At 42.7% G+C, this 60948-nt stretch overlaps 1 protein-coding gene across 3 annotated transcripts; it reads left to right on the top strand.

Annotated features, from left to right (window-relative positions):
* The first annotated feature begins 24985 nt into the window (after nucleotides 1–24985).
* On the top strand, nucleotides 24986–59395 carry ndufc1 (NADH:ubiquinone oxidoreductase subunit C1). Of its 3 annotated transcripts, none has more exons than XM_061836115.1 (4): nucleotides 24986–25417; nucleotides 43588–43691; nucleotides 50572–50641; nucleotides 58421–59395. In XM_061836115.1, the coding sequence occupies exons 1-4, from the start codon at nucleotides 25372–25374 to the stop codon at nucleotides 58534–58536; spliced, it is 336 nt and encodes a 111-aa protein (XP_061692099.1). In that variant the 5' UTR covers nucleotides 24986–25371; the 3' UTR covers nucleotides 58537–59395. The 3 variants fall into 3 exon arrangements, with proteins under 3 accessions (XP_061692099.1, XP_061692100.1, XP_061692101.1); XM_061836116.1 differs by lacking the exon at nucleotides 58421–59395 and adding an exon at nucleotides 53560–58414 and having other exon boundaries at nucleotides 24989–25417; XM_061836117.1 differs by having other exon boundaries at nucleotides 24999–25417; nucleotides 59305–59395.
* Nucleotides 59396–60948: the final 1553 nt, after the last annotated feature.

The raw sequence follows: 60948 nt of genomic DNA on the forward strand, positions 1-60948 counted from the left end.
GTGTTATGTTAGGGGGGAAAAAAAATTTGCCTCAGAAACATTGTCTGCCCCGTTATTAAATGTCATATATGAGGCCAGTTATCGGATGATCCTCATATAGCTACCAGTCATCACATCCTACATGTGGGGCATAGCCGCTAATCACAATATACATAATACCCTCAATTTCAAATTTCATCCTCATCACTCAATCTGATACTCTTTTCACCTCCAAGACATTCATAGCCAGCTCTTCTTTTAAACTAACCCTACTCCATTTCTCTTCCCATCTACTCCATGACAAAATAATTTAAACTCTGCACCTAAACTTCTAGCCTTACTCCCTTTCCACTTGCTCTCTTGGATGCACAATATATCAACCTTTCTCCTCATCATCATGTCAACTAACTCCTGAGCTTTTCCTGTCATAGTCCCAACATTCAAAGTCCCTACACACAGTTGTAGAGTCTCTGCATTCCTCTTCTTCTTCTGCCGACTAAGGCGCTTTCCTCCTCTTTTTTGGCTTCGAATTTCTACCTACGCCTTGCAGATTAACATTGCTGGGGGTGGGTGTAGTCAGCCCAGGCCATGACCAAGTTTAGCACAGTTTTACGCCGGATGCCTTTCCTGACGCAACCCACTGCATTTATCCGGGCTTGGGACCGGCCTACAGGTTGCACAGGGTTGTGCCCCCCATTGGGCAGATAGTCAAATAAACAAAGTCAGCACATAAGGTATATAATTCACATACAACCTAGTCTATGTCAAAGTTAAAAGGGTGTGTGTGTAAGTAATGTTTAGGTATGAAAATATAAAGGAAATAGAGATAAGGATATGGAGATGAAAGAGATTCAAACCACAATGACTCCCACTCCAGTAGTTGAAGGTTGAGTCCACTTGTGCAGTTTCCTATAAGTCCTCACGGTCCTTGTTGTACAAGTTTTGCAGGTCGTGCAAGTTATGTAGTTACTCACATTTGATGTTTCTTCAACATCATTGTTAGATACCTCAGCTAAGGTAGACTGGGCCGAGGAGCAAGTTTAAGTTGAAGGCTCCAATTGCTCAGCTTCCTATGTACTCATGGTCCTTGTTGTATACGATACATAGATTTTGCAAGTCGTGTAGGTACTAGCATTTGATGTTTTCCTCCTCAGCCAATATTTGATTACAGACGCATCTTGTTGTTAGTGAGCTAGGCTAAGCTAGGGCGAGCAGTTTCAACGCGATTGATGCGGCTCCAATTTGGGTACTAAGGTTACACGTATTCAAGTGTGGCCAATACATCGATTGCACGCATCAATTGATTGACAGTTGGTGTGGCCAATCATGGTCTCTTCTACATAAGCCACTGTGCATGTGCACATAAAGGGGCATTCTAGCAAGCTGGGCTTGTATTTACAGTCTGTGACTTGCTCTCTCTATGGCAGTCGCAGCGATGCGCCCCCACCACATCGCAGTGATGATGCACTCAGCATCACCACAACAGTAGAGCGTGAGAGGCCAGCTGCTTGAAAAGTGTGGGCACCCCTGTTCTGGGTGTATTTTGTCCCAGTTTTCTTTGCAGGATTGTTTCAACCCCGCTATGTTGGAGGATTTTATAGCAAGAACTGCTGTTTTAAAGTCACACCATAGCGTCTCAATTGGCTTTAAGTCCGGACTTTGACTTGGCCACTCCAAAACCTTAATATTAGTGTTTTTTCTTTTACCCCATCAAAGGTGGACTTTCTGGTGTGTTTCCGATCATTGTCCTGCTCCTTGATCCAAGAGGACTTTAGTTTGAGAGCAGATACTGATAGTCGGACGTTCACCTCCAGGATTTTCTGATACACAGAAGAATTCATTGTTCCACCAATGATGGCAAGTTGTCCTGGTCCAGTGGTAGCAAAGCAGCCCCAGACCACAACTTTGCAACCACCATGCTTCACTGTTGACATAATGTTCTTTTTGTCAAATGCTGGACCATTTTTACCCCAGATGTGATGGGTTGCACACTTTCCAAAAAGTTCAAAATGAAATAAAAATCAGTCCACAGAATATTTCTCCAAAAGTCTGGAGAATCATCAAGATGTTTTTTTGGCAAATCTGAGATCCGCCTTTGTATTCTTTGCTGACGGTGGAGGTTTTCACATTTCTGCATTGCATTTCTCTCCCATGGTTGCCATTTTTCATTTGTGGCTTTCTAATAGTAGTTATTAAAGTGATTGTAATGTGTAATTAGTAATGCAAGTTATCTTATCTTGATGAAAATACATGTTGAACTGTACTAAAAAATACATATGCTGTTCGATGTTTTTTCCCAAAAATACCAGTGTTTTTTAATTAAAGTCCGTGAACTTTGACCTAGTTTCCATCACCTGAAAAACGACTTATTTCGGGGGCAGAGCCTCTGACGTCACTCAAGGTGGACCGGCTATTGTGCGAATTACATGAGCACGGAGACTTGCTGGTTTCAAGAATTCCTCAGTCATTGTAAGCTAAAACCAATCCATAACAATGGTGGAGACGTGTGTGGTTTAGTTTTTTAGCAATTCGAATAATTCTGGTTACTGTGTGCATTATTTTCCTAAGTACCCAAGCCTCAGAAGACACTGAGTAAGCTTTGTGCAAACGAAGAGGGCTAATTTTTCCAAACCTGGTTCACATGCCGTGAGCATTTCACATGACACGCTTCGGCAAGCTTTGGTCAAAAGACAAGTTGCGGAGGTATGTTGAAAATCTTATATTTCCTGAAAACGTTAAACACTGTTTACATGGTTGAATGAAAGAAGCACACGTCGTACTTAGCGAAAAATATTTTATTAGCGCAAATAGTTTGACCATTTGCAACTAGAAAAACAGGTTGTGTACAAATGGCGCACGGTGGAGCAGCTGGAAAGCGTTGGTCTCACAGTACTGAGAACCCGTGTTCAATTCCAGCTCTCCATGTGTGGAGTTTGTATGTTCTCTCCATGCCTAAGTGGGCTTCCTCCCAGATCCCACAAACATTAATTGGAGACTCTAAATTGGCCCTATATGTGATTTTCATTGCAGCGGTTTGTCTCGAAGTGCCCAGTAATTTACCCCTCTGTAGAAATTGCATCATCCACGTGACTGGCCAATCAGAGGCCAGAGATCTGCATAAACCACGCCCCTTTTTTGACCCGCAGTTTCCTCAGACAACGTTGTATGGTCCAGTATAGCTTTTGCTAGCGTTTTATCGCGTATTTGGGTTCTTTCACAATAGATATGGTTAACAGGTGTAGTCACGGACTTTATAATAGTGACGATAGGTATCCTGAAAGGCTAGTTAGTGGAGTTCAATTCGTACCCTTTCCAAAACCGAAGACACAGTACGAAAAATGTCATCGATGGTTCAAACTTTGTGGAAGACGGCATCATCAACTGAATCCATCTAAAATCAACCGGAACAGAAGACAGAGTACGAAAAATGTCTTCGATGGATCAAACTTTTTGGAAGACCCCATGATCAACTGAATCCATCAACCAGAACAGACATGTTTGCACGAAGATAAGCCCTATATTTGATTTTCAATACATGTCTCATATAAATGAATTAGCTGTTCTTCGCTTGCATAACATATCTAAGTGTGAATGATTGACACACTTGATCTGTGTTGAGCGATATTTTGCGATGATCTGACTGCACAAACGTGTCCCTTTGTTCGCGGCTAATGAGCTAACCTAAACCGGACTAGCAGTCCTAAAAGCCTTCGACGTGCACCGAGACACCAAGACTGAAGGAAGGATGTTTGAGGACACTAAAGTAGTGATTGTCGTACTCGGTCGGGACTTATGTAGGTTCGGCACTAATTCAAGAATAATTATTGAGGGGAGCGCGTGACGTTACACAAAGGAAACGAGAGAAACAACTCGTAAATCTCGCCTTCTTCTTTTCCTTCATACGGCGGTTCACAAACGGCTATACAGATACATATACAGATTCTGCACACAAGTGTGATATGTAACACAAAAATAGGAAACTGTCAATGACTAATTCGTCTTTGGGTTATAATATATTATATTATGTGGCTTCTCGGTCTTCCTCTGACTCTGGAAAGCTCTCGTGCTCATATCAATGGTTTCTACGTCGATATGCATGTAAATACCATTGAAATACCCCTCGCTGAAATACTTGAGGCCCTGCTGTCTGCTTTTCAACGATATTTCACTGTTAGCTAAGAATGCGAGTGAGAAATCAGTCGGTAAATCGGACAGTTTCGCTCTATTCTTTTCTTGCTGCGCCGCCCTTTTTGCTAATTGTTTGTCTGACGTAAGTGCACGTGGCGTGACGTCACTTCAGGAGGCGTGGTTAAGTGCCCTGTACGAAGGGGTCAATTGGTTGGCAACCAGCTCCGGTGTACCCTACCTCTTGCCTGTTGAAAGCTGGGATTAGACTTCAGCACTCCCGCGACCTTCGTGAGAATAAGTAGCTAAGATAATGGATACAAACTTTTTAGTTTTTTATTTATTCCTTTTGTTGCAGGTTTATTTTTATTTTAATAAAATATTACATATTAAAACGAGCAGTATTACATACTAGTTACTCATCGGAGACCTGTCTGCAATTTATCAAAAACAATTTGTGAACCATTAAATAGAATAAAATAGACCTGTGCTCTTTCAATACATCCATCCATTTTCTTTGCCGCTTATCCTCACGAGGGGCACGGGGAGTGCCGGAGCCTATTCCAGCTGTCAACGGGCAGAAGGCAGGGGTACACCCTGAACTGGTTCCCAGCCAATCGCAGGCACATAGAGACAAACAGCCGCACTCACAATCACATATAGGGCCAATTTAGAGTCTCCAATTAATGCATGTTTATGGGATGTGTCAGGACACCAAAGTGCTCGGTGAAAACACACGCAGGCATGGGGAGAACATGCAAACTCCACACAGGTGGGACCAGGATCAAACCCGGGTCTTCAGAACTGTGAGGCCAACGCTTTACCAGCTAGTCCACCGTTTTATCAATACATTTTTTCTTACTTTCTAAACTTTGAACCTTATTTTTCTATTAATTACAGATACTGCAGGAAGCATCTTCTGCACAAGAGGTTGACATCGAACCAGCAGTTGCAGAATCTCCATTTTTGGTCCCTTCCATACTAAAGTGCCTATTCATGACGGAATACAACTTTCCGACAGCAGAGAGAAGACTGCAACATGTGTTTCAATGTCAGGTGTTTTAAAAGTACTCTTATTGAAAAACCAAATAATAATTCTGTGCTAATGTTATGTAACATTTATACAAAATATAAGCATACAGTTCAATTAAAAAAAAATGCTATGATTCTCGTTCTGTGGTGTGTTTACTTCATATACAAAAATCTACATCAACATTTGAACAAAAGGGGGGAAAAACTCGGGATGTAGACCCTTTAAATCTTATGTAGTCTTGGCCCTTTGGATCAGGAAAGGTGTCACAAACCTTTGATACACAGAAGGATGGAAGTGGGACAAGGTTATTTCTGCCCAAAATTTCCCAACACCATCTCACAAGCTGTTTCTAAGCAGTATGTCACATTAACTTGAAAATATGACAATTTTTCAAAATGGGACTTTGAACAAGCATTGATTGGACAAATGCTGCTTTTAGTAGGGCAACACGGAGGAGGAGCTGTAAAGCGTTGGCCTCACAATTATGAGGACCCGGGTTCAATCCTGGCCAACCTGGGTGGAGTTTGTATGCGTGCGTTTTCTCCGGGATGTCGAGTCGGGATCTCCACATCCTTCTGCTTGATGACAGCTTGGATAGCCTCCAGCAGTCCTGTGACCCTTGTGAGGAAAAGCAATGAAGATAATGGATGGATGATTGTAAATGGCAAAAAGCTGAGATGATTAGGAGAAATAGTAATGTTTTTTTTCAAAAATAGCTCTAACTCGTGTTGTGGAAAATCCAGTCGCCGTTACTGTTCCTGGAATTGTAAGTAAGCAACCCCCAGTACCCACACAGCTGGCAATAAATCCTGGGTGCTCCGTCATGCACTGTAGTTGATCTGGATAATCTGCTATTTTCTTGTGAATATGTTCACTCTCATGTCAACAAAAACTCTCTTCTGTTGTTTGCATAGGAATGCAGCATTTACATGCTCCCCTGTGGATATAAAAAATAAATAAATAGGGGTAGCACGGTGGCTCAGCTGGTAAAGCGATGGCCTCAAGGTTCTGAGGGCCTGGATTCAATCCCAGACCCACCTGTGTGGAGTTTGCATGTCCTCCCCGTGCCTGTGTGGGTTTTATCTGGGCACTCCAGTTTCCTCCCACATTCCAAAAACATGCAACATTAATTGGACACTCACTCTAAATTGCACCTCGGTGTGATTGTGAGTGCAGCTGTTTGTCTCAATTTGCCCTGCGATTGGATGGCAATCAGTTCAAGGTGTACCGCCTCCTGCCCGTTGACAGCTGGGATAGGCTCCAGCACTCCCTACAACACTCGTGAAGATAAACGGCAAAAAAATGGATGGATGTATTGAAAAAGAACAGGTCTATTTTATTCTATATAATGGTTCACAAATTGTTTTTGATAGGAGTGTAAGATGCAAACAGGTCGAATATGAATGACTTAGTATGCAATACTGCTCGTTTTAATGTTATATAATATTTTATTAAAATAAAAAAACCCTGCAATAAAATGAATAAATGAAAAAAACAAAAGGTTTGTATCCATTACGTATCTTAGCCATTTATTCTCACGAGGGTCGCGGGAGTGCTGGAGCCTAGATGGATGGATAAATAAACAGATAAATAAATAAATAAATAAATAAACAGACAAATAAATAAATAAATAAACAGACAAATAAATAAATAAATAAATAAATACAAACATACATCCATAAATAAATATATATCTGTTCACATTCAACTTCTACATCCTCAAACACCCAAATCAGTCCAGTAAAAATAACCATCCACCCCTTTTGCCTTTGTATTTTAAGCTTTTAGTGCCCAAACAAAACCACAAGACACTGGTTTACAATTTTTATTAAAAAGTTTTGCAGTTTTGCTTATGACATCTTGGAAAAATCGTGACTGAAATGGGGTTTGGAACGGTATGGGTACTGTCTGGTTATGGCAGTTTAGCACGTGAAATTACATTGATGGTGAAGCAAGTTTAGACCAACTATTGCTCTCAAATTAACTTGACACCATTTTAAACGGATTTCTTTTATTGAAATTCTTATTTATGAAAATATACCAACTTAAGACTCTGGACTACGTTATTATCTTCTGTGTGTCTTTGTGCAATAAACGAGCCTTGTACACGCAAAATAGTGACGCACATCATACTGCTGATAGTTTCTCAGACAAGCACAGACAGATCCATCGCGCTGGACAATGAACGGCTGGGAAGTCGCGTCAATATTTGCTAAATATACGGCGTTTGCATATTTTTAAAACAAGATGGAAAACTTCGTATATACATTCAGGATATCAAAGCCTTTACTATTTATCAGTCTATGACTAACTAAAGAAAACAAGAAATTCACAAATGCTTACCAGTCTTTGTTTCCAACACGACGCATATCCTACTCCCTGCATCCTCGCCACCTTTTTGTCCAGCCATTTCGTCTCCATTCCAACGTGTGGGCTGTCTAACGGGCTCAAATTTATAACAATTAACGCAGTATTCTTCGCCGTTCTTCACCTTCTCCGCTGCGCTGTCGTCATTTTCTGACGGATCAAGCAATGTGCAATCATTTGTTGCCAATAATCGAAAAATAAAATAGTTTCCTTCATAAGGGATTTCAGAATGGAATTCTGAATAAAAAACTGTATAATATGACCAAAAAGGTGAACTGGGTGCTGACATACACTTTAACAATTACCTTAACTGAGGCCAGCAAGGCCTTCAGGTTTTTAGATGTTGGTCAAGGTTTTTTTATGACCTCCCGGATGAGTCGTCATCACACTCTTGGAGTAATTTTAGTTGGTCGTCCACTCCTGGGAAGGTTTGCCACAGTTCCCAGTTTTCTCCATTTGTGGATAAAAGATGTGTGCTTTCTCTGTACCTTTGCATTTGTGATCTGCTCTCTACAGCCATTGTCTGTAACTCATAAGTGCCCAGAATATTCTGTAAGTAAAAAACTTCGAAGAAACTGTTCATCGTCTCCAGCCTTTATTTGGATAAAAAAACATTCTCACTACCCGAAATTAAATCACCACGCGGTGGAAAAAGCGTTCTCCAACAATTGGTGACCCCGACGTGATTTCAAACTGAGGTGTTGGTTGAGAGACAGAACATCGGCTGGCCAACAATTGGTCAGGTAAGAGACATTTATCCTCCAAAAATGTTCTTCTGCCTGTTAACTGGGGTTGAGGTCCGTATCACGATTGCATTTGTGACATTGTGAAAATTGTTTCTGGCTGGTTGAACACTAGAGGAAATTTTGGGAGGTATAGTAAAGGTTGAAAAGCCTTAGAGTGTGTGGGCGTACCACTCTAAAAAGGGTTTCGACGAGCCCTGTGTTCGGAGGGTGTACCAACACAAAAAGGTTGTAAATGCCGTGACTGCCAGACACACCAGTAGGTTGAGGCCAGTCCAAAACTTTCTAGACCGAGAGGTTGTCTCGTTCTTTTCGGAAAATGTTAAAGACTATAATTCCTCATTCGAAATCAAAGGACTAAGTGTACACTATTGTTAAGGAATTTATTACTATGTTAGTTGTCATGATAAAAGTATATCATTACGACTATAGTTGCTGTTAGGATTGTTTTACCATGCGTTTGTTTCTGTTAGTCTTACTCTGAATTGTTCTTTTTTTGTGAACTGCGTGCGTGAAGTGTGACCCACCCTTATTCTGTTTCTTCAACATCGTCAAAGTTTTGTGATGGCACCCAAATTTCGTGTGGAATCGTTCCGGCGAAATTGTATGTGTTTCTCCATTCCCATTGGTTTGGCTTCAAGAGTGAAATGTGTGGATGCTGCCCATGAGGTACTGGAGTTGGTTACACATCACCACCCAGCTTCTACCTTTGAACTCATTGTCTTTAAAACAGATGTAATCAATCAGACAGAGGTAATCAATCAGACAGATGTAATCAATCAGACATGTAATCAATCAAACAGTCACAGACACACACACACACACATACACTCATCATGTGACTTATGTTAATAAAAACAGGCTGCAAGGGGAGACGAGTTGGAGTTGGTTGGAAGCAGAGAGAGGCCCTGTCGCTCTCCTTGCAGCAAGTAAAACTTGAAGCGTTGTTTCTTTTCTTTTTTAATAGAAAGTCAGGCTCTTAAACCCGACATTTTGGTCCTTCGAGCCGGATCCGAACACACCACCGACCATCGAGGGTGGAGAGGACACACCAAAGTCTGTCGAGAGCCAGGAGCAATTAACTGTTCCTGAAGAAAAGCCCTGGTGGAATGTGAATTCGTGGCCAGGCTGGTGCCAGAGTCCAATCTACCCTCGGTGGATGAAGGTTGACGGGATCACAAACAACTGGCGTCCAGACAATAATTGAACCAGTAAGTCAGGCTACTTCGGCAGAAGGAGGTTTAAAGCTACTCTGCCAGAAGGAGGTTTCAGGGCTACTCCGCCAGAAGGAGGTTTGAGGCTACTCCGCCAGAAGTAGGGTTTTAGGTTACTCCAGCTTTAAAGAGGGTATTTATAAGGATCCATAAATGTGTGAGTGAGTGAATGTGAGTGTGAATGCCATTATTTGTGGAATCATGGGTCATGAATGGAAACCTAATGATGCTAACAGAGGTCTGTGTTCCGGTGAAATCATAGGTCATGGATGGAAAACTAATGATGCTAACAGAGGTCTCTGTTCCGGTGAAGTACACAACGTAGTGGATTAGGATTTAGGCTCCAAAAAGGACAAGTAGTCTGCATGGGACAAATGTAGAAAAGCATAATGGAGAGCGGGAACAGGATGTCTGCCCTAGAGGGGATGTAAACTTTATGGAACAATGTTTACCGGGCAGCATGATAATTCTTAAAAAATTACAGGAAAAAAAGGGAGAAAAATAACAAGCAAGTAAACAGTTGAAGGATGCAACAGGTTGGTAGAAAGATTGATGGCAAGTGTTGAGGGAAGAAAGGAAAAGCCAAGACGTCCTTCTTCGGATGGCAAGAACTTGGTTAGCACAGGCAAGAAAGAGAAAGGCAGGTGAGACAGCTGAAATAGTGCAAGCAGTGGGTATATTAAAACCAGATGAAGAAAGAAGAAACAACAGCTACAACAGGCTAGAGCACGCTAAAGAAAGTGTGAGGCAGAAAAAGAGCCGTGAGGAAAAAACTTGGAAAAAACAAAGAAAAAGAAAAAAAAATGCTGTCTCTCTGGGAAATGCATTTACTGATAAAACCGCTTTGGAGGCACCAACAGGAAAATATGGCACACACATATTGACATAATCACAAGCCCCCAACCTTCCTATTGATTTAACAATTCTAAAAGACACACAAAACATGCTCCTCAAAGTGAAACCCAGTGATGGCTTACAGAAAAAAATAAATTAGAAGATAATATACATCAGGGATCTCAAACTGGATGTCCACGGGCCATTTGTGACCCCCAAGATGACATTTTGCGGCCTGTATCTTACTATGAAAGTTAAATGATAGTGTAGATCTGACATTTTACATGAATTTACAGTGTTGTGTGCGGTGCTGGCGGAGTTACCAATCATAGTGGGGTTGTAGCTTTCAGGGGTGTGAGTGACAAGGCTTCATGCAAGGAGAGAAACATTTTTCATTGACTGAAAGTTTCTGTGGTGTTGCCATGGAAAGATTTATTAGGAGTTTTGCACACAACCTGTTTACACTAACTTCCTTGATTATCTTATTTTGCGCTCAAATTTTCTCTTTAAAATTGTGTGCATGTGCGCTGTGGCAGCGACCCAGCCTCAGCCAGAATGTGCCGCCAGCATCCCTGAGGTGAATTGAGTTTTGAGACCACTAATATAAAAATCAATGGAAAACCTGTATTATCAAAAAAATCTCTTTAAAACAGTTGTCATTTTGAGTCATGGGCCTTGCCGTGTCTCAACAGGAGGGTTGGTAGCTGTTATACACAGAAATTTTTGTACCTTTGGATTCAATTCTTACTCAAAATATTTTTGTAGAACATGTCTTATTTGCTGCAAACACAATCCTCAAAGGAACTGCAGACCAAGGAGAGGGCAGGTTCCCCAAGCTAGTCATCCTTTCCAGTTTTTACACATTAATTTTATTTCGTTAATTAAAGTCCAGCATTACAAATTGTCAGATTCCGGTTGTCCGCAGGACTAATCGGGAGAAATGTCCTGACTGACTCTCCAGTTAAAGGGTTAAGCTACCCCTTTACCCCAGCCGACTCTAACGCCGTGCGTGCAGGACGATGGGAGCTTCTTAAGTCGGTGTCGAGATGAATTCGCCTAGGTGTACTAACTGCCTTTAGTTTTGCAGAGCCAATCCTGCCCCCACTTGTCAGCCTTGTCGAGTAACCTTTCCAAGTAACAAGTGTTCACTCTGCTTTTACAGCAGCTCCATCTCTTATGAATCGATTGCACTTGTCATTGACCTAGTAAATTTAACAATCCTTATTAGGATCGTACGGATTTGTTTTATCTTAAGCCGGAGATTATCAATGAGTGACTGATTAAAATAGAATTTTTACGATTAAATGATGTTAATGTCGATGACGTTCGATCTTTAATGAGGTAGAACGGTAATAATGAGATAACGCAATATAAGAATGACAAAGATAGATGAAGATGGAAATTCTAAGAATATAATAAAATGATAAAAATTGTTCAGATAACATTCATTACTATAGTCATTCCCGCCAGACGCGGGGTATGGTTGTGATGTTAAAGCAAAATCCAATGTTAATTGAACATAAATCAATAAAAGTAAAAATGGTTAAAATGATAAAAAATTGTTCAGATAACATTTATTCTACAGTCATCCCCGCCAGACGCAGGGTATGGTTGCGATGTTGGGGCGAAATTCAATGTTAATTGAACATAAATCAATAAAAGTAAAAATGGTTAAAATGATAAAACTGATGGTAAGAAGGATGAGATAAAGGATAAAAATAGCAAAAAGCAATATAAATGAAGTGAGATTCAAAACGTCTAAAAGCATCAGAAATTAGGGATAATGGGCATTTTTGAGTAAGCCTGTTAGGGTTGATCAAGTCCTATATAGCTCGAAGCCTAATTTAATAATAAGGGTTTTCGGGATTACGGATAAATTGTCAAGCCAACTTGCCCTTCATAGGTAACCACGTAATATCGCTGGTATTATCCTGCCATTACCTTATTATAGTAGTTTTACTTGCGCCCAATCTCAAAAGGAGTCGTCAATTTAAGCATTCCAAGTTGCCAAATACTTTCTCCCCGCCAGCTTGCCACACAACTATTACATCTATAGAAATACATTGTCTCTTTGTCAGGGAAAACTGAACAAAAAGCCCCGAACTTCCGTATCCAAGGTTTGTATAGCTTTTTGGTGGAACATTCTGGAAAATGTTGGCTGAATCTACGCAAAGTGGGAAGGGCCTCCCTTGGTTCATCCTATCCTGGCTTGACTTGTCACGCCCTTCTTTAGCTTCACTCAATATTGTCATGCTCCCTTTAATTAATAAATGCATCTTTAAAAAATATAACCACAACTCGCGTTTGGTTTCAACCCAGTTTTGAACAATAGCATAAATGTATCAACATTCTTGTGAATACAATTCTCTCATGCATTCTCAGGCTTGTTTTAGTTGGTTGCTCATCATGTGTTGCCTTGTCTGAGAGAGACAGCCATACACAGGTTATATTGTTTTCACAAAGCTGTTTCAAATCATCTCATTTTCTGATAAAAGTTTAGTGGAAAATAGTTGAAATCTATTTCTGCTTGCAGACATCCTGCGTGGTGATTCGAGTGTGACTGGCTTCCTGTTCAGTAACTTGATGCTGCAACCGTCTTGAAAAACGTTGGGTGTGACCTGACAGCTGCATCCTGTTACCATCTTTATATCAGAAATAAGATGTGAATACAAAGATATAACAATAATTGGGTTCTTAAGGTTGCTAACCCAGATATATGTTTGTAATCCAAAGATATGAAAAATAATCAGGTTTATATAAGGTTACTGACTTTGCTATACGTATGCAATGCAATGAGAAGCTAAGTGGGTAGGCTCCGTTTATCAGAGAGATCTTTGTCATGGTGGTGACCCAATCAAGTATAACTTTGTTTGGTGACATCTGATGTTCAATTTGAGAGTTGGTGCTAGGGCTCAGCATGAACCTTAAGCCATACACCCCATATGTTATCAATTCCCTCCATTGCTATTTGTGGTATGGCAACCTATCTGACAAAATATTGTTTAGTGTTGATCTGCCCCTTATCTAAATGGGTTGAGACTTTTCCATGTACAAGTGCTGATGCTGTTACTGTGCCAAAGTTCTTGTGTAAAAATATTATTCTTTCTCATGGCATCCCAGAAAAATTGCACAGCAACAATGAGCCACATTTTGTAAATAAAAAATTCTGTAAAGTAGCTGCAAATCTAGAGATAACTTTGAAAAATCATTGTGCAGGATTAGTGGAACGAAGCAATGGGATAGTGAAGTCTTGATTAAGCAAAACTATGGAACATTCAGGGAGAACTTGGGAAGAATGTTTACATTGAGTAAAACTATCTGAGAATAACTCCAACAGATAAAGGATTGTCCCCATTTGAAATCGTATATGATCGAACATTTAGACTGCCCATGGTCGGGCAGCCTGGTCAGCAGTCAGAAGAAGAAAATACTTTAGCTGATTGGATGAAAGAGATGCTGCAAAATAAAACTGTAAAAGAAGCAAATGATCTGCGAAACGTCCCATGTGGATGCACTTGTCCCACTGCAAGCCTGTGGCTCCCTTTTCATCCAACGATGAGTAACAGTGGAAGTCCGGCTACAAAGGGTAGGGTAGCAATAGGCTGCCCTGGTCTCAAACTGGTGAAGAATTCACCTGATCCGTGTTTGAGCATGTTAGGTAAAGGAGCACCACTGTTGGGACTGCTGGCCATGGTGCTGAGCATGGCTCCTCCTCACTGGCCAGGCTGGGACTGTCCGTGTTCATTACTGTATCTATGGACATGAATCATCATGGACCAAGGGCAATCTCACCTCTCCAATGGACGCCAAAACCTGATACTTGTATGTGATGATAATGACCCTAAGTACACAACCAATGACAGATCAACAAGTGTGGTGAAGCTGGAACTCCTCAGACATCCCGTCATGGAGAGAAGTCGGTACCCCAGCAGCAGCCACGAGTCCGACAATGCCGCCAACTCCACTCAGCTGTGCTATGTGGATCCCAGAGGTGAGCAGTTGGAACCCAGAGATGATGGAGCCCATAACCAATGTGTCGCACATTCCCAGCAACAGTTGGGCGCTCCACTGCTGCCTGTGTAAAGAAAAGATGGGAGCCTGCATCCAGTGCGCCCCCAAAAACTGCCGCGTTGCCTTCCACTCCGGCATAGAGATGACAATCACTCAGGACTACGAAGTCAAGTTCAAGTCCTACTGGCCCAAGCCTTGAGGGCAATGACTCTGGGGAGCAGGACTCCAGCACTGAGGTAGAAAACAAGGAAAGTGTCGGGAGCAAGATGGGCAAACTGAGAGGAAGGGTTAGAGGGGACAAGGATGAGGACACGGCTGCTCCCGGCCTCATCCGTTTTGTCTCGTCATCTGCCTCGTCGTTGCGGTCGTCCTTGTGTCTTGTTCGTCAACGTGACCCACAGTAAAAGTGCGTCAATGTCCGCAAGATGGAATTGCAAGAGATGGAGGAGGTCTTCTTCCAGTTTATGGACACCGAAGAAGTGGACGGTCACCTCAAGATGGTGCCCGAGACAGTTGACTTCCTGGACCAGTACTGGAAGCTGAAGTTCGTTCTGTCACGTCCCATCAGAACGAGAGGTAGGACCCAAATGCAGGAACTCGGAAGACGCAAGGTAGTTCAAGAAGAGACACGTTTATTGTACGCAGAGGTCGGGGATCGAGCAGGGAGTCCGGTGCAGCAGCGGTAGTTGTGACGTCGGGCGACAAGAACAGATGAGCGGACAGGCAGGAGTCGGTACATGGGGAAACAATCCACGCAGGCAGAAGGATCAAGGAGTCAGGCTTGCAAGGTTGGTCGGAGAACGGACGAAGGTCGGTACAAACAGGTTCAGTCAGGAATACGAGACTGCTGGAACGGGACATAAAGCTCAACGAACTGGCCGCGGACCAGTCGTCATCGGGTCCTATATATACACAGGGGATGATCCGCCCGCATGAGTCGCAGGTGTGCGCCTCCCAATTAGCGCAGCCGCGCGGACACCCGCACAGCTCGTCCTGAAGCGGCTGGATCATGACAGTGACCAACGCGAGCGCCAACAGTGCCTTCTGCTGATTATCCATGCACACGGTCCAAATCAGCAATCAAAAGAAGTCCCTTATCCTCAACGAAGTGGACGTGGAGGCGGACTTCACAAGGCTTCACCTACATAGTACCGACTGTGATGCACCTTCGCGCAGATTTCCTGTCGACACTCACTCGTTTTTTACCCCGTAAGAAAATTGTTCTTAAGACGTCTTCTTGTCCCTTGGATTTCCGTCAATCCTCAGATCACAGTTAGAGTTCGAGCACCAGTTCCTTAACGGCTCTGTGTTGCCGTGGCCACGGTCTTCATGGAGGTCGACACTGAAGCTGGGATCCGGAGGTATCTTGGAATCCGGCTTGAAGGACCAAAGAAAACGTTAGGTCTTTCACCTAATTTGCTGGACTAAATGCACAAATAATGGACAATAAATTGTCTTTCTGATCAGGAGGATGTGAGAGACAGGCCAGTTACAGTCTCCAAACACGTTCTGAACCAGCCCATCACATATTCTTTTTTTTATTTATTTCCAAAAAAACACAAGGTCAAAGTGAAGGGTGAGCAAGCAAGTGAACAAAGCCATTTTCTTTGATTATGATGTGGCACATTCTTTGGTTATGATGGAGTTGTCCTTGCCCACTTCGAGGAAGATACTGGTGCATCCGTGTGTGGTGGCTCGAATCGCCGAAGCAAAGATGATACTTTGTCTGGCTGCATTCCTGTGTGCAGGGAATCTTCTAAATAAGGATGATATTTGGCTTTGTTGCAAGTCCATAATAAATATATTAACAATAATTCTAACAGCTGCGTATTGGTCTCCGCCGAGGCATGGATGTGGGTCGGCTGCGGATTTATCCCCACTGAGGTGTGGACATGAGTCGGTTGTAGATCGGTCCCAACCGATGCGTGGACTGGGTCGGCTGCTACTCGGTCCCCACCGATGTGTGGATGAGGGTCGGTTGTGAATCTTTCGCTGGAGAAAAAACAGGGGGAGTCGGCTCTTCGTCTTATTCAGACCGCAATTTCAGCACTCCTCCTCTCGAATCGCTCTTGCATATGGCAAAAGAAGGCATCATAGACCTCAGTCAACTGCACCTCAAGGGCTGTGAACTCATCGTCCCTCTGGGCCGGAAGCTTCGCAATCGACTGAGCCTGCGCTGGCTTGGTCATCGACGAGGTGTGTATGGATGTTGCCTGTGGCTTGGTCGCCAGAAGGCGTGGATGGAAGTCTGCTGTGGCTTGGTCGTCGATGGTGTGGAAGCGAAAGTCTGCTGCTGTGGCTTGGTCGGAGAGCAGAGGGAGGCACAAGACCCGCACCCTACTTGGTCGTCTTGTCTGGCCGCCACACAGAGGGCCCAGATAGATGGCCAAACGGGTCCCCCAGAGAGGATTGGAGGAAGAAGACTTAAATGCACAGGGCAAAGGCACTAGTGGGCTGGAAGCATGGAGCGGAAAAATAAACTGACTGGGACTAATCACCGGGAGTGAAAAACCCAAGTCAGTCTCCGAGTCAGAATCAATTGTGCGGTAGGTGAGGAGAACAAGACAGAGCCTTCAGACAGCCAGAGTCCTCAGGCTGGGAGCACCGGGAGGCAGACAGGCAGTGTGCCCGGCGGCATGGCCGGTGATGCCGCGTCGTCCCTGCTGGGTCCTGTTCTGGCCAGTTCGTTCTGTCATGAGCCAGCGGCATGGGGGCAGAGACAAATGCAGGACTCCGAGGCAAGGGCATGATATTATGAATGGTTTTATTCCAGAAGGAGGTCTAATACGAAAAGGCAGTCCAAAACAGGTGGAAGCATAAAAACGCTAGGCAACAGGTAAGATCCTTAAATGTGCAAAGGTGCAATGACAATGAGGGAAACTAAGAAACATTGACAAGATGTGGTCAAATTAAAGAGGCACACGGTTGCTGTGACAGAATATCCCAGGATACAATAAAGCATAAGCAACGGACGGGCAAATGCCGATGACACATTCACCACTTAAGTGCTTGGTCAATTAGTTTCCAACATGCAACACAGCTGTGTGACTGCTGTCATAGGTGGCACCGACCAGGATAGTGACCTGGCCACGCCCCTCACAGGAAGCACCGCTCACGGCAGTGGTTCGGGCATGCCCCTGACAGTCTCTAATTTTTCCACCTCCCTTTGTTTATTGTCGCCTTCTACATGTTTAACGGTATCGGACAAAATTTCGGGTGTCAAGCAATAAGACATATTTTTGTTTCGTCTCAATGGCATTAACTTTCAGCAATGCTTTGTTTGACCAGCAATATGGCAACGTAAACAAAAATCAAGTGATTTTATGACAGAGGTGCACGAGCTCTATAGTTTGTATGTCTTCCTTGACTTTGGATTCTTCAGCCAGGCACATTTAATATCTGTTTTGCTCTTGCATTTGTACCTGTTAGCATGATTTAAATCAGTTTACATATATATCACATGTGTTTATATCACATATGTAGAGACACGTTTTTAATTAAAAGTACTGATATATGTTGTGCAACATTCTATGAGTTATTGGTTAGTGGTAATTTTCCAATTATTGTTTTAGTTATGAATAATCTCACCCACACAACTGGACATGTTGACGAAGGAAACAGGGGCGATGAAGAAGGGATGGGTAAGTATGGGATTCAGCAAAGGAACTTTTAGGGGCAGATGCTGGTAGACTTCGGAAAAAGGATAGAATTGGCAGTGATGAATACTTCCAGTGAAGATTATTTCAACACCCTGCTATATTGCAAGTTCTCCCACTTAGAAATCATGGAGTTGTCTGAAATATTCATCGTAGGTGCATGTCCACTGTGAGAGAGATAATTTCTAAATAGAAATCCAGAAATAACAATGTATGATTGTTTTAATGATTTATTTGTGTGATAAAGCTGCAAATAAGAATTTGAACAACTGAGAAAACCAATGTTAATATTTGGTACAATCGCCTTTGTTTGCAATCACAGAGGTCAAACATTTCCTGTAGTTGTTCACCAGGTTTGCACACACTGCAGGAAGGATTTTGGCCCACTCCTCCACACAGATCTTCTCTAGATCAGACAGGTTTCTCGATTGTTACCGATAAACACAGAGTTTCAGCTCCCTCGAAAGATTTTCTATTGGGTTTAGGTCTGGAGACGCCAGAACCATAATATGCTTCACACGGAGCCGCTCCTCGATTTTCCTGGCTGTGTGTTTCGGGTCATTGTCATGTTGAAATACCCAGCCACGACCCATATTCAATGCTCTGACTGAGGGAAAGAGGTTGTTCCCAAAAATCTCACAATCCAAGGCTGCGGTCATCCTCTCCTTAAAACAGTGCAGTTGTCCTGTCCCATGTGCAGAAAAACACCCCCAAAGCATGATGCTACACCAACATGCTTCACAGTAGGGATGGTATTGTTGGGATGGAACTCATCATTCGACTTCCTCCAAACACGCTTAGTGTAATTATGACCAAAATGTTTCATTTTGGTCTCCTCTGACCACATAACCTTCTCCCATGACTCCTCTGTATCATCCAAATGGTCATTGGCAAACTCAAGACGGGCCTTGACATGTCTTGGTTTAAGCAGGGGAACCTTCGGTGCCATGTATGATTTCAAACCATGACGTCTTAGTGTATTACCAGCAGTCTGAAATGGTGGTCCCAGCTCTTTTCAGGTCATTGACCAAGTCCTGTCGTGTAGTCCTGGGCTGATTCCTCACCTTTCTAAGGATCATTGAGAGCCCACGAGGTGATATCTTGCATGGGGCTCCACTCCGGCTGAGATTGACTATCATGTTTAGCTTCTTACATTTTCTAATGATTGCTCCAACAGTGGACCTTTTTTCACCAAGGCGCCTGGTAATTTCTCCGTAGCCCTTTCAAGTCATTTGGAGTTCTACAATTTTGTCTCTGATTCCTCACCTTTCTAAGGATTGCATGGGGCTCCACTTAAGTTGAGAGTGACTGTCATGTTTAGCTTCTCCCATTTTCTAATGATTGCTCCAACAGTGGACCTTTTCTCACCAAGCTGCTAGGCAATTTCTCTGTAGCCCATTCCAGCCGTGTGGAGTTGTCTCTGGTGTCTTTGGACAGCTCTTTGGTCTTGGCGATGTTACAAATTTGAGTCTTACTGATTATATGGGGTGGACAGGTGTCTTTATGCAGCTAATGACCTCACACAGGTGCATCTGATTCAGGATAATACATGGAGTGGAGGTGGACTTTTAAACGCGGACTAACAGATGTTCAAATACTTATTTGCAACTGTATCACACAAATGAATAGTTAAAAAAATCATACATTGTGATTTCTGTATTTTTCTTTTTAGATACTCTCTCTCACAGTGGACATGCACCTACGATGAAGATTTCAGACCTCTCCATGATTTCTAAGTGGGAGAACTTGCAATATAGCAGGGTATTCAAATACTTATTTTCTTCACTGTATTTTCAGAAGAGACAGGAACATAGAGTGACCTACAAGAGCGGAGGTAGAAGCACGCAGGTGGATTACTTTCTGTGCAGATGATGTAATCTGAAGATTACTGACTGTAAAGTAGTGGTCGGGGAGAGTGTAGCTTGACAGCATAGAATGGTGGTGTCTAGGATGACTGGTAGCGAGTAGGAAGTTTAAGAAGAAAAACGGTAGAGCAGCAAATCAGGTGGTGGAAGTTGAGAAAGGAAGAATGTTGTGTGCCCTTTCAAAAAGAGGAGAGACAGGCTCTAGATGGTCAAGAAGAGCTCCCAGAAGACTGGAATACTACTGCGATGGTATTCAGAGAGGCAGGCAGGAGAGTACTTGGGGTGTCTTCTGGTAGGAAAGGGGAGAAGGAGACTTGTTGGTGGAACCCCAAAATACAGGAAGTCATCCAAGGAAAGGGGTTATCAAAGAATAAGTGGGACAAAGGCATATGATGACATGTACTCCAGGTTGGATACAAAAGAAGGAGAAAAGGATCTCTTAAGGTTGGCCAGACAGAGGGATAGAAATGTGAAAGATGTGCAGCAAGTAAAGGTGATTCAGGATACCAATGGAAATTTGTTGACTTGTGCAAGTAGCGTGCTAAGTAGATGGAAATAGTACTTTGGGAAGTTAATGAATGAATAAAATGGGAGAGAAGGTAGAGTAGAAGAAGAGAGCGTGAATGGCCGGGAAGTGGCAATAAATAGCAAGGGAGAAGTTAAGTCGTTGAACAGAATGAAAAATGAAAAGACAGTAGGACCCGATGACATACCAATGTAAGTATGGATGTAATTTGGTGAAGTGGCTGTGGAGTTTTTGACCAACTTATTCAATAGAATACTAGTGGGAGAGAAGATGCCAGAAGAATGGAGGAAAAGTGTGCTTGTCCTGATTTTTAGGACAAAAGCGATTTTCAGAATTGTGGAAACTACAGAGGAATAAAGATGATAAGCAACACAATGAAGCTATGGGAAAGAGTAGTGGAGGCTCGAGTATAAGGTATCAGGAAGCAACAGCATGGTTTCATCCCTAGAAAGAGTACCACAGATGTACTATTTGCCTTGAGGTCAGAAGGAGCTACATTGTATCTTTGTAGCCCTACAGAAAGGCCATGACAAAATACCAAGAGAGGAACTGTGGTACTGCATGCGCAAGTCTGGTGTGGTGGAAAAATATGTGAGAATAGTATGAGGGCAGTAGAACAGCGGTGAGATGTGCCGTAGGTGTGTGAGAAGAATTTCAGGTGGAGGTGGGAATGCGTCAGAGTTTTGGGCTGAGCCACTTCCTCTTTGCGGTAGAAATGGATAGGCTGACAGACTTGGTTAAACTGGAATCCCTTTGGACCATGATGTTCGCAGATGATATTGTGATCTGCAGTGAAAGCAGGAAGCAGGCGGAGGAACAATTAGAAAGATGGAGGTACGCACTGGAAAGGATAGGAATGAAGATTAGCCTTAGGAAAACAAAATACACAGGGAAGAAAATAAGTATTTGTACACCCTGCTACATTGCATGTTCTCCCACTTAGAAATCATGGGGGGGTCTGAAATTTTCATCATAGGTGCATGTCCACTGTGAGATAATCCAGTAAAGAAAAATCCAGAAATCACAATGTATGATTTTTTTTTAACGACTTATTTGTGTGATACAGCTGCAAATAAGTATTTGAACACGTGAGAAAACCAATGTTGATATTTGGTACAGTAGCCTTTTTTTGCAATTGTAGAGGTCCAATGTTTCCTGTAGTTGTTCAGGTTTGCACACAATGCAGGACGGATTTTGGCCCACTCCTCGAAACAGCTCTTCTCGAGATCAGACAGGTTTCTGGGATGTCGCTGAGAAACATGGAATTTCAGCTCCTTCCAAAGATTTTCTATTGGGTTTAGGTCTGGAGACTGGCGAGGCCACGCCAGAACCTTGATATGGTTCTTACGGAGCTACTCCTTGGTTTTCCTGGCTGTGTGCTTCAGGTCATTGGCATGTTGAAAGACCAAGCTACGACCCATCTTCAACGCTCTGACTGAGGGAAAGAGATTGTTCCCCCAAATCTCACAATACATGGCTGTGGTCATCCTCTCCTTAATGCAGTGCAGTTGTCCTGTTCCACATGCAGAAAAACACCCCCAAAGCATGATGCTACCACCCCCATGCTTCCAAATAGGAATGGTGTTCTTAGGATGGAACTCATCATTAGTCTTCCTTCAAAAACACGGTGAGTGGAATTATGATCAAAAAGTTCCATTTTGGTCTCACCTGACCACAAAACTTTCTCCCATGACTCCTCTGTATCATCCAAGTGGTCATTGGCAAACTTAAGACGGGCCTTGACATGTGCTGGTTTAGGCAGGGGAACCTTCCGTGCCATGCATGATTTCAAACCATGATGTCTTAGTGTATTACCAACAGTCACCTTGGAAACGATGGTTCCAACTCTTTTCAGGTCATTGACCAAGTCCTGTTGTGTCATCCCGGGCTGATTCCTCACCTTTCTAAGGATCATTGAGAGCCCACGAGGTGATATCTTGCATGGGGCTCCACTCCGGTTGAGATTGACTATCATGTTTAGCTTCTTCTATTTTCTAATGATTGCTCCAACAGTGGACCTTTTTTCACCAAGATGCCTGGTAATTTCTCCATAGCCCTTTCTAGTCATGTGGAGTTGTACAATTTTGTCTCTGCTTCTGATTGTATGGGTGGACAGGTGTCTTTATGCAGCTAATTACCTCACACAGGTGCATCTAATTCAGGATAATACATGGAGTGGAGGTGGACTAACAGGTCTTTGAGGGTCAGAATTCTAGCTGATAGACAGGTATTTAAATATTTATTTGCAGCTGTATCACACAAAGAAATCGTTAAAAACATCCTATAATGTGATTTCTGGATTTTTCTTTTTAGATTCTCTCTCTCACAGTGGACATGCATCTCCAAAGACAATTTCAGATTCCTCCATGATTTTGAACTGGGAGAACTTGCAATATAGCAGGGTGTTTAAATACTTATTTTCTTCAGTCTATATCCACAGGTTTTTGTTTCAAATACAGTGGGTAAGTGTTACAAGTAGAACTAAACACAATTTTCAGGGTACAGAACAGCCTGAAATGTTAGATGGAGAATGAGACAATAAAATTTTGAAGTACAATTGTTTTTTTGTTTTTGCACTTACATAACATTGGGTATAGCACACTTATATGGTCAAAACATTATTATCAGGCCAAACAAAAATAATGTTGTGTTTCCAGTAACATAGACTAAGAAAACTAGGGTCAGTAGATCGAATTTTTTTTTATTTTGTCTTTTTTTTGTATTGACTATTTTTGAGGATGACTACGGCGTGGTTTGACATAGGATGCTATTGTTGCCTAGGACTTGGAAATGAATTGATCTGAGTCTGAAAACGGTGAATGGCATACACATTCGCAGCAGCTTCAAGGGTCTTATGTAATTGGTGTCTTTTTGTCTTTGAATGTAATTGGTGTCTTTTTGTCTTTGATGAAGTAAAGTCAATTTCACCAATGGGTTGTTTTCACTGATGTCATATTTTTTGCTGAATTACCCATCCACCACTGCGCGCCACCATTTAACCTCTCTACCTAACGCCTAACAGTGTTGTCGACCCCGGAATGCTCTCCATTACTATTAGTGTTTCACGGGCGTCTCGGGACTCAAGTACACAAGAGAGGATTTGCTCATATTCTATTCTATATATTGCAAATATTCAGGTTTTACTTTTTGAAAAAAAAAATAATGAATGGAGTTTGCCTTGGTATTAAAAAAATAATATTCTAGCGCCTTTCGTTTTCCGTGTTAGCATACAGGTAAGTGCCCATATAGATCAACGAGGAATGGTGCCCGGACGTTACAGAGCTCAGCACAAACTGCAGCAATTTTCGTTAGCTACAACATCCTAACTATGAAAAATAAAAGTGAACTAACCATTTATGTACGAAGTGTCCATCCCACTGCTCCTTGTGATTTCTGCCACATAGAGTAAAAATCAAGGGCACAATACTGCACTTTTGTGATGCAGTCCTGAGTCCCATGATGTGTGTATGCCACGTAGCCTCGTCGTCAGTCTGGGCTTGATGTGCTGTCGGTCATGTCTTCAATCAGTGCAGTTAGAAACATAATGTCGTGCACTTTGCGTATGTATGAGTAACGGAGCTCAGGGATCAAAAATGGCCACCGTTCGAGGCAGCACAACGAGTGATGTCACGTGAAAACAACCCATTGGACGATACTCCACATCCTTTCACGGTGTTGGCAGCTGCCAATATGCTTTCTCTTGTGTGACAGTCTTTGAGTCCCTTATCCTGATGTTGGCTTCAACCCAAAACAGCAGTGCTGCAACATGTAAACAAGCTTCTCCCAGCCCTGCCTTGCTGTGCAATGTGGAGCAACAATTTTCCCACTTTGTTCAGCAATCACCCAAGGCCAAAGAGGCTTTTCTCCAAATGCTTGGGAATGGAGACCGTGGAAAGATAATATTGGAGTTTTTAACATAAATGCATGTATACATGTATTAAGTATCATGCACATTTAATTAATATTACTGAATATTTACACCCATCATTATTGTAGCAAATGAAAATTTCGCACAAGAATGAAGGCTAGAGAAATGTACATTTTATTGAAAAATGTCTCTATTTCAAATATTATGATTTTGACAATATATGTACTACAAAGAGATGGAAACAACAAAAAGAAATTAATTATACTCTTTCCTGCATGGTGCTACTTAACTGTCTCAAACATATTACATACATGACATACATTTAAATTTACATTAATTAAAAAAATATTTGCTAGAGGGCTGTAGTGGGAACGTCTATATTGAACTGAGAAAAATCACAGTGTAATGAATATAGTGCATATAAATGTAAACACTGACCTTTCCACTGACTAGGTGGTATTCATTTCTGACAACAGCTCCAACATCGCGAACCCAGGCACACACAAACTGATTGTATGCATCCATGCTCTTGTAAGCTTTCAGGTCATCCATGGTATAAACACTTGGAGTGAATATAAAATTTTTCACAATGTTAGGGTAGGTTACAGCACTCGAGCTTCCCGGTGGTTGGTTTGTCTTCCAATATGGCGGACAATTAATGCGCATGCTCGGCAGCAACGTCAGTCACAGCCCTCGGGATGCCCGTCACTTCACGCCACGTACTTCTAACAGGATTGGCTGGCTGTTGGGTGTTGGTTTCTGACGTCTTTTGCTAATGTCTGTTACCAGAAGTAACGCTGCCTTCTTAACAATGAAGTTGAATTTTAACAACGAAGTTGAATTTCAGACAGCGTATTTAACTTAACATTTAAAATTTAATAAAATTTTCAACTTCAATTTAATAATTAATTCAAATTCTCAGATACAAGCAGCCGAAATGAGTTTTTCCAGAGGGTGTCCGGGCTCTCCCTTAGTGATGGTGTGCCAATGACCATGTTTTCATTTGAGCCGCACTCCAGTCAATAGGTGGCAGTATTGTACATGGACGCTTGTTCCAACCAGTGTACATTTGAAACAAGACGAGGAAGAAGAGTGTTTAGTTTGCGCACTTTGCAGCGCTTTTTCGAAGGAGGACTTTTCAGAACAGAAAATGAGTGTGACCAATTTATTTGCTCGATCTTATTTTTTCCACAGAGGTAAGCAAGTACATGGTATAAAACTTTTACGCATTTTGAATTGTTGGAATTGATGGCTCATATTTAGTTTTGACCTTAGCTTAGCATTGTTGTTGCAAACGTTGGGCTACGTCCCCTTCAGTTTTCATTCGGAGTAATCCGTTGTCTAATTTAATTTAAACGGATTCAGTTGCGCAGAATAAATAATTAGTCAAAAAGGAAGTGCATGCCTCCACTCAGTGGACTCTATGCATTCAGGACTCAGTTTAAAAGTGGCGTCTAATAAACGCAGTGACAATACGAAAAATGCGTTCAAACACAAAATCGAGTTGACGTTGAAAATGTTGGCACAACGCAGCGTACGTTGGTTGGAGCTTTCTCCAGGTATTTGAAGAAACATTTAAAATTGCTAAAATAAAAAATAAAAAAAACTTGACTAGAAAGCGCTTGGAAATTCCAAGCTTTTGCAGCCTCATCATCAAATTGACACCTTTCCCCCCCACACACATTTAAAGATATTTGAGTATTCCTTGGCATAGTTTGACGCTTGAAGCCAATAAAATATGTATTTAATTCAAGCAAACGTTTTTATGGGTGAAAGAGACGATTGATACACCGCATGAAACGCACCGATGAGCCTGGAAAGTTAATTTATAGGTAAAGTTTTAGTTTCTTTGCATACCTACATTCACTTCCAAAATTCACTTCCCTGCCCAATTTTGGCTTAGTTACTAGGCTTTACACAATCAGAGTTTTTCTGGGGCCCAATCAGCGAGTTTACATAAAAAAACAATAACCAATCACCAATCTGATCATAAAATGGAGCTTCTTCTTTTCCTTTCAGCTTGTCCCGTTAGGGGTCACCACAGCATGTCATCTTTTTCGATTGAATCTTATCTCCTGCAGCTTCCCCTCAAACACCCACTGCCCTCATGTCTTTTCTTTGGTCTTCCTGTCGCTCTTTTGCCTGGCAGCTCCATCCTCAACGCCTTTCTACCAATATACTCACTCTCTCACCTCTGGACTTGTCCAAACTATCAATGTCTAGTCTCTCGATTCTTGTCTCCAAGGCTGTCCCTCTAATGAGCTCATTTCTAATCCTCTTCAACCTCCTCACTCCTAGAGAGAATCTCAACATCTTTATTTCTGACACCTCCAGCTCTGTTTCCTGCTGTCTCTTCAGTGCCACCGTCTGTAATCTGTAAATCATGGCTGGCCTCTCCACTGTTTTATATAACTGTGCCCTTCATCCTAGTAGAGACTCTTCTGTCACAAAGCACACCAGACACCTCCGCCAGCTGTTCCAACCTTGTTGGACGCAATTCTTCATTTTCTCACCACACCCTCTATTGGTCTGTAGTGTTGACCCCAAGTATTTGAAGTCATCCACCCTCGCTATGTCTACTCCTTGGAGCCTCACTCTTCCCCCTCCGCCCTTCTCATTCATGCATATATGTTCAGTTTTACTTCGGCTAATCTTCATTCCTATCCTTTGTGGTTAGGGTTGCCTCCATCTTTCTAATTGTTCCTCCACCTGCTCCCTGCTTCCACTGCAGATCACAATGTCATCCGCGAACATCATGGCCCAACGAGAAGCCAGTCTAACATCATCTGTCAGCCTAGCCATGACCACTGCAAACAGGAAGGGGCTCAGAGCTGATCTCTGATGCAGTCCCACCTCCATCTTAAATTCTTCTTCACACCTTACCACTGTTCTGCTGCCCTCAGATATCTCCTGTACTGTTCTAACATATTTCTCTGCCACACTGGACTTAGGCATGTAATACCACAGTTCCTCTCTTTATCACAGGCTCTTTCCACAAAGACATAATGGAGTTCCTTCTGACTTTCGCTGTACTGTTCCGCGAGCATCCTCAAAGCAAATAATGCATCTGTGGTACTTTTTCTAGGCTTGAATCCGTACTGTTGCTCACAGTGTCTTCTGTCCTGAGTCTAGCTGACACTAATCTTTCCCATAACTTCATTGTGTGGCTCATCACTATTTCCCACAGCTATGCCAATAGTCTTTGGTCTTAAAAATGGGAACTAGCACAGTTTTCCTCCATTCTTAAGAGTGTCTTCTCACCCTCTAGTATTCTGTTGAAGAGGTTGGTCAAAAACTCCACAGCCATCTCTTTAAAATGGTTCCATACCTCCACTGGTATGTCATAACAGGGTTCGCACGCATCCCTAAAAGTCCCTAAAAACCCCTAAATTTTCGAAGGTGCATTTAGGGGCTCCTAAAAGTCCTTTAAATCCGCGAAAACCGGTCAAGCCCCTAAAAAGGCCTTAAATTATAAAAAAATCAAAGGGAGGACCTCTACTGCCAAAATTCTCCCGAAAAAAAATTATCTTTTATTTAAAAAAAAAAAAAAAATTGCGATCCGTCTGGCGTCTAAAACAGCCGGAAATTGTCAACGGAAGTCACCGTGTTGGCAACGAGTCGCCATCTTGTCGTCGATATTCCATTGTTTGTTTCCGTGAGTCGGCATTTCACTTCGTCTTCGTTACGTCTTTCATCGATCCAACTTGTATCATGGGGAAGTGCATTTTTCAAGATGCTTGGGTTGAAAGTAAGGAGTTTGGAAGCTGGCTTTGTTGAGATGCAGAAGATCGGCACATGTTTTACTGCCATCTGTGCAAGCAGACCTACCAACTAGGAAAGATGGGCGTCAAAGCGCTGGAGATGCACCGGGAAAAAAAGGAGACACGCTGATTTGACGAAGACTCTCATCTTCCGTTGGTATGAATCCGTTTCTAAAATATAAAGATAGTGAAGCATCAACTTCAGGCAGTGGTACTAGCAGTGCATGCGCACCTACAGTTGTCCAGCCATCGACTTCACCCAGCCAGAAGTCAGGCTCTATGAACGTTGTTCAATACACAAAGGTGGACTCGTTAAAGGCAGAGATCGTGTGGACTTAAAAAGTGATCTGCAGCCATTACAGTTACAAATCTTGTGAAAATAATTCGAAAGTGTTTGCAGTCATGTTCCCAGACAGTGGCATTGCTAAAAACTACCACTGTGGGGAAAGGAAGACTTCGTACCTGGCTACATTTGGCATCGGTGCCCACTTTTCATCTCTACTGCCTCAAAGACAAAAAAAGCCAGAATAGAGACTGACATATCTACACTTATTGAGAAGGCTGATAGGCTGTCTGAGCAGGCAGAAGAAAAGAGGAATCTGAGGTTTATCACTGAGGCCAATCCACTCAGAGGCAGAGCAAAGGACAAGAGAGCCTCTTTGGCACCTCTGCAGCGGCAAATAGAGGAGGCACTGGGTAGCCCCAAGGAGCTAGAGTCGGGGTGCTGAGACAGACATCAGTAGAAGACATTTGCGTTTATAGTTGCAATTGTAGTTAGAATCAGTTTTCCTGTATACTGTTATGTGAAGACGTTGACAATGGTCATATCAATGAGAAATAGGTACTGGAACCTTTGATGAACCAAGAACAGCCGATGGCACCATTGGGTGAGTCTTTTTTCCTTACTCTTGATTTCCCACGATGGCCCTAAATTTTTCGTGTCGGCCCTAATTTTTTTCCGTTTCAGCCCTAAATTTTTCGTGTCAGCCCCTAAGAATGGCCCTCAAAAGCCCTTAAATTTTTTGGGTCCAACTGAGTATGAACCCTGCATAAGGATCAACTGGCTTTCAAATTTTCATCCTCTTTAGTGCCTAAGTTCCCCCTTAATAATCATTGCCACTTCCTGGTTTATCACAGTTGCCTCTTCTACTCTTCCTTCTCTCTCATTTTCTTCAATGATCAACTTCTAAAAGTATTCTTTCCATCTCTTTAGCACACGACTGGCACCAGTAAACACATTTCCATCTCTCTACCCGAACTGCTGCACATCCTTCCCATCTCTCTCCATTTCATTTTCTCCGCTGACTGTTCTCTGTAGTCATGTGGTAACAATAACATGTACTCTGAGTTAGAGTCACCTTTGCCATAAGCCATTGGCATGTTTTACCAAGTAGTTGTGGTCTGTTATTGATGTGTAAACTTCAGCCAGCTTGCCATTCATTGTAAAGCTACATTGCAAATTGGACAAGCATAACTCAAAGAACACTGTATACTCGGGACTGTACTTTATCACATGAACACAGAAAAAGATTAAAGTGTATGGACTGTCTAAGTTCTAACGCAAATGATCATATCAAAACGACTATATGTTCAACTGTACCATAAAATGCATAACCTTTTCAATGTTTTCCCGAAAAATATGTGCTTATGAATTAAAGTCTGCAAACTTTGACCTAGTTTCCAGTGTCTGAAAAACGGGTCTTTTCATTTGACTGACCTCTGATGTCATTTAAGGTAAACATTCTGTTGTGGGACTAGGATTAGCATGTAGCCTTGCTGGTTTACACTGAAGAAAAAACGATTCGTTACAAGAATTCCTCAGTGATTGTAAGCTAAAACGAATCTATAAAAATGAACACGTGTGTGGGTCAGTTTTGTAGCAATTCGAATTATCGGTGTTGCTAAAGGGAACGAACGCAAACTTGGATCAGCCGCTGAACCTGGACACGGTTTAACAAGGCTCCACGCAGAAAGCATCAAAACTACGACGAGCTTTTAAGACAAGTTGCGGAGGTATGTTTGTCTTTTATTTCCTGAGATTTTTGAACACTGGAAAAAGTACATGCAGGGATGAGAATTTTCTGAGACGAAAATGACAATTCTCGAGATAAGCGCAAATCCGTTGAAAATTTCAGGGGGGGGGGGGCAGGGTATCGTGCGCCTGCCTCTCGATGATGGGGTTCGAGCTCCAAGTTCAGCTTAGTGCTAGCACAAGCACGACTATTATATGCCGTTCTAACTTGCTCGGTGGTGTAAATATTTGCATTTTGCGACATAAACACTAAAACTTGTTTGCGGCAGATTATTCGATTGGACAACAGAGTTATACAGTATATCCAATCCAATCGTGTTAGTGGTTAGAGTTTCACCATTGCCATGTACATGTGTTCTCGGTTCTCAGAAATCGCAGTGTAACTTTTTAGTTAGCCAAGTAATGGCGCATGGGACTTAGTGCGAACTGAGCAATGGTGTGTTCAAAGTTTTACGATGGCGAAAGTGTTAGAAAAAAAGGATGAAGATCGAGCGAGGGCAATTGACCAGGATGCTGGAATCAAAAACTGTTTCAGATGGGCATGGCTTGAAAAAAGTGTAACCGTGAAGATAGGACCGAAAACGGTATCATGTCTAACCGAACACATACAAAAAGTGGACATTCCTGGGAAAGTGCTGTGCACTCTGTGTTCCGATAGAGGTAAAAATATCCAGGAGGAAACTAAATCCCCCAATCCCCCCACCTTCAACTGACATTTTCATGTTTTTTCCAAATTGGTCATTCTCATCCCTGCACGTGTCATTCTGAGTGAAAAATATTTTACTACTGCACATTGTTTGACCATTCTCAACTCGAAAAATAGGGTAAGATTGTGTACAAATGGCGACACAGTGGAGCTGCTGGAAAGTGTTGTCCTCATAGCTGAGGATCCGGATTCAATCCTGGCCCCACATCTGTGGAGTTTGCATGTTCTTCCCATGCCTGTCTGTGTTTCCTTCTGGTTGATGACGGCTGGGATTGGCTCAGCACTCCTGCAACCCTTGTTAAGATAAGCGATGAAGAAAATGGATGGATGTAAATTGCAAAAAGGCTAGGCTGATTAGGAGAAATAATAATAATAAAACTAATCTGTAAAAATGGTAAACACGCGTCGTTCATTTTCACAGCAATTCGAATTATCAGTGTTGCTAAAGGGAAGAAACGCTATTTTAGATCAGCCGCTGAACCTGGAGACGGTTTGACAAGCCCCCCCACAGAAAGTACCAAAACTACAGAGAAGTTTTGTTAAAAGAAAATTTGCATAGGTGTTTATCTTTTATTTCCTGAGAACTTTAAACACTGTTGACATGGTTTAATAAAAGAAGCACGTCGTTCTTAGTGAAAAATATTTTAGGACCGCACATCGTTTGACCATTCTCAACTAGAAAAACAGGATAAGATTGTGTACAAATGGCGACACGGTGGAGCTGCTGGAAAGTGTTGGCCTCGCAGTGCTGAGGACCTGTGTTCAACCCAGCCCTTCCTGCGTGGAGTTTGCATATTCTCCCCATGCCTGCGTGGGTTTACTCCGCGCATTCCAGTTTCCTCCCACATCTCAAAAACATGCAACATTAATTGGACACTCTAAATTTCCCGTAGGTGTGATTGTGCGTGCGGCTGTTTGTCTCTATTTGCCCGGCAAATGGCTGGCAACCACTTCAGGATGTAACCCACCTTCTGCCCTGTTGACAGCTGCGATAGGCTCCAGCACTCCCGGAACCCTCGTGAGGATAAGAGGCTGAGAAAATAGTTGGATGTATACAAACCTTTTATTTGTGCTGGGTTTTTAATTTTAATGAAATACTACGTTGTATTAAAACAAGCAGTATTACATGCTAGTCACTCACAGAATATGAGACCTGTTTGCAATTTATCAAAAATAATTTGTGCACCATGAAATAGATTGAAATAAACCTGTGCTTTATCGACATATTTTTTCTCATTTTATAAACTTTGAACATTATTTTTCTATATCAATTACAGATGTTACAAGAAGCATTTTTTTGCACAAGAGGTTGACATAGAACCAGCAGATGCTGAATCTCCATCTTTGGTCCATTCAAAAAGCTTCCAGACTGATGAAATGCCCATTCATGAGAAAGGAACACATATCTTTCCGACAGCAGAGAGCATAGTGCAAGATGTATTTCAACCTCAGGTGTTCTCAAAGGACTCTCATTGAAAGACCAAATAATTCTGTGCAAATATTATGTAACACATTTATATAGACTACAGCATACAGTTAAATGAAATGCTATGAATCTAGTTCTGTGGCGTATGTTTACTTCATAAACATACACATCAACATCTATCCATCCATCCATTTTCTTAACCGCTTATCCTCATGAGTGCTGGAGCCTATCCCAGCTGTTAACGGGGCAGGAGGTGGGGTACACCCTGAACTGGTTGCCACCCAATCGCAGGGCACACAGAGACAAACAGCCGCACACACAATCACACCTAGTGGCAATTTAGAGTGTCCAGTTAATGTTGCATGCTTTTGGGATGTCTGAGGAAACCGGAGTGCCTGAAGAAAACCCATGCAGGGACAGGGAGAACGCGCAAACTCCACACAGGCAGATCCGGGATTGAACCCAGGACCTCAGAACTGTGAGGCCCACGCTTTCCAGCTGATCCACCGTGCCGCCCCATCAACATTTACACAAAGAAAACAATATATCAGGATGTAGACCATTTAAATCCTGTGTACTCTTGGCCCTCTGGATTGGAAAAGGTGTCATGAATATTTGACACGCAGCAGGATTGAAATGGCACGTGGTTATTTCAGCCAAAAATTCCCCAACACCATCTCACAAGCTGTCTATAAACAGTATGTCGGATTAACCTGAAAATAAGAAATTGTGACAATGGACATATGCTACTTTTAGCAGGAACAATAATAATTATTTATTATTTATTTTTATAGTTTATTTTGAGAAGTCTGAATACAAATGGGGCGGCACGGTGGAGGCTGCTGGAAAGTGCTGACCTCACAGAGCAGAGGACCTGGTTTCAATCCCGGCCCCACCTGTGTGGAGTTTGCATGTTCTCCCTGTGTCTGTGCGTTTTCTTCCGTTTGATGATGGCTGGGATCAGCTCAGTACTCCTGCGAGACTTGTGAAGATTAGCGATGAAGAAAATGGATGGATGAATGTTGTCTTCTTTTCCTTTCGGCTTGTTTCATTAGGGGTTAGCATGTCATCTTTTTCCATCTAAGCCTATCTGGTGCATCTTCTCAAACACCCACTGTCTTCATGTCTTCCCTCACAACATCCATCAACCTTTTCTTTGGTCTTCCTCTCGCTCTTTTGCCTGTCAGCTCCATCCTCAGCACCCTTCTACATATATACTCACTATCTTGTCTCTGAACATGTCCAAACCATCTAAGTCTGCTCTCTCAAACCTTATCTCCAAAACATCCAACTTTGACAGTCCCTCTAATGAGGTCGTTTCTAATCCTATCCAACCTGTTCACTCCAAGCGAAAACCTCAGCATCTTCATTTCTGCTACCTCCAGTTCTGCTTCCTGTTGTTTCTTCAATGCCACAGTCTCTAATCCGTACATCATTGCCGGCCTCACCACTGTTTTATACACTTTGCCCTTCATCCGAGTGGAGACACTTCTGTCACAAAGCAAGGGTTAGGTTAGGTTAGGTTCCCGAGCTCTTCTGTTGCATAGAACAGCAGACACCTTCTGCCAACTGTTCCACCCCACTTGGACCCGTTTCTTCACTTCTTGACCATACTCTCCATTGCTCTGTATTGTTGACGCCAAGTATTTGAAGTCATTCACCCTCGCTATCTCTTCTCCCTGGAGCTTCACTCCTCCTCCGCCCCTCACATTCATGCACATATATTCCGTTTTACTTGGGCTAATCTTCATTCCTCTCCTTTCCAGTGTGTGCCTCCATCTTTGTAATTGTTCTTCCGCCTACTCCGTGCTTTCACTGCAGATCACAATATCATCTGCGAAAATAGTAGTCCAAGGGGATTCCAGTCTAACCTCATCTGTCAGCCTATCCATTACAACCACAAATAGGAATGGGCTCAGAGCGGATCCCTAATGCATTCCCACCTCCACCTTAAATTCTTCTGAGACGCCAACGGCATACCTCACCGCTGTTCTGCTGCCCTCATAAATGTCCTGTACTATTCTAACATATTTCTCTGCCACACCAGACTTGCACATGCAGTACCACAGTTCCTCTCTTGGTACTCTGTCATAGGTTTTCTCCTGGTCAACAAAGACACAATGTAGCGCCTTCCAACCTTCTCTGTACTTTTCCAAGCGCATCCTCAAAGCAAATAATGCATCTGTGGTACTCTTTCTAGGCATGAAACCATACTGATGGTTGGATAAATGTAAATGGCAAAAAAGACTGATTAGGAGAAATAATAATAATTTTTAAAATAGCTCTTACACGTTCTGTGGCAGATACTGTTGCCAAAATTGTAAATGGGCAACGTCCAGTATTCATGGGTTCAGACAAATGGCAATCAATCCTGGGTGCTCCCATCACGCACTGCACCAGATGGTGCCATTTTTTGGTGAATGTTGACTCTCATGGCAGTAAAAACTCTCCTGTTGTTTGCATAGGTATGCAGCGTTCACATGCACACCTGTGGATATAATGAAAAAAATACAAAATAAAAACCTTTTCACATTCACAAACTTCTACAGCTCAAAGACCCATATCAGTCCAGTAAACAGAACCATCCACCCCATTTACATTTGTATTTTAAGCATTTAGTGCCCAAACAAACCTACAAGATACCGGTTTACAGCTTCCAGTATAAAGTTTTGCGGTTTTACTCATGACATCTTGGGAAAATTGTTACTAAAATGGGGTTTGGACAGGTACCTTCTGATACTGGCATCAGTTTAGCATGTGAAATTATATTTATGATGAAGCAAGTTATGACCAGCTATTACTCTCAAATTAAGGTGTCAGCATTTCAAACTGATTTTGTTCTTTAAAATCCTTATTTCTGAAAATATACCAACTTAGACTGGTCTATATTATCAGCTTCTCTGTGTTTTGGTGCAATAGTGAGCCTTAAAACAGTGAAGAAAATAAATATTTGAACACCCTGCTATATTGCAATTTCTACCACTGAGAAATCGTGGAGTCTGAAATTTTCATCGTAGGTGCATGTCCACTGTGAGAGAGATAATCTAAAAAGAAAAATCCAGAAATCACGAAGGTATGATTTTTTTTTTTTTTTTTTTTTTAACGATATGTGTGATACAGCTGCAAATAAGTATTTGAACACCTATCACCTAGAATTCTGACCCTCAAAGACTTGTTAGTCCACCTTAAAAGTTCTCTTCCACTCCATGTATTATCCTGAATCAAATGCACCTGTGTGAGGTCGTTAGCTGCATAAAAACACCCATCCACCCCATACAATCAGTAAGACTCAAACGTGTAACATGGCCAAGACCAGAGACCTGTCCAAAGACACCAGAGACAAAATTGTACAACTTCACAGGGCTGGAAAGGGCTATGGAGAAACTGCCAAGCAGCATGGTGAAAAAAGGCCCACTGTTGGAGCAATCATTAGAAAATGGAAGAAGCTAAACATGATAGTCAATCTCAACCGGAGTGGAGCCCCATGCAAGATATCACTTTCTAGGGTCTCAATAATCCTTCGAAAAGTGAGGAATCAACCCAGGACTACACGACAGGACTTGGTCAATGATCTGAAAAGACCTGGGACCACCGTTTCCAAGGTGATCGTTGGTACGACACTAAGACATCATGTTTTGAAAACCAGCACATGTCAAGGCCCGTCTTAAACTTGACAATGACCATTTGGATGATACAGAGGAGTAATTGGGAGAAAGTTTTGTGGTCAGATGAGACCAAAATGGAACTTTTTGGAAGAAGACAAATGATGAGTTCCGTCCCAAGAACACCATCCCTAGTGTGAAGCATGGGTGTGGTAACATCATACTTTGGGGGTGATTTTCTGCACATGGGACAGGACGACTGCACTCCATGAAGAAGAGGATGACTGCGGCCATATATTGCGAGATTTTGGGAAACAACCTATTTCATTTAGGTAAAGCATTGAAGATGGGTCGTGGCTGTCTTTTTCAACATTACAATTACCCGAAGCACACAGGAAGGAAAACCAAGAAGTGGCTCCATAAGAACCATATCAAGGTTCTGGCGAGGCCTAGCCAGTCTCCAGACCTCAACCCAATAGAAAAGCTTTGAAGGAAGCTGAAACTGTTTCTCAGCAACAGCCCAGAAACCTGTCTGATCTAGAGAAGATCTGTGTGGAGGAGTGGCCGAAAATCCCTCCTGCAGTGTGTGGAAACCTGGTGAACAACTACAGGAAACGTTTCACCTCTGTAGTTGCAAATAAAGGTGACTGTACCAAATATTAACATTGGTTTTCTCAGGTAATCAAATACTTTTTTGCAGTTATATCACACAAATAAATCATTAAAAAAATCATACATTGTGATATCTGGATTTCTATTCATAGATTATCTCTCACAGTGGACATGCACATACGATGAAAATTTCAGACCTCTCCATGATTTCTAAGTGGGAGAACCTGGAATATAGCAGGGTGTTCAAACACCTATTTTCTTCACTGTGAATGCTGTAATCTGAATCTTTGAATGACCCATGTCGCTTCAATGGATGACACTGATCTGACCCCAGTGCATTCGTCTGATATTGCTCAGTGTTCAAAGGTAGGGCTCACGGGTTTCGTGTGTTTGCTCAGACACATAAAAGGTTAGAGGAAACATTGGTCTTGACATTAATTTACATTTTCATAAACGTTGGTTACAAAACAAGCCTGATCCTAAACTATCAGTATTCACCCGGAAACAGGAAATGCAAGTTAACCATACTGAGCATGGTCTTATGTTATGCCAAAAGCGCATGTTCCGAGCTTCTGCACGTACTGCGAGTGCATTTAAGTTGAAAGTCATCAACATCATGAGCCATGTCAAAGTATAGCTTGTGCACCTACATCATAAAATCACGTGACATCGCCATGTTGCCAGTCAAACAAAGCATTGCTGCAAGTCAATTCCCTTGAGACAAAACGAAATTGTCATATAGTGCGACATCCAGGGTTTTGTCAGATACCGTTAAATATTTAGAAGGTGACAATAAACGAAGGTACGTGGAAAAATTAGAGAACCTTGCCATAGAGGATCCAAAATTATTGCCGAAGTCGATGGTTTCACCGATAAGAAATTTGACTGGAAATTGGCTTCCGCTTGTCTTGGGCAACTGGATATACACGTACCTGGTGAGAAAGTCGTAAAGATTCACACACAAGAGTTTGAAAACATATAAAAGTCTAGACGCATACAAACACTTCCTTGCTGGCTCTATTCTCAATCAGGAATAAATCCCACATCGTGTGTATTATGGCCACACGTTAATCTCCGTAAACCTCTCTGCGACAGTCGGTTTATTTTCTTTTTTTAAATACTCATTGTTTTCAAATGAGTGAACTTGGCATTATAAATACTACTTGGTGATTTGAGATGGAGAAGAATAATTCCTAGCTGAAATAAAGTGATCGCTACACAGGAGTGTGGATTTGGTTGGGCACGATCCATCACATTTAATTGCCGAAATCCATCGATCTTTTTTGCTCTTTTCAGATGGTATTCTATAGAATGATCCCTTTGAATATTTGTCTGGTCTGTTGTGAAAACCAACAGCACAAGTCTCGGGCATTGTGAATATTCTGCTCTGGTTCAATGTCTCCCACAATGTCGAGCAGCTCTGTTTCACCGGCAATATGGCACCGCGAATACGGTGATGTCACATACGGGCACATTGTGGTTTGAATCTCTTATCTGTCCTTTTCTTCTATCTTCATTTGTGTTTAGACCCTGACTTTAACTTACCTTAGGTAGTCTGTGAATTGTGTACCTTGTGTGTTGACTTTCTTTATTTGATTGTCTTTATTTGACTATCTGCAGCCCAATGGGGGTTACAAGCCAGTGCAATATGGAGGCCGGCCCAAAGCCCGGATAAATGCAGAGGGTTGCATTAGGAAGGGAATCTGGAATAAAACTGTGCCAAACACATATGAGCGTTCATCAAATGAATCCCATACCAGAACGGCTGTGGCCCGGGTTCACAACGCCCACCTCCCCGGCACTGTTAACCTGCACGCGTTGGTGGGAATTCAGCGACTGTGGGTCGAAGACAAAGAAGAGAAGGAAAGCGGCTCAGTCGGCAGAAGAAGAGGAGGAAGGCAAAGAGCCTACAATTGAATGTCGGGACTTTGAATGTTGGGACTATGACAGGAAAGGGTCAGGACTTAGTTGACATGATGATTTTTGAGAAAGGTTGATGTATTGTGCACACAAGAGACCAGGTGGAAAGGTAGTAAGGCGAGAAGTTTAGGAGCAGGGTTTAAATTATTTTACCATGGAGTAGAGGTAATTTTAAACGAAGAGCTGGCTAAGAACGTCTTGGACGTGAAAAGAGTATCAGATGGAGTGATCAGGCTAAAATTTGAAATTGTGGGTGTTATCTACAATGTGATTAGCTGCAATGCCCCACAGGTGGAATGTGACCAAGAATTGAAAAAGAAATTCTGGAAGGAACTAGATGAAGTAATTGAGCATCCCAGACAGAGAGAGAGTTGTGATTAGTGCAGATTGTAATGCACATGTTGGTGAAGGAAACAGGGGTGATGAAGAAGTGATAGGCAAGTACGCCATCCATGAAAGGAACGTTGAGGGACAGATGGTGGTGGACTTTGCAAAAAGGATGGAAATGGCAATAGTGGGCACTTTTTTCCAGATGAGGCAAGAACATATAATGACCGACAAAAGCGGAGGTAGAAGCACCCAGGTGGATTATATTTTGTGCAGACGTTGTAATCTGAAGCAGGTTACTGACTGTAAAGTACTGGTAGGGGAGAGTTTAGCTCGACAAAAGGATGGTGATGTGTAGGATGACTCTGGTGGTGGATAGGAAAGTTAAACAGTTTGGAGTCTTCGTTGTCATATTTTATGCTTCATAACACACCACACATTTTCAATTGATGCCATTATCCACAAATGGAGAAAATTGGGAACAGTGGGAATACTTTCAAGGAGTGTACAAACAACTACAATTACTCTAAAGAGTGGGACAATGACTTATCAAAGTCACGAAAGAAACTCAAAAATCTAAAGACCTGCAAGCCTCGATGGCCAAAGATAAGGTCAGTGTTCATGACTCTACCACAAGAAAAACATTGGACAAAAATAGCATCCATGCGAGAATTCGTTGTCCAAAACCTGTGCTGTCACAAAAAAAATACAAAGGCTCGTCTCACATTTCCCCTAAAAACATAATAATAATCCTCAATGGTTTAAGAAAAACATTCTGTGGACTGACAAGTCAAAATATGAATTTGTCGAAAGGTGTGTGGCCAGTTACGTCTGGGATTTAAAAAAAAAAAAAAAAAAAAAAAAAAAAATGCCACAGGATTTGATAAAAACAGCATTCTGCCAATCATGAAACATAGTGGTGGCAGTGTGATGGTCTGGGGCTGCCGTGCTGCCTCAGGAGCTTGACAACTTGCTGTGATTGACAAAACTATAAATTTTGCTGTACATCAGAAAATCCTAAAGGTGAATGTCTGGACATCAGCTCGTGCCCCGAAACTCAAGTGCCCTTGGATAATGCATCAGGACAACGATCTGAAACACACAAGCAAGTCCACCTCAGAATGCCTAAAAGAAAAAAAAAAACTTTTTGCTGTGGGCAAAGTCCAGTTTTAAATCCAATCGAGATATTGTGGTGTGGTAGAGTTGAAGCAATTCTACAGAGTGGGACAAAATTCTTCCAGAGCGAAGTGAAAGGCTCATCACCTTCTTCTTCTTCTTTTCCTTTCGGCTTGTCCCGTTAGGGGTCGCCACAGCGTGTCATCTTTTGCCATCTTAGCCTATCTCCTGCATCTTCCTCTCTAACCCCAACTGCCCTCATGTCTTCCCTCACCACATCCATAAACCTTCTCTTTGGTCTTCCTCGCTCTCTTTTGCCTGGGAGCTCCATCCTCAGCATCCTTCTACCAATATACTCACTCTCTCGCCTCTGAACATGTCCAAACCATCGAAGTCTGCTCTCTCAAATCTTGTCTCCAAAACATCCAGCTTTGGCTGTCCCTCTAATGAGCTCATTTCTAATCCTATCCAACCTGGTCACTCCGAGCGAGAACCTCAACATCTTCATTTCTGCCACCTCCAGTTCAGATTCCTGTTGTTTCTTCAGTGCCACTGTCTCTAATCCGTACATCATGGCCGGCCTCACCACTGTTTTGTAAACTTTGCCCTTCATCCTAGCAGACACTCTTCTGTCACATAACACACCAGACACCTTTCGCCAGCTGTTCCAACCTGCTTGGACCCGTTTCTTCACTTCCTGACCACACTCTCCATTGCTCTGTATTGTTGACCCCAAGTATTTGAAGTCATCCACCCTCGCTATCTCTTCTCCCTGTAGCCTCACTCTTCCCCCTCTACTTTTCTCATTCACGCACATATATTCTGTTTTACTTCGGCTAATCTTCATTCCTCTCCTTTCCAGTGCATGTCTCCATCTTTCCAATTGTTCCTCTGCATGCTCCCTGCTTTCACTGCATATGACAATATCATCTGCGAACATCATGGTCCAAGGGGATTCCAGTCTAACCTCATCTGTCAGCCTATCCATTACCACTGCAAACAGGAAGGGGCTCAGAGCTGATCCCTGATGCAGTCCCACCTCCACCTTAAATTCCTCTGTCACACCTAAGGCACACCTCACCATTGTTCTGCTGCCATCATACATGTCCTGTACTATTTTAACATACTTCTCTGCCACACCAGACTTACGCATGCAGTACCACAGTTCCTCTCTTGGTACTCTGTCATAGGCTTTCTCTAGATCCACAAAGACACAATGTAGCTCCTTCTGACCTTCTCTGTACTTTTCCACGAGCATCCTCAAGGCAAATAATGCATCTGTGGTACTCTTTCTAGGCATGAAACCGTACTGTTGCTCGCAGATACTTACTTCTGACCTGAGTCTAGCCTCCACTACTCTTTCCCATAACTTCATTGTGTGGCTCATCAACTTTATTCCTCTATAGTTCCCACAGCTCTGAACATCCCCTTTGTTCTTAAAAATGGGAACTAGAACACTTTTCCTCCATTCTTCAGGCATCTTTTCGCCCGCTAGTATTCTGTTGAATAAGTTGGTCAAAAACTCCACAGCCATCTCTCCAAATTGCTTCCATACCTCTACCGGTATGTCATCAGGACCAACTGCCTTCCCATTTTTCATCCTTTGTAATGCCTTTCTGACTTCCCCCTTAGTAATCATTTCCACTTCCTGGTCCTTCATTCTTGCCTCTTCAACTCTTCCTTCTCTCTCATTTTCTTCATTCATCAACTTCTCAAAGTATTCTTTCCATCTATTTAGCACACTACCGGCACCAGTCAACACATTTCCATCTCTATCCTTAATCAGCCTAACCTGCTGCACATCCTTCCCATCTCTATCCCTCTGTCTGGCCAACCTGTAGAGATCCTTTTCTCCTTCTTTCGTGTCCAACCTGGTGTACATGTCTTCATATGCCTCTTGTTTAGCCTTTGCCACCTCTACCTTTGCCCGACGTCGCATCTCAATGTACACCTTTCGCCTCTCCTCAGTCCTCTCAGTATCCCACTTCTTCTTCGCTAATCTCTTTCCTTGTATGACTCCCTGTATTATGGGGTTCCACCACCAAGTCTCCTTCTCCCCTTTCCTACCAGATGACACACCAAGTACTCTCCTGCCTGTCTCTCTGATCATCTTGGCTGTCGTCGTCCAGTCTTCCAGGAGCTTCGGTTGTCCATCGAGAGCCTGTCTCACCTCTTTCCGGAAGGCCGCACAACATTCTTCCTTTCTCAGCTTCCACCACATGGTTCTCTGCTCTACCTTTGTCTTCTTAATCTTCCTACCCACCACCAGAATCATCCTACATACTACCATCCTATGCTGTCGAGCTACACTCTCCCCTACCACTACTTTACAGTCAGTAACCTCCTTCAGATTACATCGTCTGCACAAAATATAATCTACCTGCGTGGTTCTACCGCCGCTCTTGTAGGTCACTATATGTTCCTCCCTCTTTTGGAAATAAGTGTTCACTACAGCCATCTCCATCCTTTTTGCAAAGTCCACCACCATCTGCCCTTCAAAGTTCCTTTCCTGGATGCCGTACTTACCCATCACTTCTTCATCGCCCCTGTTTCCTTTACCAATATGTCCATTACAATCTGCACCAATCACAACTCTCTCGCTGTCTGGGATGCTCAGAACTACTTCATCTAGTTCCTTCCAGAATTTCTCTTTCAACTCTAGGTCACATCCTACCTGTGGTGCATAGCCGCTAACCACATTATACATAACACCCTCAATTTCAAATTTTAGTCTCATCACTCGATCTGATACTCTTTTCACCTCCAAGACATTCTTAGCCAGCTCTTCCTTTAAAATAACCCCTACTCCATTTCTCTTCCCATCTACTCCGTGGTAGAATAATTTAAACCCTGCTCCCAAACTTCTAGCCTTACTACCTTTCCACCTGCTCTCTTGGATGCACAGAATATCAACCTTTCTCCTAATCATCATGTCAACCAACTCCTGAGCTTTTCCTGTCATAGTCCAAACATTCAAAGTCCCTACACTCAGTTGTAGGCTCTGTGCATTCCTTTTTTTCTTCTGACGCTGGATCCGGTTTCCTCCTCTTCTTTGTCTTCGACCCACAGTAGCTGAATTTCCACCGACGCCCTGCAGGTTAGCAGTGCCGGGGGCGGGCGTGTTAACCCGGGCCACGACCGATCCGGTATGGGATTCTTTAGATGAACGCTCATATTTGTTTGGCACAGTTTTTACGCCGGATGCCCTTCCTGACGCAACCCTCTGCATTTATCCGGGCTTGGGACCGGCCTACAGATTGCACTGGTTTGTGCCCCCATAGGGCTGCATTGAAAGGCTCATCACCAATTATCGCAAACTTTTATTTTCTGTGATTGCTTACACAACCTGTTATTAAGTTCAGGGGGGGCAATTACATTTTCACAAAAGGTCGGAAAAGTTTGGATTTTTTTGTGTGCTGAAATTAACTGAATTTTCATTTGCAAACTGCATTATATCTTTGGGTTGTCTCTGAGTGACATTAAAATTGGTTTCATGATTTGAAATCTGTGTGTGTGATAGGGCAAAAAACATTTTCACGGCTTTGTATGTTATATATATATATATATATATATATATATATATATAATCACCACATGTAAGGCACAAACATCCTTTGACATACACATATTTCAAATGACACTCGCAATTATGTTACATTTTTCCTGTCTACACAGAGACTCCAAGGGCTGAATTTTAGAAATGACACTGCAGCGGGAGTTTTGTGACAGCTAATTTACCAAAGGACACAACGGTTGTACATGCAATAAAGGCAAAGTCATAAAAGAACAGTTTGCTGTTTTGAAATTTTCAATGGAAATGTCCTAAATGTATTAACGGTTAAACCTGTATTCATATGTTTACAGTTGGGACCAGATCCATGTTTACAAGCTCCAAATATGACACTAATTCCCCCAACTGGTTACGAGTGGGTCTTGCCTTTGGATCATCTATTTTCCTGTGGAGTCTGGTAAATGACAATTTACTGAAAGTTGTAAATGATGTTGCCTGAGGGTTGCACGGTGGAGCAACCGGTGAGAGGATTGCACTCACAGTTCTGAGGACCAGGGTTCGAATCCTGGCCCTGTGTGGAGTTTATCTGTTCTCCCTGGGCTTGGTTGGGTTTTCCCCAGGCACTCCGGTTTCACCCCACATCCCAAAAACATGCATGAATTGGAGACTCTAAATTGCTTTAGGTGTGATTGTGAGTGTGACTGTTGTCTCGATGAGCCCTGCAATTGACTTGCAATCGGTTCAGGATGGACCACACCTCCTGACTGATGGTTGCTGGAATAGACTCCAGGACTCCTGCGAACTTTTTCATTCCTGTGGTCATGTACATATTCTATTGGTTGAAAGCAAAGCAAATTTACAGAACAAATTTCGTACAGAAGGTAACTCAGTTTGCGCTCCATGTTTATAGCATTTACAAACAGAAAAAAAATTGATAACACTTAAAACATTCATCTGCTGCCGCTTCTCCAAGTCATAGGGGCAGCAGCTTTAGCAGGGATACCCAGACTTTCCTTTCTCCAGACACTTCATCAAGCTCTTCCGGAGGGATTCCAGAGGCCCAGGCCAGCTGAGAAGCCAGTGATGCATCTGGGAGGCATCTGGATCAGATTCCTCAGCCACCTCATCTGACTCCTCTCAATGCGGGGGAGCAGCGGTTCGATTCTGAGCACCTCCCTGATGACCTCGCCTCTCACCCTCTCTGGAGAGTTTGGACTTCCTGCGGAGGAAACTCATTTCAGCCGCTTGTATCCGGAATTTTGCTCTTTTGGTCATGACCATAGCTGAGCGTAGGAACGTAGATCAGCTGGTAAATTGAGAGCTGCGCCTTTCGACTTAGCCCCTTCTTTACCAAAACGGACCAATACAAACTCCGCATCACTGCAGACGCTGCACCGATGCATATGTCGATCCTCCCGCTCCATTCTTCCCTCACTCGTGAGCAAGACCCAAGATACTTGACCTCCTCCAGTTGGGGTAAGATCTCATCCTCGATTAAGAGAGGGCACGCCATCCCTTTCTGACTGAGGACCATGATCTCAGATTTGGAGGTACTTAGTCTCATCACAGCTGCTTGACACTCGGTTGCGAACTGCTCCAGTGAGCGTTGGAGATCACGGCTTGATGAAGCCAACAGAATGACATCATCAAAAAAGAGCGGAGATTCAATGCTGAGGCCACCAAACCAGACCACCTCTATGCCTTGGCTACACTTAGAAATTCTGTCCATAAAAGTTTTGGACAAAATCGGTGACAAAGGGCAGCCTTGGCAGAGTCCAACTCTCTCTCACTTATTGCTGGCAATGCGGACTAAACTCTGACACCGGTCGTAGAAAGACCGAACAGCCCATATCAGTGAGTTCTCCCGAAGAACCCCCCCACAGGATTCCCCAAGTGACACGGTCAAACGCCTTCTCCAACTCCACAAAACATATGTTGACTGGTCAGGAGAATCCCATGCAGCCACAAGGATCCTGCCAAGGGTGAGGAGCTGGTCCATTTCTCAACAGCCAGGACAAAAACCACATTGCTCCTCCTGAATCTGAGATTCGACTTCCCGACAGACCCTCCTCTCCAGCACCCCTGAATAGACTCTACCGGGAGGCTGAAGAGTGTGATTCCCCCTATAGTTGGAACGCACCCTTTGGTTCTCCTCTTTAAAAAGGGGGAGCACCACCCCAGTCGACCAATCCATAGGCACTCTCCCCGATGTCCACGCAATGGTGCAGCGGCGTATCAACCAGGACAGCCCCACAACATCCAGAGCCTTTAGGAACCCCAGGCAAATCTCATCCACCCCTTGAGCCCTACCAATGAGGAGCTTTTTAGCCATCAGTGACCTCAATCCCAGCGATAGAAGAGCCCACCTCGTGGGAAAGCGTGTCTGTGGAATTGAGGAGGTCTTCAAAGTATTCTCTCCATCAACGAACAACGTCCTAAATTGAGGTCAGCAGTGCGCCATCCTCACTATACACAGTGTTGATGGTGCACTGTTTCCCCCCTCCTAAGACGCCGGACCAGAATTCCCTTGAAGCAGTCTTGACGTTGTTTTCCATGGCCTCACAAAACTCCTCCCACACTCGTGTTTTTGCCTCAGTGACCACCAAAGCTGCATTCCGCTTGGCCAGCCTGTACCTGTCAGGTTCCTCGGAAGTCCCACAGGCCAGAAATACCTGATAGGACTCCTTCACCCTGAAGTTCTTTCGGAGGTGAGAGTTGAAATTCCTTTTGACAAGGCAATCTGCCAGGCATTTCCAGTAAACTCTCACAATACGTTTCGGCCTGCCACATCGGACTGGCATCTTGCCCCACCATCGGAGCCAAGTCACCATCAGGTGGGCATCAGTTGACAGCTCCGCCCCTCACTTCACATGAGTGTTCAAGACTTGCAGGCCCAAGTCCGATGACACAAAGTCGATCATCAAACTCCGACCTGTCCTGTGCGAGTGTCCTGGTGCCAAGTGCACATTTGGACACACATTTGCCTGAACTTGGTGTTTATGGACAATCCGTGATGAGCACAGAAGTCCAGTAACAGAACACCACTTCGGTTCTGATTGGGGGAGCTGTTATTTCCAGTGACGCCCTTCCAGGTCTCACTGTCATTGCCAATGTGGCCATTGAAGTCCCCCAGCAGAATAATGGAATCTTCAGCGGGAGCACTCCCTCTAAGGACTCCAAAAAGGGTAGGTACCCAGAACTGCTTTTTGGTGCATAAGCACAAACAACAGTTAGGACCTATTCCCCACCCTAAGGCGGAGGGAGGCTTCCCTCTCATCCACAGGTGTAAACCCTAACGTACATGTGCTGAGCCTAGGGGCAATAGGTATACCCACACTTGCTGGGCGCATCTCACCTTGGGGAACTCCAAACTGAAACAGAGTCCAATCCCTCTCAAGAGGACTGGTACTAGAGCTAAAGGAGTGCGTTCGGAGTTACAACTTCTCGACCTCATGCACCAGCTTGAGCCCCTTCCCTGCCAGAGAGGTGACATTTCATGTTCCGACAGCTAGTTTCTGTAGCTGGGGATCAGATCGCCAAGCTCCCCGCCTTCGGCTACCGCCCAGCTCAGATTACACCCCACCCCCGTGGCTCCTCTCACAGATGGGAAGCCTGTTGGAAGGGGGGCCTATGTTACCCTTTCTGGCCGCGGCCAGCCAAGCCCCATGGGTGCAGGCCTGGCCACCAGGCACTTGCCTTCGAGCCTCACCTCCAGGCCTGACTCTACAGGGTGGCCCGGTGACCATGGTCCGGGAAAGGGAAACCTGATTCCACTATTCTTATTCATCATAAGGGTTTATTGCGCTGTCTTTGTCTGGTCCTTCACCTAGAACCTGTTTTCCATGGATGACCGAACCAGGGGCGTGCAGCCCCAGACAACTTAGGTCCTAGGGTCATCTGGACATACAAACCCCTCCACCACAATAAGGTGACTGCTTGAGAAGGTGAGATTTTAAACTGAAAAATAAAAATACAATCAAAACATTGTACAGTGCGAGAAACATGCTTTTAAAAAGCATGAGAAAAGCATTTTTTTTAACTTGGACTTAAAAACAATCACACTTCTGTCATCTCAAGATAATTGGGATCCAGTGTGTAGACTTAAGAATTGGAATATTTTCACATCTTTGTTCTGGTCAGAACCCGAGCTGCAGCATTTCAGAATGAACTACAACTCTTTCAACTCTAGAGTTGCCAATGGTGAGCGTTGTGCTTCATTGGGGTTCACACCGCTGGACAAGCATAAGGGTGTCCACACGTGCGCTTAGCAAAAGGACACCCTTGGTCGCCTTTCCATGACTGACTCATCGTCTCATCGGACCTACAGGTGGAGCTGTCAACTGATCACCACCTGGCAGAATCCCCTGTAAGAAAGAGTTTCAACTCCCACTTCAAGCAGAACTTCCCCCATGTCCCAAAGCGGGTGGGGAACATTGAGTCCTAGTGGGCCATTTTCTGCCCCTCTATTGTCGAGGCGGCCGGCCAAGCTGTGGCCGTAAAGTAGTCCGTGTCTCTTGTGCCGGCAATCCCCGAATCTGATGGTGGAACTCAGCGGGGAGGGATGTATTAAAGCTAGTTGTCAAGGAGAGAGATGGGGCACTCAGGACATTGTAAATTGGTGGGGAGAATGCTCAATTCCACCGACACGCCTTTGTGAGATTCACCCAGAGTTTCTAAAGGCTCTGGATGTTGTGGGGCTGTCCTGGTTGACATGCCTCGCAAATCGCGTGGACATCGGGGACAGTGCCTTTGGATTGGCAGACTGGGCTTGTGCTCTCTCTTTTTCAGAAAGGGGACCGGAGAGTGTGTTCTAATTCCAGTAGACATCACATTCCTCAGCTTCTCTGGTAGGTTTATTCAGGGGTGCTAGAGACGAGGGTCCATTGGGAGGATGAATCTCTGATTAGGAGGAGCAGTGTGGCTTTTGTTCTGGCCGTGGAACAGTGGACCAGCTCTTCACCCTCAGCAAGGTCCTTTATGGTGCATTGGATTTTGCTCAACCAATCCACATGTGTTTTTTGGACTTGGAGAAGGCATTGGATCGTGACCCTCACAGATTACAGGGAGAGGGGCTTCAGAAGTATGACTGACAGAACCCCCTGATACGAGCACTTGAGTCTGCAAAAACGGTGTCAGAGTGTCCACTTGGTGTCCACATTGCCAGCAGTAAGTCTTAGAATAAGTAAAAATAAATAGATAGATGATGTATTTTTCAGTCTCATTCCTCCTGTCTAGACCTTGTACGATAAGTAAAAGCAACAAAAACAAACAAGGTGAAGTTGCATAATTTTTCATTACAGTACTGTGTTTTGTAGTTTTGTGGAAGATGCAGGAACATTAAGTGACCTACAAGAGCGGAGGTAGAACCACGCATGTGTATTATATTTTGTGCAGATGACGTAATCTGAAGGAGGAAGTAGTGGTAGGGAAGTGTGTTGTTCAACAGCATAGGATGGTGGTGTGTAGGATGACTCTGGTGGTGCAGGCCTCAACGTAAGCCACGACCGATCGTGTAGGTTATGCATCGGTTATGCAATAGCAAAAAAACTCGAACGAATGACCGTGATGAAAATTTGTGTAGACAGTAGACATACGAAAACAAATACGAATAATTTATAGATCTACATAGAAATGTATTGCTGGCTTTCGCCATACGACTCACAAATGGTTATTAACAGGTTAAAGTTGCCTTGTTTCATGACACGCAAGATCACGCAAGACATGTACAGTCAGGTTCCATCCATGATTGGGCAAAAAAAAACTTTTCACAACCTTCTCCTGAAACTGGTCATCAAGTGACCAACCTAGAAACGGAGATTCCAACTGTACTGTGACAGCAAGCACTGGCCCCACACAACCACATGGTTTTCGCAAACAGAACTCCATTCAACAGATGTTCGATAAAGCAAGCAAGAACCACTATAGGAATCATATGACTACAGCTTTAGCTGTGGTCATGCATGAGAATTCAATGTCCGATTACAAATACCTGATTGAATTGCAGAAAAAGAATGGAGTCAACTGTATTTTATTTTAGAGAACATTTTAGAGAACAATGTTCCGTAACCTACAGGTTACGATCACAAATTTACACGGAACCCACAAACAGGTTACCAGCAGTGGGCCTTTCATTGAGGCCTGGTAGTGGGTAGGAAGATTAAGAAGACAAAGGTAAAGCAGAGAACCATGTGGTGGAAACTGAGAAAGCAAGAATGTTGTACGACCTTTCAGAAAGAGGTAAGACACCCGTTCGACTGACAGGAGGAGCTCCCAGAAGACTGGACTACTACAGCCAAGGTGAGCAGAGTGACAGGCAGGAGAGTACTTGGTGTGTCTTCTAGTAGGAAAGGGGAGAAGGAGACATAGTGGTGGAACCCCAAAATGCAGGAAGTCATCCAAGGAAAGAGATTAACAAAGAAGAAGTGGGACATTGAGAGGACTGAGGAGAGACGAAAAGAATACATTGAGATGCAAAGGTAGAGGTGACGATAGCTAAACGAGGCATATAACAACATTTAACCAGGTTAGACACAAAAGAAGGAGAAAAGGATCTCTTACTTACTCAGTGTACTCTACATTTCTCCAATACCCTCCAAATCATCCTTCAACACTTTATTGAACAATATCGAGGAGATTGTTTGCCACCGATATTTTCTTATATTTGGACAGCCTAATGAGAGAACTTAATCACTTAGTTTCCTGATATCTCCCCTGAACACTTTTACTGTTTAATTTCATTTAGTTTCTCCCAGTTGAATTACACCACATTAACACATCCCATATCAGGGAACCCTTAATTTTTTTTTGCTACTCTCAGAAACACAGTGGACCATTTACAATACTACTTTAAACCCGCTTTTAATGAATGTTAAACTCAAGGCTATGACCTACAGGTTATGGAAAGTGTTCGAATTGTATTGGAAATGTAGTTAGTCACCAGTTTTCTCATGCAATGTATTGAACTTGGAGGTCAAGGTACTACCGTATTAAAAAATCTGGCTTTTGTACAATGCACCCACAACCCGCCCACTCATTGAGTATGGTACAAGTTGGACATTTACTAAGTTTACCACCCCCCTACGTAGCACACACCTGGAATGGTATTTGATTAGTTTGTCTGTGATTATACATCGTTGGCTTCAATAGATTAATAGAAATATTTAAAATTAGTAAAAAATACTTTAAAATATATTTTCTGCAAATTAAGTGACAGTTAAGTGATTTAGATAATTTCCTGCTTTACTCTTTGTGTGATTTCTCACACGCTAGTGTGCCATCATGATACCCTGGTCGAAAGTCATTGGTCTAATTCATACAATTGTCTGTCCCTCATGCAGTTCCTCAAGCAGCACAGCACAGATCTTCTTGAATACAAACTAAGGAACCAGATAATAACCAAGCTTGATGGTAATTATTATTTTTGTATTAAACTTGGTTTACAGTAGATGTTGAACGTTATGTACAGTATACAGGAAGTCCTCGAGTTATAACGTACTCGACGTATGACATTTCAACTTAACGATGCCCATGTCTCGTCCAGAATTTTTCCCCAGCACCATAGTGTTGCGTATTGCTTATCTGAGTTTGTGTGCCAAGAATATCTTCTCCTTTTTTGTCCACCTTTTTACACGTTATGGCTACAAATAAGAAAACCGTTTTTTTAGTGATGCTGGTCCAGCCAAAAGTAAAAGCAATACCATGGAAAAAAAGCTGAACATCTTAAAAAGATTGGGGAAAGGAATAACACCAACGAACATTTGTAAAGACTTGGCTTCCAGTCGTTCAACCGTGGTTACCATTATCAAAGACAAAGCTCATATTTTAGCGCACGTGAAGGGTTTTGCCCATATTGAGGGATAGTGATAACGAAGCAATTTTTTTTCGGGGGAAAAAAAAAAAAACCTTCATTTGTTGCCGACATGGAAAGATTACTTACTTACATTATGGATCGAGGATCAGAATCAATGTTGGATTGATATCAGCCTAATGTTCATTCAGGAAAGGTCCCTGTGTATTTTCAAACTGTGAAGGAACAGAAAGGCAAGGGTGCTGAGAAGGAGGTATTTACCGCTAGCAAGGGCTACCTGCATATGCTTATTTAGCAAAGCTAAGCACATCCTACCTTCCTCCTTCTCCAGCCACCTCTCGCAGTAATGGTAAGTTCAAAATCGTTTTTTTTTTTAAAATGTATTTTAGTTTTAATATCCGAAGTATTTGGACTTAAATGTTGAAATCTGATGTGGGTGAAAATTCCGCTTATGTTGCCAGCGTAGGAATGGATGTCGTTCATAGATCGAGGACTTCCTGTATAGATGAAATTCATGTGTATGTTATCCAGTAGACCCCCTACTTCTGGGGGATGGACACCAATCCCAAGCAGGAAATTCAGCGAATAATGGGCATTGATTGTTATTGCTATGATATAAAATAAGTATTTGAACACCCTGCTATATTTTCAAGTTCTCCCACTTAGAAATTATAGAGGGGTCTGAAATTTTCATCGCAGGTGCATGTCCACTATGAGAGAGATAATCTAAAAAGAAAAATCCAGTAATCACAAAGTATGTTTTTAAATTATTTTTTTTTTAACAATTTGTGTGATACAGCTGCAAATAACTATGTGAACAGCAGAGAAAACCAATGTTATTTGGTAAAGTAGCCTTTGTTTGAAATTACAGAGGTCAAATGTTTCCTGTAGTTGTTCATCAGGTTTAGGAGGGATTTTGGCCCACTCCACACAAATCTTCTCTAGATCAGACAGGTTTCTCGGCTGCCGCTGAGAAACATGGAGTTTCAGCTCCCTCCAAAGATTTTCTATTGGGTTTAGGTCTCAAGACTGGCTAGGCTACGCCAGAACCTCGATATGCTTCTTACGGAGCCACATCTGCCGGGGTGCTCCACAGATGTTCCACCGTCATCGTGGTCGGTTTTTGAGCAGTTGGAAGAGATGATGGGCAACATCACACAATGGGCATTTATCAATGATGTTTTTGTTGCGTCAATACTGATAGTTGTTGAGCTTGTGACACCACCCCAAACGGAGTTGCGATAGCCTCGATCTCACGGGCCGCGGGAGTTGTCTTTCGGATTCGGCTACTGGAGGCAGGTATCCGCGCAACACGATGTTGGGTTTGTAGCCAGCGATCCCTGAATCAGATGCACCTGTGTGAGGTTGTTAGCTGCATCAAGACACCTGACCACCCTATACAATCAGTAAGACTCAAACTTGTAACATGGCCAAGACCAAAGAGCTGTCCAAAGACACCAGAGACAAAATTGTAGAACTCCACACGGCTCGAAAGGGCTATGGAGAAATTACCAAGCAGCTTGGTGAAAATAGAAAAAGCTAAACATGACGGTCAATCTCAATCAGAGTGGAGCCCCATGCAAGATATCACCTCGTGGGGTATCAATGATCCTTAGAAAGGTGAGGAATCAGCCCAGGACTACATGACAGGACTTGGTCAATGACCTGAAAAGAGCTGGCAGCACCATTTCCAAGGTGACTGTTGATAATACACGAAGACGTCATGATTTGAAATCATGCAAGGCACGGACGTTTCCCCTGCTTAAACCAGCACATGTCAAGGCCTGTCTTAAATTTGCCAATGACCATTTGGATGAAACAGAGGAGTCATGGGAGAAGTATTTGTGGTCAGATGAGACCAAAATGGAACTTTTTGGTCATAATTCCACTAACTATCTTTGGAGGAAGACGAATGATGAGTTCCATCCCAAGAACACCATCCCTACTGTGAAGCATGGGTTGTGGTAGCATCATGCTTTGGGGGTGTTTTTCTGCACATGGGACAGGACGACTGCACTGTATTAATGAGGCTATGACCGCGGCCATGTATTGTAAGATTTTGGGGAACAACCTCTTTCCCTCAGTCAGAGCATTGAAGATGGGTCGTTGCTGGATCTTTCAACATGACAATGACCCGAAGCACACAACCTGGAAAACCAAACAGTGGCTCCGTAAGACCCATATCGAGGTTCTGGCGTAGCCTAGCCAATCTCGAGACCTAAACCCAATAGAAAATGTTTGGATGGAGCTGAAACTCCATGTTTCTCAGCGACAGCCCAGAAACCTGTCTGATCTAGAGATCTGTGTGGAGGAGTGGGCCAAAATCCCTCCTGCAGTGTGTGCAAACCTGGTGAACAACTACAGGAAATATTTTACCTCTGTAATTGCAAACGAAGGCTACTGTACCAAATATTAACATTGTTTTTCTCAATTTTTCAAACACTTATTTGCAGCTGTATCACACAAATAAAAATTGTTGAAAAATCATACATTGTGATTTCTGGATTTTTCTTTTTAGATTCTCTCAGTGGACATGCACCTGAGATAAAAATTTCAGACCCCTCCATGATTTCTAAGTGGGAGAACTTGCAATAGAGCGGGTTGTTCAAATACGGATTTTCTTCACAGTAAGTGCCCATATATATATCAACGAGGAATGGTGCACAGACGTTATAGAGCTCAGCACACACTGCAACAATTTTCCTGAGCGAGAACCCAACTATAAAAAAACAAGACTGAACTAATCATTTCTGAAGTTTCCATCCCACTGCTCCTCCTCTGTGAATTCTGTCACATAGAGTAAAAGATCAAGGACACTAGACTGCCCTTTTACTACATAGTCCTGAGTCCCATGATGTGTGTATGCGAGTTGGCCTAGTAGTCTGGGCTTCATGTTCTGTCGGTCGGGTCTTCAGTAAATACGGTTAGAAACATAATGTCGTCCACCTTGCATATGTATGAGTAAGCTTTTTATCCCTGAGCTCATACAAGGAGCAGAGGGTTGTGTTAGGAAGGGCATCTGGCATAAAACTGCTAAACAAATATGAGCCCTCATCTAAAGAATAGCATACCAGATCGGTCATGGCCCGGGTTAACAACGCCCACCCCGAGCACCGTTAACCTGCAGGGCGTCGATGGAAATTTATCAACTGTGGGTTGAAGCAAAAGAGGAAGAGGAGGAAAGTGGATTCCCAGAAGAAGACTGCACAGAGCCTGTGTGTGGGGACTTTGAATGTTGGGACCATGGTAGGAAAAGCTCAAGAGTTGGTTGACATGATTGTGAGGAGAAATGTTAATATATTATACATCCAAGAGAGCAGGTGGAAAAGTAGTAAGGCTAGATGTTTAGGAGCAAGGTTTAAATTATTTTACCATGGGAAGAGAAATGCAGTGGGAGTTATTTTAAAGAAAGCTGACTACGAATGTCTTGGAGGTGAAAAGAGTATCAGATCAAATGATGAGGCTGAAATTTAAAATTGCAGATGTAATGCATCATGTGATAAGCAGCTATACCCTGCAGGTAGGATGTGACCTAGAGTTAAAAGAAAAATTCTGGAAGGAACTCGATGAAATGGTTCTGAGCATCCCAGACAGAAAGAGAGTTGTGATTGGTGCAGGTTGCAATGAACATGTCGGTGAAGTAAACAGGGGTAACGAAGAAGTGGTTGGTGAGTACGGTATCCAGGAAAACAACTTTGAGGGAAAGATGGTGGTGGACTTTTCAAAAGTCTGGAAATGGCAGTAGTGAACATTTTTTTCCAGAAGAGGCAGGAACATAGAATGGCCTACAAGAGCAGAGGTAAAAGCACGCAGGTGGATTATATTTTGTGCAGACGATGTAATCTGAAGGAGGTGACTGATTGTAAGGTAGAGGTAGGGGAGAGTGTAGCCCGACAGCATAGGATGGTTGTGTGGAGGATGACTGGTGGTGGTAAACAAGATTAAGAACACAAAGGTAAAGCAGAGATCCATGTGGCGGAAGCTGAGAAAGGAAGAATGTTGTGCGGCCTTTCAGAATGACACTGCCTCCAGCAGCCCCAAGTTAAATTGAGTTTGAGACCCCTGCTCTTGATGGACAGGAGGAGCTCCTGGAAGACTGGAGTACTGCAGCCAAGGTGACCAGAGAGATAGGGAGGAGAGTAGTTGGTGTGTCTTCTAGTAGGAAAGGGAAGGACACTTGGTGGTGAAACCCCAACATACAGGAAGTCATACAAGGAAAGAGATTAGCGGAGAAATTCTCCAAGAGGACTGAGGAGCGGCGAAAGGAATACATTGAGATGAGACGTAGGGAAAAGCTGTAGAGGTGACGAAGTCTAAACAAGAGGCATATAATGACATGTACACCAGGTTGGACACAAAAGAACGAGAAAATGATCTCGACAGGTAGGCCAGACAGAGTGATAGAGATGGCAATGATGTGCAGCAGCTCAGGGTGACGAAGGATAGAGATGGAAATGTGTTGACTGGTGCCAGTAGTGTGCCAAATAGATGGAAAGCATACTTTGAGAAGTTGGTGATTGAAGAAAATTAGAGAAAAGGAAGAGTGAAGAGGCAAGCGTGATAGACCAGGAAGTGGCAATTATTTGTTAGGGTGAAGTTAGAAAGGCAATAAAGAATAGAAGAAAAGAATAATGAAACGGCAGCTGGTTCTGATGACATAGTGGTGGAGGTATGGAAGCAATTTGGAGAAGTGGCTGTGGAGTTTTTGACCAACTTAATCAACAGCTTACTAGTGGGTGAGAGGATGGATGAAGAATGGAGGAAAGGTGTGCTGGTTCCCATTTTTAAAAACAAAGGCAATTTGCAGAGCTGTGGGAAATATAGAGGAATAAAGTTGATGAGCCACACAATGAAGTTATGGGAAAGAGTAGTGGAAGCTACACTCAGGACAGAAGTGTCTGCGAGCAATAGTGTCGTTTCATGCCCAGAAAGATGCATTATTTCCCTTGAGAATCCTTGTGCAAAACCACAGAGAACGTCAGAAGCTGCTACATTGTGTCTTTGTGGATGTAGAGAAAGCATATGGCAGCGTATCAAAAGAGGAACTGTGGTACTGCATGCTTAAGGCTGGTGCAACGGAGAAATATGTTAGAATTGTACAGGACATGTACAAGGGCAGCAGGAGGTGAGTGCCGTAGGTGTGGCAGAAGAATTTGAGGTGGAACTGCATCAGGAATCAGCTCTGACCTCCTTCCAGTTTGCTGTTGTCATGAATAGGTTGGCATATTTGGTTAGACTGAAATCCCCTTTGACCATGATGTTCGCAGAGGATATTGTGATCTGCAGTGAAAGCAAGGAGGAGGTGGAGCAACAATTAGAAAGATGGAGGCATGCACTGTAAAGGTGAGGAATGAAGATTAGCCAAAGTAAAACAGAATATATGTGTGTGAATGAAAGGGGAAGAGTGAGACTCATGGGAGAAAACATAGCGAGGGTGGACAGCTTCAAATACTTGGGTTTAACAATCCAGGGAAATGATGAGTTTGCTCAGGAAGTGAAGAAACGGGTCCAAGTACATTAGAAAAGCTGGCGTAAGGTCTCTGGTGTGTTATGTGACACAAGAGTCTGCTAGGATGCAGGGCAACATTTATAAAACAGTGGTGAGGCTGGCCATGATGTCCGGATTAGAGACGGTGGCACTGAAGAGACAGGAAGAAGAATTGGAGGTTGCAGAAATGAAGATGTTGAGATTCTCTCTGAGTGAACAGGTGAGATGAGATTAGAAATGTTGCTCATTAGAGGGACAGCTATAGTCATATGTTTTGGAGACAAGGATCGAGAGAGGAGACTTCAATGGTTTGGACATGTCCAGAGGCGAGAGGGTGAGTACCGTAATTCCTGGCCTACAGAGTGCACCTGGTTATAAGCGTCGGTACACAGAGTTTAATGCTATCACCTCATAAACTGCAGGTCTGAAAGCTCAATGTGTGGGTGTATCTGTATCTTATTTTGAAGACTTGTTTACCCATTCGTGGGCAGTGTCCCATTTTTGGGACATCATGATTTTTATGCATTATATCCTTCATTCAGTATATCAAAGTATTTAAGTGTTTTAATCTGATTCTGGTTTTTGGGACGATCTACTAAGAAAACCCAAGTACCCTCTCGGGGGCAGCATCCCATTTTTGGGACGAGATTATAATTTAGTAAAGTTATATAACTTAACCATTAATGAAAGGTAAGTGTAATTTCCTTGATTGTGACCTCTGAGGAGACTTTTATCTCAATAAGGCAAAAATTTGCCACCCTGCCCATGAATGGATTAAACGTTACTCTTCCGACCAGTTAAGAGAGTGGTCGCAAACAGAGGGAAATGTTTCAAACTGACAAATTCATTTCAGCTTTTGAAAAATCACATTCATAGTGTTTAATAAAAAAAAAAAGTTGAACTGTTGTGGAGGTGTATTTAGATAAAAGACAAATTTGGAATGGCTGGTTCTTGTTCATTTTTCCATGTGTATTTTTTGTTCATTTTATTTATTTCATGATTATTCTTAATTTATTATTCATTATCATGTTTATTGTATTCAATATTCAATACGAACAATTTTCAAAACAAACTACTCCCGCGACCCTTGAGAGGATAAGCGGCTTAGAAGATGATGGATGGAAGGATGGATGGCTCGATCCAGTTCTTCCAAGAGAGCACACACTATAGCCTCTAGTGAGCCATATAACAATACTTGTCTCACCCAAATGAGGTCTTTTGCTCCAGATGCTTATATTTGGTGCTTTGTGTTGTTCATGTTTAATGGATTCAGGGTTAAGTGACTTTATTAGGAGATCAATTTCTTCTGCTACTTTAAGATCAAGAATCTCAATTGCGTTGAGAAAGAACGCTCTCCAAGACAAGTAGTTGCAGTGGTTTGTCATCAAACTTGCCAAGCTCCGATGTTAGTAACCGGCCCTTCACGAAATTCCTGCAAGCTCATTCCTGTCACCAAAACTATTTTGAAATGGATGGTTGTACTGAGAATATAGCCCAATGCTAAAGGTGACTCTTGTACTGCAAGTAATTTACGTTCACTGCCTGTGACTGTTCTCTGTCAGGTAAAACATATTTGGGTTTAATACTCCTGTCTTCTGGCCGGTTTGGGGGGCTGAATCGTCCTTTTGTACTCTGAGCAAAGCTCTTTGTGCCATTTGAAGCTTTTTGGGTCAGATTGAATGTATGCTTCTGGAAGGATTCCTGAACCTTGACCATCAGCTTTGTCCAAACTTGCAATAACTGACTCCATAACTGCTGCTGCAGCTTCAGCTTCACCCTCCTTAGCTAACACCAAGATCTACTTCTAATTTGGCCTTTTCCAATTTAATCTCAATTTTTCTGTTTGCAAATTCAGCTCTTTTTAAAGCTCCTTCTGCTTTGGCTCTTACAGTGGCAGCTGCTAATATTGCACATGAGGCTGAGGAATGGCTTGATTTCTTTGAGGCTGCAGATCTTGCTTCTGCCATTTATTATTATTTTTTTTTAATTTATTTTTTGCCGGTATGATGTGCTCGTCTGGATCCAGCATATGACAAGCAGCATGAGGTGAGGAGGGAGTTAATCAATGAGTTTCCCCTTTCACTATAATTGCCTCACAGAATCCCCTTCCACTATTCAGTTAGAAAAACACCTCCAACAAAAATGTCATGCCAGGATAGGTCTAGGTTTTGTTTGTATATGGCAGGTGTGAAACTAACACTAGCAAAATATTGAATAAACCAGTGCAAACAAAATGCACCTTGCTTTACTACTGCAAATAAATTAGCTTGGCAGTAGCTAGCCTGTAACTTGTTCATTCTTAACCTACATGAACTACTCATTAAAATATTTTTTTGCGTGGAATTCCCTTTTGAACATAACATGAGAACACAACTCAGCAGCGATATTTTCATTTTCTTTTCCTTCACCATGGGCTCTCTCTTAAAGAGGTGGTACACAAAAGTAACTATGGCAGGGGAACTGGCCACAACAGTACCTGTTGAAGATGTCGTTATCCTAGGAGTTCACATACCTTTCCACCGTGCACTGTGAATATATATTGTATATATGTGAATATATACTCTGTACATACTGTAATGGATGTGTCCAATAAAAACAAAACAATTATTATTAGTAGATGATACTTGTCTGTTATATTTTAGATCAGGTTACATTTTTATGACCAATTTACGGTATGAACAAACTCGGGTTATTCAATGTTTACATATTTGTCAGTGTATGGGTGTGTGTGGAAATAATGGTGGATAATGATTGTAATTTGTTTTCCCATTGCAGGTGGTCACCTTGGACGTCAGGATGGATGATTTTTCTACCTGATTTGTCAGACCGAAATTTGCAATTAATAAATATTCATCATGCAAAAATAGAGTTTTGAATTTATTGTTTGAGATATGTCAATTGCCCCCGATATGGTTGACATTCAGAAGTCAAACTTTTTTTGTGTGCATGTGTGTTGGAGACTCCTTTTCACAGGCAACCTGTCACACACCTTTGGTGTATCTCATGTTCTCACAGCACAGGAAACTACACAAAATCCTTGAAGTATGACATTTTAAAGGACATGCATTTGTTTCACAAAAATTAAATTGGCTTGTGCTGATGTTGCGGGACATAAGTAACCCAATACCTCACTGACTGCCCACCGCCCTAATGTGTTCTTACCACCTATCAATGGCCGAATGTCAGGCACGTGTAGAAAATATTTTATGGGCATGTGCTCAAGCAAAAACAAATCTTTTTATGTATTTAACATCCATTTCCAATAATTTAAATTATTCAAAAAATAAAAACAAAAAAAGTAGAAGTTTGGTGAGGCCTTGCAGACCAACTAAAAAACTGCTCCCTGGAAATTCCATTCACTGGGATTTGACGGCCGCATGTGCGCCATTGCACAAATCTGCACAGTCGAGCACGAAAAATCATGTGTGTAAAATTTGTTACATGTATAAATACATAGATATTGAAAGATGCCGTATTTTCTGTAGTCTTGAGCAATGTTCCCTCAAAGGTGCGCCACTGCGCAGTTGCACACTTGTCGCGCACTCTCAGCGCACATGAAAACTGATGCAGCGCAGTGAACCACAGTCTGTCTTTTTTTGTTTGTTTTTAACAGAATCACACGACCTCTAACAACGAGCTGCTGCTCAGCCTACACCGCCCCCTTCCGCTCTTAAAGGGGTACACTCAATTACAAACAGTACATTAGTTAGCAACACAGTCTGGGCAACATAGAGCACAGATAGTTAGACATGCTGTTTATGTTTACTCTCGATAATAATGGTAAAAAAAACAAAACATGCTGTTGCTTTAATGAATGTTGGGATATGTGAATAATAGAAGAAAAAGTGGTGAAACTATTTTCTCTTTTTCGAGTAAAAAAGGTCTGGTCTGAAGCCAAAGTAGAAATTACAGGATGAGATGGTGTATAATGTTAAAATTCCCCCTTGGAAAGTGAAAGTGAATGAAAGTACAGTCAATCCAGTGGACAAAAAGCTAATTCTGTATTTTAAATATAGGAGACAACATAACATTAACCTTAAAAGTCTTTGGGAGCATCATTCAACTTTCAACATGAAGTGCTAGAGATGTTATGCAAGCAATAATTCAGTTTTACACCAAGAAAAATAGACAGGGATATCGTTGTGGGTTAAAATAAATAAATAAATGGAACAATTATGGAAGCGACCTTTCAAATTTATAATTCATAGTTGGCTTGGTTTGGTTAGAAATATATTTTGTTTGTTGACATTGTCATTGTAAATTTGCAAAAACAAAATTGTTCTTAAAAATGTTCTGATGGGAATGTAAATGCTGTAATATGAATCTTTGAATGAGCTATGTAACTTCAATGGATGACATTGATCTGACCACAGTGCAGACGTCTATTGCTCACAGTGGTCAAAGGGAGCGTCACATACT

This window comes from Syngnathoides biaculeatus, chromosome 11 (genome assembly GCF_019802595.1).
Source record: "Syngnathoides biaculeatus isolate LvHL_M chromosome 11, ASM1980259v1, whole genome shotgun sequence".
Lineage (NCBI taxonomy): Eukaryota > Metazoa > Chordata > Actinopteri > Syngnathiformes > Syngnathidae > Syngnathoides > Syngnathoides biaculeatus.

Coding starts and splice junctions, on each gene's coding strand:
- ndufc1 (XM_061836115.1), top strand. CDS start 25,372: ATGAGTGTGACCAATTTATTTGCTCGATCTTATTTTTTCCACAGAG. Junction 43,692..50,571: donor CTATTTTCCTGTGGAGTCTG/GTAAATGACAAT, acceptor TCCCTCATGCAG/TTCCTCAAGCAGCACAGCAC. Junction 50,642..58,420: donor GATAATAACCAAGCTTGATG/GTAATTATTATT, acceptor TGGCTCTTACAG/TGGCAGCTGCTAATATTGCA.